Source organism: Gossypium hirsutum, chromosome A03, assembly GCF_007990345.1.
Source record: "Gossypium hirsutum isolate 1008001.06 chromosome A03, Gossypium_hirsutum_v2.1, whole genome shotgun sequence".
NCBI lineage: Eukaryota > Viridiplantae > Streptophyta > Magnoliopsida > Malvales > Malvaceae > Gossypium > Gossypium hirsutum.
In genome coordinates this window covers 103,635,231-103,706,994 of record NC_053426.1, presented here as the reverse complement: position 1 = coordinate 103,706,994, position 71,764 = coordinate 103,635,231, and the positions used below count along the sequence as shown (strand labels likewise).

At 32.7% G+C, this 71,764-nt stretch overlaps 4 protein-coding genes and 2 long non-coding RNA genes across 11 annotated transcripts in view; 4 read left to right on the top strand and 2 right to left on the bottom strand.

Annotated features, from left to right (window-relative positions):
- The window catches only part of LOC107886710 (DExH-box ATP-dependent RNA helicase DExH5, mitochondrial), an 18,305-nt gene extending 1,373 nt beyond the window's left edge, over positions 1-16,932 (top strand). The window contains exons 2-19 of one of the 3 annotated variants that reach the window (XM_041100250.1): positions 2,500-2,654; positions 2,740-2,827; positions 4,559-4,804; positions 5,734-5,829; positions 6,188-6,376; positions 6,494-6,653; positions 6,727-6,857; positions 7,679-7,846; positions 8,602-8,874; positions 9,000-9,194; positions 11,602-11,805; positions 12,005-12,074; positions 12,177-12,325; positions 14,571-14,876; positions 15,126-15,185; positions 15,306-15,458; positions 15,596-15,706; positions 15,918-16,932. In XM_041100250.1, coding sequence (XP_040956184.1) covers positions 2,500-2,654; positions 2,740-2,827; positions 4,559-4,804; positions 5,734-5,829; positions 6,188-6,376; positions 6,494-6,653; positions 6,727-6,857; positions 7,679-7,846; positions 8,602-8,874; positions 9,000-9,194; positions 11,602-11,805; positions 12,005-12,074; positions 12,177-12,325; positions 14,571-14,876; positions 15,126-15,185; positions 15,306-15,458; positions 15,596-15,706; positions 15,918-16,376 — 3,213 coding nt within the window. In that variant the 3' untranslated portion in view covers positions 16,377-16,932. The remainder of the gene's footprint in view (positions 1-2,499; positions 2,655-2,739; positions 2,828-4,558; positions 4,805-5,733; positions 5,830-6,187; positions 6,377-6,493; positions 6,654-6,726; positions 6,858-7,678; positions 7,847-8,601; positions 8,875-8,999; positions 9,195-11,601; positions 11,806-12,004; positions 12,075-12,176; positions 12,326-14,570; positions 14,877-15,125; positions 15,186-15,305; positions 15,459-15,595; positions 15,707-15,917) is intronic. The other 2 variants (XM_041100254.1, XM_041100257.1) reach the window with 2 other exon arrangements.
- Positions 16,933-21,260: 4,328 nt separating this feature from the next.
- LOC107886712 (protein DETOXIFICATION 12) lies at positions 21,261-27,187 on the top strand. The gene is made up of 7 exons (XM_016810761.2): positions 21,261-21,670; positions 25,151-25,695; positions 25,782-25,868; positions 26,007-26,063; positions 26,178-26,416; positions 26,513-26,718; positions 26,970-27,187. The coding sequence occupies exons 1-7, from the start codon at positions 21,401-21,403 to the stop codon at positions 27,030-27,032; spliced, it is 1,467 nt and encodes a 488-aa protein (XP_016666250.1). The 5' UTR covers positions 21,261-21,400; the 3' UTR covers positions 27,033-27,187.
- A 10,820-nt stretch (positions 27,188-38,007) lies between these two features.
- Positions 38,008-42,094, bottom strand: LOC107886715 (uncharacterized). Its single transcript, XR_001680864.2, has 4 exons — positions 41,946-42,094; positions 41,758-41,861; positions 40,664-40,708; positions 38,008-38,190 (listed from the first exon to the last, which is right to left on the bottom strand). It is a non-coding gene; the product is annotated as an uncharacterized lncRNA (long non-coding RNA).
- A 4,528-nt stretch (positions 42,095-46,622) lies between these two features.
- On the top strand, positions 46,623-50,052 carry LOC107886711 (protein DETOXIFICATION 12). 3 transcript variants are annotated; one of them, XM_016810759.2, is made up of 7 exons: positions 46,623-47,174; positions 48,158-48,702; positions 48,789-48,875; positions 49,014-49,070; positions 49,185-49,423; positions 49,519-49,724; positions 49,881-50,052. In XM_016810759.2, exons 1-7 carry the CDS (start codon positions 46,902-46,904, stop codon positions 49,941-49,943), a joined length of 1,470 nt encoding a protein of 489 aa, XP_016666248.1. In that variant the 5' UTR covers positions 46,623-46,901; the 3' UTR covers positions 49,944-50,052. The 3 variants fall into 3 exon arrangements, with proteins under 3 accessions (XP_016666248.1, XP_040956170.1, XP_016666249.1); XM_041100236.1 differs by having other exon boundaries at positions 49,852-50,052; XM_016810760.2 differs by lacking the exon at positions 49,014-49,070.
- A 486-nt stretch (positions 50,053-50,538) lies between these two features.
- LOC107886713 (uncharacterized) lies at positions 50,539-51,548 on the bottom strand. Its single transcript, XR_001680863.2, has 2 exons — positions 51,120-51,548; positions 50,539-50,846 (listed from the first exon to the last, which is right to left on the bottom strand). It is a non-coding gene; the product is annotated as an uncharacterized lncRNA (long non-coding RNA).
- A 9,114-nt stretch (positions 51,549-60,662) lies between these two features.
- LOC107887740 (protein DETOXIFICATION 12-like) lies at positions 60,663-67,042 on the top strand. 2 transcript variants are annotated; one of them, XM_041100234.1, is made up of 6 exons: positions 60,663-60,983; positions 63,146-63,690; positions 63,777-63,863; positions 64,004-64,060; positions 64,322-64,413; positions 64,502-67,042. In XM_041100234.1, the coding sequence occupies exons 1-6, from the start codon at positions 60,753-60,755 to the stop codon at positions 64,828-64,830; spliced, it is 1,341 nt and encodes a 446-aa protein (XP_040956168.1). In that variant the 5' UTR covers positions 60,663-60,752; the 3' UTR covers positions 64,831-67,042. The 2 variants fall into 2 exon arrangements, 1 of the variants encoding a protein (XP_040956168.1); XR_005917943.1 differs by having other exon boundaries at positions 60,664-60,983; positions 64,175-64,413; positions 64,502-64,557.
- Positions 67,043-71,764: the final 4,722 nt, after the last annotated feature.

Genomic DNA, 71,764 nt, shown 5'->3' with positions numbered 1-71,764 from the left:
TTTCAATTCCCCAAATTGGTCGGAAAAGAGGGAAAGGAAAGCCAAAAGACATTTTAAAGTACGTGCATATTACCCTTTCTATATTCATCCTAAACTCTCTGAATTCCTGCACAGCTGTATGTAATCATATTTCCTTGTGTTGAAGTTTCTTCATCTAGTTGTTTGGCAATCCAAACAAAGTGGCAATGTCACATGTGAAGTATACAACGCATCTAAAACTTATTAACCAATTCTTAGTACTCATTTTTCATTTTTCTTTCATGGAAGTAGTCATATATATGAATGTGACCAACTCTTTTCACGTAGACTACTTGTTTCTCCATTAAGAAAAGTTACCATGTGAAAATTTAAATCATGGTAATTCTTTTATTCTCATTTCTTGTAATCTTTCTTCTTTTCTTTAATTTGGCGTAAAACTTGAATAATGCACTCTTTTCTTTCCACTATTTAACAGAACAATGAATGTGAACATCCCCTCCCCTCACTTATTTTAGTTGTACCAACAAGGGAAGCATGTATAATTTCATTTGCTTTCTTTTCCTTTCCTTTACTGACTTATATCCAAATAGTGTTAGGGATGCCCATGTTGTTGCCTATATATGATGTTGTTGCAGTCAGCTACTTGCAAAATAAGGGTGTAGATTAGTAATATTTTTCTTCATGGGATTTAAATTTTAGGATTCATTATGGAGGCTTTTACTCTATTAATCCTTTGAGGTTAAGTATATATTGTGTTGTGAGAACTAACCACGTAATATATGCATACATATAATTTGATGATAAATACAGGTATGTTTACATCTCTTTGCAGTTTGGCTTTAACAACATTTTAAAATTTTATCATTAATGATAAAATAATGGGTTTTTCTCTTTAAAACTTTTGTGCTTTTGTTTTAATTCCCAATTCAATGAAGAGCGAAGATTGTAGCTTGACCACCTTTGTTGGTTTTGGAATTTGTGACAATAAGAGATTCCCTAACTCACAATCAATTGATTGCTAAGATTCTTTCTATTTTTATGTCTGTCCTCTTTTCTTTATAAACAATGTTTAGTTGCAATGTATGGACTGCACAAAAATTATCATATACATTTAAAATAGATGAAGTTGAACCTTGCTGGTAATGGGGTGTCATTTTATTGTAACAGCAGAACAAACTCCTGATGCTGATTGAATGATGCGGCAGCATTCTAGAACTTATTTAAATTGGTTATCATGATATGACTTCTTTATATTTCCTGTCTTCAATTTACAGTTTGTAGTTATGTCTTTTCCTTTTCACATTAAGGGGTCATGTGACTAGTATCTTAGGTTTTAATGAGTTTGATTGGATCAGTTTTTGTGTATCCAAGGACTAGGAGTAAAAGCTGCTGTGAACGTAGCATAAGTTGGTGTTTGTCCTACTTATGGAATAGCTTTTCTACTGCAAAAGTAAAAGCTCTCTGGTTCTCAAAATTTGAGGTTTTTAGCTTATGCGGGACACCCATTTGGTCTTCTAGAGGAAGCTATAAATCAGGGTTCTCCAAAAAGTGCTAAATGTTTAATGACAAATATTTAAAGAAATATTCTTACACTCTTTCTTATATTTCTATATTTTTTTCATGAAATTATAGAGACATATATTATTTGACATTCATTGTTGTTATTTAACCTCGTTTTTTCTATTGAATTTACTTTTTTTTTGTTTAAAGTGACAATTATCTCTTTCTTTATTTTTTTCTTCATCTAAAAACGTGTAATTTATTAGAATAAGTTGAATATTTTACTTTTTACCTGTTAAAAATATATAAAAAGAAAACTAGATCTTAACCTTTAATATTCTATAGCACTTCTGCATTAATGTTGCTAAATGCATTTTTAACTTCTTTTTACAGATCTTTTGAACTGCTTGACTCAAACAACACTTCTTACAGAAATAGCAGCAAGACCAAACAGACCATAGATAGTCTTCTACAAACACTAGGCAACTGTAGTGGGATCTTATTTATTAATGCCTCAACAAACCCTTTTGTTCTTGTTCCAACTTCAATTTTTTGCCTTTGTTCTGTTTATGTTTTATTATTGTACTATTTTTTTTTTGGCTACTGCATTGTTTATCGTTTCTACTTCTGTATTACGCGAATAAATAAGCCCACTTTAGCTGAAGCAAAGAGCATTGACTAATTTCTTCATTATTGCATGTAAAGCTTGAGATTATGTGTTAAGATATATATGTCCCTGATACTTCTAGGATTTGGCTTTTAAATGAGCTCATTCATCAGTACTAATGATTAGTAATTCCCTTAAACCTTCATAAAAGAAAAAAAATAAGGAAAAAATAGAAGATGCATTAAGATGTGTTTATCAAGGGTGAGATGAGATCATTGGGAGAATGTTCCTATAGTGTTTTTTTTTAAGTTATTAATTTGTATCTTAACTTTTCTGTTCAAATTTTGTTGTTAACTTGAGCTTTGTTGCATGAAGGCTGTTATAATTTCATTTCTGCATGCTTCGCTTTCCAGGGTACCTTCGATGAAGCTAACATTGAAGAGTGGAAGCAAAAGCTAGCCATGCTTCTACATGATGATGGGAAACAGGAGTTCGTATCAAGGGACAAGAAGGACAGGCGAGACTTTGAGCAAATAGCAGCTTTGGCAAGCAGAATGGGTTTGTATAGGTATCTCTGTTGATCAAAATAGATGTTTTTGTACATAAATGCTCTTAGTTATGTGGGGATTCTCATTGCAAATTATGTTTGACAGCCATCTTTATTCCAAAGTTGCTGTCTTCAGTAAGGTTCCCCTGCCTAACTACAGATTTGACCTGGATGATAAGCGTCCACAGAGGGAGGTACTCCTGCAATTTCTTTCATCTATGCTCTCCTTTATGAAACACCAATACTATGATGCTATCTTCTAATATTGGTTTTGTATCCTTATCAGGCCTTCAACGTATTGGATATATACCTATAATGTACTCATTACCTAAAACATAAAAAGTTGGTTTTGTTCCATTCTTATGCTTTAAGTGGGACTATATGTTGACTGATACATGCAGAAAATGAACACAACTCTTGTCCTGTTTAATATTTACTCTAAAGTTGTAATTTAGCAAATAGTTGTTAATCAACAAATTTAAGGGAAAAAATTAATAGAGAAATCTTAAAATTATTCTGAGACCACATGTTATTCTTCTTTTAATAGTGTTATTTTTCATGGATTTTAAACATGTACTTTTGTTGGATTTATCACACTAGCACATATACTGTTAACTAGTAATAAGGTGACAAGTATTGACCCACGAGGATTAATACCTAAATCTTACTAAGTACTGAAATTCATAATTAAGTTTTTATTCAAAAAATCAATTAATTCTAAAATCTGAAACTAATTTTGATACGGACCTTTGTAGAACCACACCCCAAAAGCTAGCTATTGAGGTTGGAGAGCCTAGCTCGATATAAACCTCGGCAGGAAATCCCATACTTCCCGAGTGAGTTCCAAGTCCCATACCTTGCAATTGGCACATAACAAATTTAGCAAACTAATACTAAATCAAACTGTAACAAGGTTTTGAGTTTCTTATGAAATAAAGAACACAAGATCATGCCTTCACTTTAAATCTCATTGAAATCTTATAGTCTCCAAAAATACCCTAAAATGTCCTGAAGTAAAGGTCCAAAGGCTTCACAGCGCGACCTTTCCTAGTGAGGCCAACATAAGAAATCTGTGGGTTCTTTATCACATGGCTGCTGCAGTGCTGCTCAAGGGAGCTGCAGCTGCAGTGCCACAATATTTGTGCTGACAAATTGGGAAATATTTCATGCGAACTTCATAGCGAAGTTGTAGAAGGGGAATTACATACTTCAATGAGCATATTTCTCATAAAACTAGAAATGGTGCGCCATGCTGAAATTTTACTAAGATGTATTTTTATAGTTTTGGAGATACTATTCTTAATGGACATCATAATATTATGTTTGAAATATTATTAAACATGAACACTTGGCAATCAACATGTTTGGTTTGCTGAATTAATATTCCTAGAAATTCATAAATATAAGAATGTTTTTTTTGAATTAAAATAAATATAAGAATTTCCTTTTCTCAATATGATTATTTTACTATAATAGAAAGAATTATGAATAATTATTTAAATAAAATCTCAGTGTCATAAATCACTTTAAAAACATTAAAAAGAAAAGTATATGATTATAATTATAATTATTATGTTATACGGTAAGTTGTGCATAGTGGAAAAAATTCACTATCGCTATTGCTAAAATGGTTGTGATAGCATTTTTTATGTATGCAATCATGATAAACGTGACGTGACTGAAAATGCGTTTACATTTGTGATCACAATTTTGAACCTAGCTTTGTATGTATATCTTTGGGTTTGTCACTTATCCCAGCTTTAGGCTGTCCTAGCTTTTGGAAGTTACCATATTGTTGTGTTCGTAGTTCGATACCTTCTACCCATTATGTTCTCTGGTGGTGCTTGTTAGGGTACCTTTTGTTGACTTTGATAGCGCAGTTCTCTTATATGTATAATATTGAGGCCTTTTGTATTTGATGACAGGTGAGCTTAAATTTTGGTTTGTTGAAGAGAGTCAATGCCTATCTTGGAGAGTACCTTTCTAAAAAGTCTAGGAATAAGGAAAGCTTTTCGGATAATTGTTTTTCAAGATCAAGCAGTAATAGCAGTATAGTTACTGAAGAAGGACTTTTTGAGCAGCCAGAGCCTTTAGCATCTGGCACAGCTGTTATGGAGAAAATTCTTTTGCGGAGAAGTTCACTGCTGCGTGATCAGCAACAAGCGTGGCAGGTTCATTTTACCTTGATGATTGTACATATAGATATTTGCTATTGCCTAGTTATAGCATCTCATATCTGCCCATTATATTAGAATATTGATGATTGTTCTGCTGCACTGCTATTTTATTATTGGCTAAAACATAAAAAAGACTTGAACTTAAATTGAATCTATCACATGAGACCTTATCCTTTGTAATCAATTTAAGTCCTTATCTGTTATTTATGTCCAATTAAGCTTGCTTGAAATATGAAACTGCTATATTACATGAATCCACTATGTGATATAATCTGCCACGTGCCAGATGAGGTGGAGAAAAAATAATTTCAATATATTGGTTGGGAGGAAATTGTTTCTTTACTATTTAATTTTTTATTCAAGGACGGGTATCTGCTTTATAATTGTTTCTTTATGGTCATGTGGGTCATGTGGCAGTTTCTCATTCTAAGAAGGCTTGATTGGGTGCAAATAATAGTTAAGGGGCTCAAATAATCATATGATAAAAGGAGAGTTGGAGTGATAGATTTAATCAAGTACCACCTTTTTGATTGAGTACTTCTTTGGGCATAGTACCTAAATATACTCATTAAATTTACCCAAAATTGGAATAAGTCCCCCATCTTTCCTTGATATTCTATTTCAGTACAGTGAAAACCTCAATTTTGATGATGGGTGCAATTTAGCTAACTAGGTAACATTCCAATGTCCACTAATATCTTTTTACTTGTTTCTCTCCTCTCTTTCCTTATCTTTTCTCTTTTGTCCTCTGAATTTCTTTCTATTCTTTATGCCAACAATACCTCATTGTCATCTGCCACAATTGTACAAGGGATCTTAAGGCCTTAACAAGAAATTGGCTGGATTTGGCCTTCTAAGGTTAGAATAGCCTTGGCTGGTTTGAACTATTTTGATTGTGTTTTCCACTTCATTCATGTTTGTAGGAGTCTCTTGAAGGAAGAGAAATGCTAGAATTCCGTCAAAATCTTCCTGCTTATAAAGAGAAAGATACCATATTGATTGCCATTTTACAGAATCAGGTGTGTTAATTTTAGAAGTTCTTTGAGTTTAGTTGCTTGCTTCTGCAGGAATTAGTGGTAAAAGACTGTTGTATTCATGAACATATTGGGTTCCATTGGAGCAGAAATGAGCTGGGTTACTCATGCATGCTCAACTCGTTAAGAAACACTACTTGGATTGTTATTTAACTAATGAATTGACCTTGAGGCTATATTATCTTTTGTTAGTTAAATGAGCTGGGTCACTCATACAGGCTCAACTCATTAAGAAACACTACTCATACAGGCTCAACTTGTTAAGAAACACCACTTCAGTTATGTAGACATGTTATATTTTTCTTATATGTTTTGTAGTAACAAAAAGAAACGTGTTTTGCAGGTTGTTATTATCTCAGGTGAAACAGGATGTGGCAAGACCACACAAATTCCCCAATTTATTCTAGAATCTGAGATAGATTCTGCGCGCGGAGCTTTTTGTAGCATTATATGTACGCAACCTAGGCGAATATCTGCTATATCTGTTTCAGAAAGAGTTGCTTCAGAAAGAGGAGAGAAATTGGGTGAATCTGTTAGTTTCTAAGAAATAGCTGCCTAGGACATTTGCCTAATCTGTTACATTCTTTGTTTAAAACATTTTTTTTAAAGAAAATTGGGTAATGTTTCTCATTATTGGCTTTATTTGAAGGTTGGATATAAAGTACGGCTTGAGGGTATTAAAGGGAGGGATACCCGTCTTCTCTTTTGCACAACAGGCATTTTGTTGAGAAGGCTACTAGTTGATAGAAATTTAAAAGGTGTAACTCATGTCATTGTGGATGAGATTCATGAACGAGGGATGAATGAAGGTAATATGTGAAATTGGTGTCTTAGTTTTATAGTCAGTGAAAAATGTTTCTAATATAATATTTAAAATGTCAGATTTCCTACTCATTGTCCTTAAAGATCTCCTTCCTCGCCGCCCAGAATTAAAGCTGATTTTGATGAGTGCAACTTTGGATGCTGAGCTTTTCTCCTCGTATTTTGATGGGGCACCTTTAATCCACATTCCAGTAAGTTGCAAACTCAGTTCCACCAATAGTTTCATTTCGAGAGGCAGATTTATTTGGATCCATTTGCCACTCTACTGGCTTTTAATTGAAGTGCTTTTTATGAATGAGCTAGTTGAGATATGACGAAAGATATTTAAACGACATTGAAATTTGTATACATAAGATTGTTGTCATATTTTTTTTCTTCTTTTTTAACCTTCCTACTTTTTTCAAAATGTGGAAGAACTTTCTTTATAAGTATCTATAAATTTTTAATTTCATTACATTTGTGCTTTAAGATATTAATGGAACACTTTTGACTCAGATAATTGGTTATTGTCTTTTGTCCTTTGCTACAGATGGGTAATTACTCGTGATATCTTTAGCTAGTTTGATTAGCTGCTGAACCTTATGCCATTTTTATGTTTTGTCTGCTTTTGATCAGTTCCTTGTTATGTTTAAACTAATTTAATATATATTAGGGCCTTAATTCTCCCTTTTATTCTGATTCTAAACTTTCACAGTGATGGCATAAATCTTCTATGTTTCACCTGTCTCCCATATCTCCATTTTGCAGGTTGTTGTTATGTTTTTCTTTTTCGGCCTTTTCCTAATTGATCTTTCTTTTGGCCTTCAGTTTCTTCTGATAAGAGAGATTTTTGCTTTCCATAGTTTTCTGTCATGTTTAAATTAGACTTTTGATATTCTTTTTTGTCAATTTTCAAAGCATGCATTCAGAATATATGTCACTTGTTTAAGGTCTTCTAGATTTGACTTGCTTTCTGGTGGGGTTATCCAGAATTTGAAATGTATTGCTGATTTTTTTTTCTTGTTCTATTTAGGGTTTTACGTACCCAGTTCGAACACATTTTTTGGAGAATATTTTGGAAATGACAGGTTATAGGTTGACTCCATCTAATCAAATTGATGATTATGGACAAGAAAGAATGTGGAAAATGAGTAAGCAAGCCCCGAGAAAGAGGAAGAGCCAAATTGTCTCTTCTGTTGAGGTATGCAAACTTCTTTTTAATGTTGTAAAAACCGAACTGGACCGGTTTGTCTGATTGGTTCAATTGGGAACTGGTGGCCTGTTCGATTTGGTACATATAAAAATACCTAAGAGTTGAGAACTGATAGAAAACTGGTTCAACCCATAAAAAACCAGTTTAACCGGTAAAGGACTCGATTAAACTGGTAGAAACCTGATTCATTATTTTCTTTGGGACTAAAAACCGGTTCTTTTATTGATTTTATATAATGTGCTTATATATAATGTGCCTGTCTGAATTGGTGTTACGAGTCAATTCGAAACAAACTCAGTCTGCAAAATTACTTAAAAACAATTAAATAGAAATAATAAATATTAATATAATGGTGTTTTCGTCTTTTAGTAATGTTTAAATAAAACATCTAAAAATAAAATATCTAAAGATCGAACTTGAGCTTAAAAAGAATTTATTTACAAGTATCTTACCACTTTATCTATGATTTAACTGTTGACTAAATCTTTTATAAATATAATTTAATATTTAAGTTTTTCTTTCACCCATGATGTGGGTGTGACAAAATATAGTATATATTAAATGCCATATTAAGGCCATATATGTTAATTACTTAAAATCATATATTTAATGGTTTGACATGTGACCCGTAGGTCTCACCGATACATCCAGTTTGGTTTTTTATTCATTGCTTGTTGCTGCTTTTGGAATACTGCACTCTATGATTCCTTTCTTTTTTTCTTTATTTTGAAAATATATAATAGGATGCGCTCCGGGCAGCTGATTTTAAGGATTTCAGCCGTCAGACTCAGGAGTCTTTGTCATGTTGGAATCCTGATTGTATTGGTTTTAATCTCATAGAATATCTTTTATCCTATATCTGTGAGAATGAGAGGCCCGGTGCAGTTCTAGTCTTTATGACTGGGTGGGATGACATAAGTTCTCTGAAGGATAAGCTGCAAGCTCATCCAATCCTTGGAGATCCTAGTCGAGTTTTGCTACTTACTTGCCATGGTTCTATGGCGAGTTCTGAGCAGGTAATCTTCATTCTTTGTTTAGCATATATTCTAAGATGGTGTGTCTGGCTAGCATTTTTTGCCATTCTTCCTTCCTATCCATAATTTAATTCTAAATAAGTTTTTTTTTTTTTGGATTCTTGCAGAAGTTAATTTTCGAAGAGCCTGAAGATGGAGTGAGGAAAATAGTCTTAACTACTAATATTGCTGAGACAAGCATAACAATTAATGATGTTGTTTTTGTTCTTGATTGTGGAAAGGCCAAGGAGACATCGTACGACGCATTGAATAACACTCCTTGTTTGCTACCATCATGGGTTTCCAAGGTTTCTACTCAACAAGTAAGGCTACCATCTGATTGCATGTATGATCTCTAATCTATGTTGAGGTTAAAACTGACTGTTAATAATTTGTCTTCCCTCTTTCATAAAAGTTTTCTAATATAATTTGACTCTTGTTGAATGTTCATTTTATGACCTTTAATATGAAGATTTGTTTCTTACTTTTTGTTAAGAATACTTTTGCTGGGCTATTAATAATTTGCACTAGGTGCTTTTTGGGGGATGAATCTTTTTCTTCTATGAGTAATTGAAATAAAATTTGTCAAATAAATCAATTTCTTAGAGGACATGAATGCTAATAGGTTGCACAAGATTGGCTTTGTATACTGCATCTTTGTGTCAAATGTGAAACATGCGGAACGAGAGAAATAGTTAAATATTGAGTTTCTGGTTGGCTTGTATGTGTCTTTTGTATGGCTTCTAAACTCTCATGAATCTTCAATCTTCAAGGGGCAGGGTTTAGTGTGGTCCAGTTTATCCAACAAAAGATGCATTTTTTTTTCATTTGTTGTTCAATACGCATGATGTTCTTATGTTCCCCTATTTGTTGTTGAATATTCAAACATTGAGAAACCAAGGAGTTTGTTATTGTCCCTTTTTCACTATTAAAGGTGTGATTAATGAAAAAAAAATAAAAGCTACAAGAAACTAAAGAGAGCTTCTGTTAGGTTTTTTTTTTTTTCTTTGCACTTGTCACCTTACAAAAGTGTGCATAGGCATAGTATGCGTCACCCGAAAGGCATTGAGGTGCTTGTTTTATCTAGCACTAAGACATAGTGCCTAGGCAGCACCTAGGTGCTCACATTAATAACATTGATTGCCCTTTTGCCCATGGTGAACTTTTTCTCTAGTGTTTGTTGCTATTGATTCAAGTTCAGCTATTTTTTTCATTTTCATCACCTTAACAAGATTCCTCTTTGATTGTATGATCGTTTCAAGAATCTTCTAGAAAATGAGTTGTTTGCTTCTAGCCAAACATGTTCATCTTTCTTGACTCTTGAAATGACTTGTCGTTGTGGGTTTTAGTCTTTTGTTTCTTATCTGTGTTGAATTGGAATGCTAAGCATCTAATGCAAGTTTTATTGGTAACATGAGACTAAGATATGTATGAATATACGGTATATCTATACTTTTTGCTTACAGAAGAACTGCCATTAGATAGATGATCTAATTGTATAATTTCTATTGCTCATGCATTTGGCAGTTGTTAAAAACAAGTGAGTTTGCTTTAAGAATTTACTGAAAAGTAGAGAAACAAAGAATATTGAGTAATGCAAGCTAGAAAAATATGCCGAGAAAGTTGTAAGGTAGGCTAGAGCGAGAGTATAAAAGTATTTTTGATAGGTTGGAGTTAAAAGATGGAGATAAAGATATCTATAGGTTTGTTTGGATGAGTGAGGAAAAGATTAGAGATGGAGGGATGATATAACCTGAGGCATTCAAGATGAAACGCCTTGGTCTGTTTTATTTATTGGTGACATTGTATTGGTTAATAAGACTAAAAAAGAGGTTAATACCATGTTAGAGTTGTGGAACAAACATGAGAAACTTAGGGACTTAGATTGAGTATGTGCAGTGAACATTTAGTAAAAGGAGGAATAATGATCAAGAGGGTGATCACGCTCGATGATCAAGTGATACCATTAGCAGTGTGCTTTAAGTACAAAGAGGTGATAATTCAAAGCAGATTGGTGGAGATGTTAACCGTTGAATAAAGCTTGGGTTTGAAGAAGTGAAATTGGAGTTTTGCTTGATTGCAATATTCTTTTGAGTTTGAAGTGGAAGTTCTTCGGCTTAGCTATATTCTACAAAATTTTGGATTAATATGAACATATATAGAAGATCAGTGTAGCTAAGATGCTGATACTAAGATGGATGTGTTGTAAGAATAGAAAGAATGAAGTTGAAAATGATGATATTTGTCTTCAAGTTGGGATAGCTTTTATTGAGGATACGTTGAGAAAATCATTTATGATAGTTTGGTCATTAGATGAAGATTGAGGGATGCACCTATTAGAAGGTTAGAGCAAATCGACACTGCATAGGGTAAAAGGTTGGAGGGACACTAAAACGGACATTGTTCAAGGTGATAAATAATGATATGAAACTATTAGAACTTGAAGAGAGGATGATGGTTAATGTAAATGATTGAAGGCAGTTTGTGTACCAATATAAATATTTCTATGTCTCGTCCTTTTGTAACCAGCCTCAAATATGTGGGGCAAGGCTTGTTGGTTTGGTTTATGCATTTGACAGCCAGTTTCCATTGATTTCTCCTTCTTCTTTCCTTTTTTTTATGTGTTCACTGGAAAGAAACTCGTAAATGAAACAAGCCATTCTTGCTGCTTGCCAGTTATTTACCTTTATGTTGATTAATGTATTGTTTTGTACCTGCATGTCTATATAGAGAAGAGGAAGAGCTGGCCGAGTGCAGCCTGGAGAGTGTCACCATCTCTATCCTCGATGTGTATATGATGCCTTCACTGAATATCAATTACCTGAAATTTTGAGAACACCTTTGCAGTCTCTTTGTCTGCAAATCAAAAGTTTGAAACTCGGAAGTATATCTGAATTCCTATCAAGGGCATTGCAGTCACCAAAGTTACTGGCGGTAGTACTCGATTTGATATCTTGGATTTACTTTTATTGTAATATCAATGCCTTACCAAAAATCTTTCATTTTGCACCTTATAAATTTCAGATTATGTCAGTATTGAAGGTCTTATTTGCCACCTTTGCATGAATGTAGACTGTTCTGTACTCTTATGTTCCTCCCAATAATGTTTTTATTTATTAAACTCTGACTGTAGGTTCAAAATGCCATTGAATATTTAAAAGTCATCGGGGCCTTGGATGAGAATGAAAATCTGACTGTGCTGGGTTTGTGAACACATATTTTTGCTTTTCCATATTAAAGTTCTTTAGTTTTGGTAATTTATTTGTAACTGTACCCTCATTTAGTTCAACGTACATGACTGACAGGGCGTTATTTGACTATGCTTCCAATGGAGCCAAAACTTGGGAAGATGCTCATCCTTGGTGCTATTCTTAATTGCCTGGATCCTGTGTTGACTATTGTTGCTGGTCTTAGTGTTAGAGATCCTTTTTTGACACCATTAGACAAGAAAGATGTAAGTCAGCTTTGCTTTTATCATTTGCATCTTTTTGTGGGATTGTAGCCTGAGCGTGAGCCTTCTATTCTTTACTCTTTCTTTTTGGTTGAGTCTATTTATTTCGATTGATTGCATATCTGCTGGTAAATTTTGGAGATGTTGGTTATTTGTTGTTTGAACAATGGTGTAGTAGTTCCGGATTGGGTTTTTGTATTGTATCTTTCATTAAAGGCTTGTTGTTGGCTTAACTTTCTGAAATTGCAGTTTAATGCTTAGTGGCATAAACAGTTTTCCTTTTATAGCTATAAGAGTGCTTGATCCAATAGAGTTCCTAATGGCAGTTAAGGTGCATGAAAACAAGAAACTATTTTCTGGGTGCAAATGAAAAATAAAAAGTAAAAAGAATGATTACTTCAAGGTTGTATGGTTTTGGTCAAATATTATGAATTGTTAAAATTACATAACAAAGAATGATTAAACTCTGTTACTGTACTGCCAGCTTCATTGCCTTCTCTTTTTGGTATTTATGTCATCATTACTTAATTGATCAACTGATAAAAGCTGGAAATTTCACTTCTAAAGGTCTTTGCTTGTGGTGCAATGTTATAAGAGCAGACTGAACAAATAACTGTTTTTCTTCCAACCAAAAGCTACTCTAATTAACGACACGTTACTGAACCAAATAGACCCTAGGAAAACACACACAAAAAAACAGACTTTACCATGAGAAACAAAAATAATACCATGAGACTAACTAGAGAAACACATGCTATAATAAGATTGTAACCTTATTATTCTCAAGGCGCTGCCTTATTTCCCTTGAAATGAAAGTTAAGGAGAATCTTATGCGGACCACTTGTACTTCATATCATGTAGAATGGTTGGAAGCTCAATTATCTGTTGTATCTAAGAGATTTTGTTCTCTTAAAGTGCAGTAATTATAGTGATTATTAATATTTGAACTGCAAATGGTCTGTCAAAATCAGACTAGTGTGGATTTTTTAATCCTTACTTTACTTATATGCTAAGAACCTACTTTTAATCTTTTGGAACTGTTTAAGCTTCAAATTTTGAATAACAAAGAGGTATTTTTAAGGTATCTTATGATGGCCATTGCATTCAAAGTTACATATTCACTAGGCTACCTTGCTCTTGATTAATCCCTTTTTGTTTTTGGTACATGTGATGAAGTCTGATGTGAGATTCTAACCTTATACCTTAATCTTCTTAAACACGTATAATAATTGCTAGGTTGATACTGGGTCGTTATTTATTTAAAGGTGTTAAATACATCCTAAGAACTTGCATATCTTGTGTGGATTGACCATCAGACTGTATGGCTTGGCTTTTGACTGTTCTTTGGTCTTTAATATTTTTATTAGAAGTTTATTGGGAACGGTGTATTAAGTATTAAAAATAGAATCCTTAGAAGCATAATGATTAAATGAGTTTAAAATTTGTATGGGGTCCTTTTGGTTTGCAGTGAGTTTGTGCCAAAACAAATAAAATAGGGTGGTGTAGGATTTGCAAAGAGAACTGTTGCAGACTCTAGGTCATGGAGTGTCGTCGCTGGCAGAAAGATCGGAAGCTTAAAGTGAGAACTTGGAATAGCATGGAAACAATTACCTAGAGTGACTTGTGGGAATTAGGAAAGAAAACGTTGGGGTGGTTGGAGTGTTGCTTGTGAAGGGTAACCAAGTACTAGTGAGTACATGGAGATTGTATGGAACTTGCTTGCTTCTAAAATGAGCCTCGAAAACCTGATAATGTAGACTTGAGGTGTAACTAGTACAGCCAATAGAAATATGTAGGTCATTTTCATTAAAGTGATGAATAATGAATTCTAAATTGATGGTTAAGAACTAATTCTTTCGCAACAGTTAATGAATATGGAGGAAAACCATCTGTGGAATAGCACACTAGAGGCACTCTTATCCTCCAGAGGATGGTTGAGGGATACCTTTACAAACTCCACGTCTGAGCTACCTGGGCAAAGTCTCTATGACATGCCTTGGTGCAGAATTAACCAAAACCTTGCCACTTGTTCCCGGGCTTAATCCACTGGCATGGTTGCAAGTCATTCCGCAAGACATAATTAGGGACAATTTTAAATTAGTAAAATCATAATTTTCAAATATCATCTACAAATTAAAATAACCAAAAGAGCTGGAGACTGAATCACATTGACTTCTTGTGAAAGGAACTTGCCTATAAAGGTCCAAATATTATATCACATATGACAGATCTTTTGTCCTCCTTGCAGCTTGCAGAGGCTGCAAAGTTGCAATTTTCCCATGATCATAGTGACCACCTTGCACTTGTCCGGGCTTACGAGGGCTGGAAAGAAGCCGAGAAAGACCTTGCTGGATATGATTATTGCTGGAAAAATTTTCTTTCTGCACAATCAATGAAGGCAATTGATTCTCTTAGGGAGGAGTTTCTTTCATTGCTCAAGGATACCGGTCTTATTGACAGCTATGCAACTAGCTGTAATGGCTGGAGCTATGATCAGCATCTCATCCGAGCAGTTATTTGTTATGGGCTTTATCCTGGAATTTGCTCTGTCGTGGTGAGTTTTTAGTTTCTTTATTTCTACTTTTGTATACCAAACCTCATCAAACTGGGGACCTTATATTAAAAGTATACTTGGCTTGCTGATTAAATATTATGGCTACTTACCGTGCACATACAACATTATAAGGATAGTCCTCTGCTTTGAACTAAAGAGGCTAAATTGTGACCTGTTTCCTCTAATTTGCAGTTTGCATGTTTTTCCCTCTAATAATTTCCTTGAGTGTTAACATGGACTAATGTGCAGCATAATGAGAAATCATTTTCACTGAAAACTATGGAGGATGGACCTGTACTTCTTTACTCGGTAAGTCTGCTTCTAGTTGTTGACTCTTTGCTGCTAATTACTGTGTCACTAAGTTAGTTGATATACTTAGTTCTCTTCCGTATTAGCATTCATGTGATAATGTACAATCATATTTTATAGAACTCTGTTAATGCTCGGGAATCTAGAATTCCGTATCCTTGGCTGGTTTTCAATGAGAAGATAAAAGTGAACTCTGTTTTCCTGCGGGATTCAACAGCTGTCTCTGATTCAGTGCTTCTCCTGTTTGGTGGTAGCATCTCAAGAGGAGATGTTGTAAGATTTTCTCCTGTGTCTAAAATTATTACTAGATGTTTTGTTTCTTCAAGTAACATGTCTTTTTTTGTTTGTAATTTTCTGCAATTATTTTCGATAACTGGTGGTTTAGTGAAATTCTATTCTTGCTCTAATAGGATGGACACTTGAAGATGTTGGGAGGGTATTTAGAATTTTTCATGCAACCTGCTATAGCTGAAAAATATCTAAGTTTAAGGAGAGAATTTGATGAGCTGATTCAAATTAAAGTAAGTTGAGAGCTCAGACAAACCAAATTTCCGTTAGCTGGTTCTATTCTGCCTATTTTGTTTCTGCCGTTTCCTTTATTTCCTATAACTTGCGCATGTGGAAAAAATCTTTAAGCTCCTGCTTGATAAACATCTTCCGTTCTAGTTCATTTTTAGATCTTAAATTTTAATAAATTCATTCCTACTAATCAACCTTGGTGAATTTGGGCAGTTACTGAATCCCCAAATGGTCCTACATCTTCATCATGAGCTCATTTCTGCAATACGGTTGCTGGTTTCTGAGGATCAGTGTGATGGAAGATTTGTATTTGGCCGTCCAGACCTTAAACCATCAAATATGCCTGTTGCTCCACCACAACATTCTTTGATTTCAAGGACAGAGAGTGGTCCCGGGGGTGATAATTCTAAAAGTCGGCTCCAAACACTGGTCACTAGGGCAGGATATGCTGCGCCAACCTACAAGACAAGTCAATTGGAAAACAATCAGTTCCAAGCTACGGTTGAGTTCAATGGTATGCAAATCATAGGGCAGCCTTGCAACAACAAGAAGAGTGCGGAAAAGGATGCTGCAGCTGAGGCTTTGCAGTGGCTGATGAGTGGTACCTGGACAGGCCATGAGTATATCAATTATACGTCGATGTTTCTGAAGAAAAGCAAGAGGGATAACTGATCTAAAATGGCTCGACCTTCCATTGAGGGTTTTGTGTGGAACAATGATCCCAGCAGATGTGTTCAAACGTTATTTGTTCTTTTGGCATGGTTATATTGCCCCTTTTTTCTGTGGAAAACAAAGTAATTGCATTGCGGCATGGAAAGCCAAGACTTTAACCACAATTTTGAAATTTTCGGCTGCCATCATACTGATGCTTTTACCAACAAAAGCAGGCCCATGGTGGAGCTTTAATCTTTGATTGCGACCTGTAAGCCGGCTACTGACCAAGGCTGAGTGGATTAGGATTGACCTGCTTCATGGTGCTGATCTTAGATTGGAGCAATCAATTACGTTAGTTTTTTTGTGGGGCAACACTAAATTCAAATACTACTCAGGGTCAGAAAATGTACATAAACAAGTAGGAAAATTGGCTGATTGTTCTACATTACTTTATGCTAGAGTTCATCTATTTTTGAGTTACAATTCTTATCTGTATATAATTTTGATAAAATGCTGTTGCTAGGTATTTACTCGTGAGAAATACGTTATCAATTCATTTCATTTTTGAGATCCATACTTATATTTATTTTTTTCCTTTTTGGGCTAGATTGGTGCCTCTTCAGATTGTTCGCCCTGGGGCGGTCATTCACCCTCTCTCAGGTTTGAACATTGTCCCATTGAGCAACAAAACCTGGATAAAGTTTATATATATACACGTAAATATTATATAATATATGTTTTGAACTTAGATGAATCTAAAAATAATACATTTTGAATAAAATAGCTACCAACAAGGAAACACCAGAAATAACTTTGCTCAGGTTTTTTTTTTCTTTGATAATTAACGGATGAGTTATTTCAAGATGGTGTTAATTCTATTTTAAGGCAAGCTGGTTGACTTAAGTTAATGTTTGGCGGTTGCATCATTCTGTCTGCTCAAAGGCATTCTCACTCATCTTTGTGAGAACTCGGCGATGTCCAATCCTCTTTTCAGAGTTTAGGAGTCAACATTGAAATGTTCTTTCTTCGGATAAAACTACGCTAGATCCTCTTCATCAAAGATGAGCATGGATTGATTGATATTTCTTGTTTTCAATTTTCTTTTAATTTTAGAATTAAAACGAATGTTAGGAAACATAATAAAAACATTGCACAAAACTAAACCTTGACTTGGGAGAAAGTGTATAAGAAAATAGTTTTACCATTTTTATTTTGAAATATAAATAATACATATGATTTTTTTTAATATAAATGTAGTATACTTAATGTAAAAAATATTAAACTGATTACATTTTATTAAATATTAAATATTAAATATTAAAATAAATTTTCTTTTAAAATAAAAGAGAGATTCAAATTACTATATGTAGTTTTATTGAAAACAATCTAAAATAATATAAAATATTATATTAATAAGATTAAAATTAAAAAAAATTAAACTTAAAATTTACTTTTATCAAACAACATAATTATATTTAGTAACTATATTTATTAATTCACCAAACAATTTTTTAATATAAATTCAATAATTATAAAATTTAGTAGAAAAAATTCAATACTTAAACTTTTAATTTATCAAACACACTTCTAAATTTCTTGAAAAACTTTTTATTGGGATTAAACGATTTTTTTAAAACCTTATGGTTTTGAAAAAATAATTTAATTCACTTATCGCTAAATCCTTTTAAGCATTAGGTTATTTGCCTAGGTTTAAAAGTTTGCTTCAAATATAAGAGGATTTGAATAGAAAAATTGAAGTGTATCCTTCATGTCTATATTACAACCCATAAAACTGATATTTTCAAGGTTTGCGGCTGTCCCTTTTAATGATATTATCTCTAGAGTTTAAATCTGAATTCTCTCATAGGGAATACAATGTCCCTCAGCACTTGGTTATTTATGGTTATATATTAACCTATCATAAAAACACATGTTTGTGATATTACATACAAGTTTCATCCTAATCAAGGTTAGAATAATCTTCGACAACTTCAAGAAAAAAGTTATAATACACAATATGATGTGTGAGAAAATAATTATATAACACATTAATAAAAAAATTAACATAAAAATAAAAGGGAGTGAATGTTATAGTGTTTTGAGTTCATATCCGATCAAATCATATTTTTTAAAATTTTTTATATAGAAATACAAAAATATCTTCAAAATATCCTATCGAATCATATTTTTTAAAATTTTTTATATAAAAATATAAAAATATTCTTAAAATAATATTTATTTATTTTGTAAGAATAATATATTTTTAATAATTTCACAATTGAGTTTTAACCCATTAAGGATACCACAAGTTTAATTTATAGTTGAATTTTTTTGCAAATTTCATTTATCATTGTTCGTATCCCATCTTTTTTTAATTCAACAAAAAACAAAACAACTTTTTTACCCTAATTTATTGAATTATATAAAAAATATTAATGATTTAAAATTTGAAATTTTATATAAAAATATATTAAGTTATAAAAAAATTATTTATTTTATTGTCCATTTAAACATAGCCTAAATCAATGCTTTTCATTTTTTTTTTCATTTAACCTCCAATCATATATATTAAAGGGATAATTTCATATTTGATACCTGCACTTTTAAAAAAAAATCCAATGTAATATCTATACCTTGAAAATGTCCAATGTGGTATATGAACTATCAATGTGTCTTATTATTTTTAATGGAAATTTCTTTAGAGAATAAGACCATTTACTTAAATAGAGAATGATTTAAATAAAATTAACACCAAGTACTATAATAAAACACATATTGATAGTTTTGGTAGCACATTGGACATTTCTAATGTACATATATCATATTAAACATTTTATGAAAATACAAATACCATAATAAAATATATATTGATAGCTCAAATATTACATTAAATATTTTTAAAATATACGTGACACGTTAAACATTTAATGAAATACAGACATTATTCCTATATTAAAAGTAAGGTTTTAGCAAAGAAGGAAACAAGCTTAGATGGCTTAGTTAAAACTACAAGAAGTAAACATTTTACTTAATGAAATGTAACTACATTTCATGTCACTTAATTTAGCATCAATTTTCTTATAAATAATTAATATTTAATTTTAATCAAATTACATCATCCAATTTTTTTATTAACAAAATAAATCAAGTAATTTCATAAAATAATTAGCTAGAAAACATACGTGACATGAAATCTCAAATTTGATCACATAAGTCACAGTTTTTATAAAATTATATTGTTAATAATAGAAATTTGATGATATAGTTTAATGAAATTAAAAGTTTTTGACTTATATAAAAACTGATGTTAGGTTCAATGACCTATAATGTAATTTACCCAAGCAATTCAAAATTACCTATAAAATACATTCACAATCACTAAATTAAAAAAAAAAATCATCTAATCTCTTTTTAATTAAAAGGAAGATTGAATCATGGAGAAGAGGAAGAAGAAGAATTAAAAAATATCAGGAGTTTTTATAATTTTAAAGGTTTTATTTTTAATTTATTTTATTAAATAAATTTTTTTATTTATGATTAAATATCATGCTTAATTAATTGATTCCAACCAACTTTTAACCAAGCAAATGGTTACATCAAAAGACAATGAAATAAGATTAATTAGCACATTTGACAAAAAAAAAACCCCACTTAAGGAAATTATTCTTAATTCTATGTTTTTAAAATAAATAATTAAAATTACATTAGTTTATTATAATGGTTTTTTTTAAGACAATGTCTAAAATTATTTAGTCTCTTTTTAACTAATAAATAGGAAGATAATATTCTTATATCGGCAACAATGTCCATGTTAATCGAGTTAAAACCCAATCAATTATTAAATTATATATTTTAAATAAGTTAAATAGGGTCTTTTATTTCAAAAAAAATTAATTTTTTTTATTTTTAATTTCATAATTGATTGGTGTAATATTTTAAAACAAAAAAAAATACTCTATGTAATTAAAAAATTAATATTAAAATTCACTTGAATTTAAAATTTTAAAAATAAAAAATAAATTTTTAAAAATAAAAATATTCTGAGTTTAAAGCTAATATTTATAAAATTTGAAGATATTACTACACCAAAACCCAAAATCTGTAATAACTAAAACCCAAATTTAGAGTAGAATCTAATTTCTATTCCAATTTTCAAATCAATCCCATACTGCGCATATCTGCAAGTGAGTCCTCCAAACTATTAAAGTAACGAATCATCATCCCTATCCCGCCACCTTTACCCTCCATTCTAAAATGAAATTTCTCTAATCTAATTTTTGAAGCTTCAGTCTCTGATCCATGTTGATTCAACTCCGCTTCCCATTTGACTCCTCCTAAGAACTGAAATTCATTGTGTTGCTTTATTATTATTTCTCCCCCAAATCTTTTCTATTTGTTTTTCACTTTTTAGGGCAATTATATTTTCAATCATTATCTATATCAATTAAAAATAAAAAAGTTCAGCTTTTTGGGCTTTAAAGAACAGCGGTGAGTTAATATTAACTGAGTTCTATTCTGATAAAACACTTTTTTTTAAAATAAAAACCAATGAGTTAATAAGGTTAGTCTAAAAAAATATTTCAAAATTCATATTCGGATGAAAAAGAAGAAAGTTTAAACACATTCATAAACAAATCTATTTATTACCTGCATTTTTGGATCAGTTTATTGTAATTAAATTCTGAATTTTTTTAAATTAAGTTGATATCAAGTAAACACTAAAGAGAATGTAGATAATATAAAGAAAATTCATAAACCCCGCAGGGATTATTACTAATTTAGTCTAAAGCAAGTTAAGGCAGTAGCAGAAGTCAGGGTCGTAGTTTGCAGTCAGTCTACGTGCAGTGTTCCAATTTGTTGTTTGTTTGTTTGCAGTAACAAATGCATGTCATACTCACGTGAGGGGATGCGTCCTCTCAAGTTTTGCTTTCGTTGGCATATATAACTTTTCCTACCAAAAGCCAACCTCTTTCATCTTTCCCTTGTCTCCCGCATTTTCGTAAGTGAGCGACGCTGTTCAAGCTTAAAGAGAGAAGGGCATCATGGTAGACTCGCTGAAGAACAGCATGGAAGAGAATTTGATTCCCAAGTTGGAGAACGAGGAGAAAAGTAATCGGCGGCTAAGTTGGGCTGCTTTCGTTGAAGAAATAAAAAGGGTGGGTTACCTTGCAGGGCCTATGGTAGCCGTGACTTTATCACAGTACCTATTGCAAGTTATATCAACGATGATGGTGGGTCATCTGGGTGAGCTTGCTCTCTCTAGCTCTGCCATTGCCATATCTCTCGCCGGAGTCACCGGTTTTAGTCTTCTTGTAAGTCAATTTGCACTTTTCTTTCTACTTTAAATAAAGTTAATATTGACTGTATATTAACATGGTGTTGTGCATTGTCGTATTGATAGTGACGTTTTAAATAATCTTATTGTCAAATTTTACGTCTCTTTGTTTGTATCTTCTCTTATTCTAATTGGTTCTGAACATCCACCGAATTTCTTCACACTTTTCAATCTTCCTACTGTTTTGGGTGGCTATTCAACACCAAAATTAGATATTTCCTCGTTTAAGATGGTTGTATCCAATTCAAAGTAGGATACTGTCAACCTAACCATGGTTCATATAGAGTTTGGTCATCTGGAAATTGACGTCAATCTAACCAATGATTTTAGTCAAGTGGAAATTTTTGTCATATCATTTGCATTTAGATTGTCTCTTTGTGGTTGGATCTGTTGACTCCCAATCACATGCTTTCAGTCTATATTTTTATATTTATAAGCCTTTATTTAATGGTTCTGGACCTTTCGGGATTACTGTTAAATATGACTCCTATTTTCAGTTAAATTTGAAAAATAGTCTTTCAATTAAACTCTGTTTATTTGTTTCAATCAAACACTGATTAGTTTAGATTATTTTATTATTATTTGATCTATGAATTTAGCCTATAAATAGGCTTTTTTACAACCTTAGAAAATACACCCATTAGAGATTAGAACTCATAACACATTTAGAGAATTTTGTGTTTACATTTTGTGGGTTCTTTGTTTTTGGGTTTTAGTTTTTATTTTCATCTTTTGTACTCTTCGTTCTTTTGCCATTATAGTAAAATTATCTTTGCCCGTGATTTTTTATCCTCTTTGGAAGGGTTTTTCCACGTTAAATTTGTGTGTTCAATTTCTCAATTTATTCTGTTATTTTCTTGTTCGTTACTTAATCGGGTTAAAATCATAACAAGTGGTATCAGAGCTAGTTCAATTTTCATAGATCAGCCCGTTTAGAGATGGCAACAACAAGGTTTGAAATTGAGAAGTTCGATGGTGAGACAAATTTCAATCTGTGGCAAGTTCGGATGATGGCAATTCTAGTTCAATCAGGCTTGAAAAAGGTTGTTATCGGGAAAAAGCCTGAGAATCTAAATAAAACAGAATGGGAAGAGCTTGATGAAAAGGCTTTATCTGCAATCCAGTTGTGCCTCACGAATACGGTATTGTAAAAGGTATTGATGGAGAAGACCTCATCTGCCTTGTGGAAAAGGTTAGAAACTCTTTATGCGACTAAGTCTCTGGCTAACCGTTTAGTGTTGAAACAACGTCTATTTAGGTTTCGCATGAACAAAGGTGAGCTTCTTAGAGATCACATCAGTCAATTCATTACTCTTTTAAATGATTTAAAGAATATTGAGGTTCATATTGACGATGAAGATCAGGCTATGCTATTATTGTGCTCTTTACCCCCTTCATACAAGTCTTTTCAGGAAGACCCTGATTTATGGCAGAGACAAACTCTCGTTCGAAGATGTGAATGGTCATTTGTTGAGTAGAGACAAACTCGACAATGAGCTTCATTTGGATAGCAAGACAGATAGGCAAGCTTCCGTTTTGGTAGCATCAAAGAAACGAGATAAAAGGTGTCGCTTTTGTAAAAAGTTAGGTCATGTCAAAGCAGATTGTTATAAACTGCGAAATAAAAAAGCTGCTGAAAGTAACGAGGAAGATGTAGCTGGTGCTAATTTGGCCGATGAAAATGGGGATGATTTATTGTTAGTGTCAACAAGTGATAACACCAAGCTCACGTCCGAGTGGATCTTAAATTCAGGATGTTCTTTCCACATGTGTCCCAATAGAGAATGGTTCTCCACATACAGTTCGATTGAAGGTGGAGTTGTGCGCATGGGAAACGATTCATCTAGTAAGGTAATTGGTATTGGTACTGTTAAAATTAAGATGCACGATAGGACGATTAGGACACTCTCATATGTCAGGTATGTACCTGATTTACGAAAGAATCTCATCTCCTTAAGTATTTTAAACTTGAAAGGATGCAAAATCAACATCGAGTCGAGCAGTATTAAAGTATCTCGTGGAGTTCTCGTTTTGTTAAAAGGTAAAAGAACCGGCAGTCTTTATATTCTGGAAGGTTACACAGTGACCGGTGAAATCGGACGTCCCTCGTCCGTTACGGAGTTGAAGTCAACTTGTTTGGAGCGGAGGCAACTTGGTCATAGGAGGTAAAAAGGTATGACTGTTTCGTTGAAGAGAGGTTCTCTTTTGGATGCAGGTTTTGAAAAGTTAGGGTACTGTGTTTGTGAAAATCAGACCCGGGTTAGTTTTGATTTGGCAGTGTACAAGTCGAAGGCTAGAAGTCTTCCAGTTTCTAAGCACAAATTCGACTCAGTTAATTCCCTACATAGTCCAAGATAGGCTCGTGGCGGGCTTTGGCAAAGATGGCGTTGTGGAAATATGAGTCAAGGTGGAGATTTGTTAAATATGACTCCTATTTTCAGTCAAATTTGAAAAATAGTCTTTCAATTAAACTCTGTTTACTTGTTTCAATCAAACACTGATTAGTTTAGATTATTTTATTATTATTTGATCTATGAATTTAGCCTATAAATAGGCTCTTTTACAACCTTAGAAAATACACCCATTACTTGTTTCAATCAAACACTGATTAGTTTAGATTATTTTATTATTATTTGATCTATGAATTTAGCCTATAAATAGGCTCTTTTACAACCTTAGAAAATACACCCATTAGAGATTAGAACTCATAACACATTTAGAGAAATTTGTGTTTACGTTTTGTGGGTTCTTTGTTTTTGGGTTTTAGTTTTTATTTCCATCTTTTGTACTCTTCGTTTTTTTGCCATTATAGTAAAATTATCTTTGCCCGTGGTTTTTTATCCTCTTTTGAAGGGTTTTTCCACGTTAAATTTGTGTGTTCAATTTCTCAATTTATTCTGCTATTTTCTTGTTCGTTACTTAATCGGGTTAAAATCATAACAATTACATTAATTAACTAGTGGACAGTAAAAGTGCCGAGAATGGGTGCAGTCATACATGGTTTCCAAAACAAATTATTTAAGCAAAAGAGTCATCTCTTGTTTTTTGTTGTTCGGCTTATTCGAAGTGGCTCTCCATATGATCGAATAAGTTTTATTATTTGTTGATTGCAGTTGTGCTTACTGTTCAGGAAAGGAACCATCTAACATTTTAGCTTAAAAAGTAACATTACCGTATTAAACTTTTAGCTTTGTGCAATGAACATATGACTAAATCTGCCATAGCATGAGTCGGACAATCTAATGAACTTCTGGCTTGTATAACATGTTCACAGAAAATAGTTGATTCTTGCAGTTCAATCACGTAGTTACTCAATTAGTTTAACAAATAAAAGAAAGAAATCCAATAATTGAATGATTGGTTTGCCGCTGAGTCTAGATCAGTTGATACAGTAAAGATCACCACTACCTGAACTTATATAATTTCCTAAAATTTGTAATTTGAATGTTATTATCAGCTAGGAATGGCATGTGCATTGGAAACGCTGTGTGGACAAGCTTATGGAGCTCAACAATACCAAAAACTGGGAATCCATACCTACACTGCTATATTTTGTTTGATCTTAGTATGCATCCCTCTGTCGGTCCTATGGTTATACATGGGAAGGCTACTTGTATTCGTTGGTCAAGATCCCTTAATTTCACAAGAAGCCGGTAAATTCATTCTGTGGCTTATCCCAGCACTCTTTGCCTATGCTACTTTTCAACCGCTTGTTCGCTACTTTCAAACGCAGAGTTTGATAACTCCCATGCTCATATGCTCTTGTGCTAGTCTTGTAGTACATATACCTCTATGTTGGGCTTTGGTATTCAAGTCTGGATTAGAAAATATAGGAGGAGCATTAGCAATTAGTATCTCAAATTGGTTAAATGCGATTTTCCTTGCACTTTACATGTGGTACTCTCCCACCTGTACAAAAACTCGTGCCCCCGTAACAATGGAATTATTCCAAGGAATTAGAGAGTTTTTCCGATTTGCTATCCCTTCAGCTGTTATGATCTGGTCTGTTATCTCCTCTTTGCGTCACCTGAATATATATGCCTAAGCTGTTGACGATCCTTAATGTCTTCTTATTTGAACAATTGCAGCCTTGAATGGTGGTCATTTGAGCTACTTATCCTGCTATCTGGGCTTTTACCAAATCCAGAGCTGGAAACATCCGTCTTGTCTGTGTGGTACGTTCAGTTGCTATTGTTTTCGATTGATGCATCTTGTACCAGCCGAAGCTTAATTGGATATTGTAATTTTATGAATTTTCAATTCCATTGACTTATAATTATTCTACTAATAAGTTTTTCAACTTTCCCAAGCAGTCTCAACACCATTGCAACACTTTATGCCATACCATATGGACTTGGTGCTGCAGCAAGGTTTGCCCTGATATGCATGCATAGACCTATTTTGTAATTGTTTACTGATTACAATTACAACTTTCTCAAACCAAAATAATTTAACTAAGAATAATTTTCAATTTGTGTATACAGTACTAGAGTTTCTAATGAACTAGGTGCAGGGAAACCCCAAGCAGCACGTGTAGCTGTGTATGCTGCTCTAACGATTACAGTTTTCGAGACCCTTATAGTTAGTGGAAGCCTATTTGCAAGCCGACGTGTCTTTGGTTATGTTTATAGCAACGAGAAGGAAGTGGTGGATTATGTGACAACCATGGCTCCCTTGGTTTGTGTGTCTGTTATTCTTGACAGCTTGCAGGGGGTTCTTTCAGGTTAAACTCGTTATCCTCATGGTGAACAATTGGTATATTTCCATGTGATGAAGAATTATAGTAGTAGTCATACAAATGGTTACATGCTTGGATCAGGTATTGCAAGGGGATGTGGATGGCAGCATGTAGGAGCTTATGTCAACCTGGGAGCATTTTATCTTGTTGGAATCCCAGTCGCTGCCATCCTTGCCTTCTGGTTACAGTTGAAAGGGGTTGGCTTGTGGATCGGTGTACAATCTGGGGCTTTCACCCAAACAATTCTGCTTGCCATTGTTACAAGTTGCATAAATTGGGAAAATCAGGTTTGTCATCCATTCTCAAAATCTTTTATAAACATAACCGAAAACAAAATCTTTTATAGCTTGATTATTTATTTTCATGCCAAAGGTTAGACTGGAAAAACAAAATTTGATTGGACTAATATTAAGAAGTTCAACTACTATTATTTGTTCAGCATTTTTACACTAGTAACTGTGCCTTCTAATAGATTGTTAACAGTGAATTGACTTTGCTTGGTTTAGTCTCAATCTCTAATTTTTTACGACAACTGCAGGCAATTAAAGCAAGGGAAAGGCTATTCCAAGGAAGCTCTTCAATAGAGTACGGGACTATGTAAGCAAGCAAGCAAAATTAATGAGATTACTGCAGTAATAGAGAATGCTGATTGAATAAAATTGGGTTTTGATCCTACTCGTGCTCTCCTGAAATGCTTTAAGGCAAACTGAACCATGATTCATTTTATTATTAGTAAACTTTAAGTGAATTGGGATACCAGTTATCTAACAAATTTAAGTGAAATAACTGTTTTTTTTTTTCAAAATATGCTAACCTTCACCATTCCTCCATACTAATAGAGTCTTCCTCGATCTCTAGGAGCTCACCACATCTCTAGGAGGCTCGAACCCTTGTTTTCTTGAAAATCCCTCTAGTGGCTTGCATGCCAAGTTGCCCTCACTATTGCACACCCGAAAGACCACTTTCAGCACGTACAGGCGATCTGTGACATAAAACTATTCTTTATTGCATTTTATGTCAAGACAATCTTTACCTTAAAACATGTCCTAATTAAGCGTTGTCATGTCTAACATCTCCTCCTAGTCAAACATTGTCTTGTCTAGATAAGCATATCTTCTTTTTCATTTTTAGGCATCATTGTAATAGATTTCATCAAGTCCATTTCATTTCTTAGCTATTCCTTAATTGAAACTAAGTTTAACTTAACATAGTGTCCGACCAATAAGATTCCTAGCCATACATCTTGACCACTCAATATGCTAGAGTCAATGTGATTTCTACGAAACCTTAAGTGAATAGCTTTAATTGTGTATTTCTGTCCTCACACCAAAAAGTTTTGGAGACGTGGTAAGCATGATATGGTGTCTATTCCATGTTAGTTCTTATAGCACCTCCGGCCATGAAGCACGGACACGGGAAAATTTCCTCTTACTGTGTCATATTGGTGTTTGACACGGACCACTATTGACATGGCTAGATATGCAGTGCACACATCTCAATACATTGAATTTTTTTTTCTTTTAGACCAGACATGGACACGGTTAAAATAAGTGCGTCACAAAGAAGACATAGTTGAACAAAAAAAAATAAAATTTTTTTGCCTAAAATTACTCTTCAAAAATGAAAAAGCCCAAAAATTAGAATGGGAAAAAGAATGGCGATTAGGGAAAAGAAATAAAGATGATGGGGAAGAAAGAAGGAAAGATGTAGGGAAATGGATATGTGAAATAAGGAAATGTGGAAATGGTTATCAAGAAACGCGAGACATTGAACAATTGCTATTGGAAACATGAAGCCTCGAAAAAAAAAGTTTTAAGGTTTAAAACCTTCAAATTTTTTATTGATTAACCCATTCAATTAAATCTTTAAACTTTAAAACACATCAATTAAATTTATTGACTAACAATTTTCATTCTTCACAATTATTATATTGATATGAGTGTTAATGACTACTAAATCAACTGTCTTGATACTAATGTGGTATTGCCATGTCAACAAAAGAATAAAAATAAAAATTATAAAAAATGTTAAAAATTCAAGTCTATAATGAACATGAATAAACTATTGTTCTAATTCATCTAAATATTAAAACACATTTTTTAAATTGAATTTTCATAAAAGCTAATAAAATTTAGAATGCGATAACAAAGTTTGAAGAATTTATCATCTATGCTAAACAAATTTATTATTACAAATCTTGTTTTTTATTTATTTCATGCACATGTTTAACCATAATAGTAAGTGTATTTTTCAACATTTCATATTGCATTGAAGTTAAAGGTTGAACAAGAAAATAACCTTAAAAGTATATGAAACACCAATACCACAATTAGCAAATTAGATAAAAAAAGAACCAACAACAATAACTTTAGAATCTTATAGAAAAATAATTTTTTACGTCCCGTAAGACACCAAGAAAAGTAAGGTCCACAATTTATCTCTCTTTTGAATTTTTATAAATTTAAAAATTACATCCTTAATAAACTTGGACAGGTGGATATATGTTGAAATATTTTTAAAATATATATAGTATTCCAATAGTTGCAAATAAAATGTTATAAATAACTAAAAATTATATTACTTGGTTATTAATCAAAAGTTGTCACTATTTGTAGTGATGAATTATGTCTCTTAAATTACTTTATTATTAATAAATAGTTATAATTATTTAAGTATATATCTATATAATAATTATGTTTATTGCTAAATATATGAATATCCATTTTGGTAGTTATGTTTTTATGAAAAAACATAAGACCTCATATAAGTGGGAGTAAAATTTCGTTTGCATGACACACTAAAAAAACATAAAAACAAAATTTCTTTCTATTTTTATATTTGTAGATTGTTTTATAAAGAATTATTATAAAAATTATTTATAGAAATTGATATCCTTACTATGTTCCGCTCAGTACTCAGTGGGCTATTTCCATCAATGCAAAACGTAGACAATCATTAGACTACATTGTATCCTCAAGGTTTATTTGTCAGTAACTTTTTTGTACACCATAATATAGGTATAGCAAATAGGACCTCAAATAAAGTGACATTAATACACATTTTGAAACCTTATTTAATTTCTCATAAGCTCCACCAACAATGTCAAGATTCAAATGAACTTGATGTTTCTTTCTCAAGTTCATTCTAGACTTAATTATTTAATAATTTTTGCCAAATCATCAACAATTCCTTATACAGATTACCATGTTAGCATCATAACAATTAACGGTCACATCAAAACAATAACAATTAACAAAAACGTTAATAATAAAGCCTAATTGACACATTTTTAATATATGAGAGTTTAATTCAATGTGTTTTCCGTAAAAAGATTTGAATGACTTTTTTAAAAAAAGTTTTAATGAATTTTTTAACCCTTCAGAACAAAAAATGCATTTGTGGACCCATTATTATTATTATCATTTATTATTGTTAATAAAGTTTACAATTAACAAACGTTATTATAAGTATACATTTTTTAATTAATTTTATTTATTATTAAAGAATGTGAAATTTAATTACATACCATATCTTGAATTTTTTTTTTTTAAATGGATATGTTGTTGTGTCTGTATAATGTTATATCTATACTACATGTTTGTGCTCATGCTTTATAGGCACTCAATTAAATTTAAATATATTTTTTGGCACTCGTCCATCTAGCAAGGAATCAGAAAAGTCTTCCTCTTGCCAATTTGAGGTTTGGTTTCATTCTCAGTAGAATGGGTCTGTGATCAGACTTGATGCGGGGAAGATAAGAAACTGAGCACTGCGGGAAAGTTGAAATCCAAGCATCATTAGCTAACCCCCGGTTCAGTTTCTCAAAAGTACCACATCTTTGCCAAGTAAAGGATGGTCCTATGAACCCCAGATCTTCTAGTTCACAAGACTCTATGAAATTGCAAAAATGGATATGTTGTTGTGTTCGTATAATGCTATATATATTTGTACTACGTGTTTGTGCTTATGCTTTATAGGCGCTCAATTAACTTTAAATACATTTTTAGGCCACTTGTAGTCAATTGTTTAGTCCTTATAGTTTACTATACTTTTGATTCTTTTAATTAATTTAAATCTATACTTATTATAAAATTATTTAGTGAATTGATATCATAAATTAACCAAGTATTAATTCAGTTAAAAAAAGATAAAAATTTCTTTACTTTTCAAAGTAAATTTTATTATTTTAGAGGTGTTATTGCCTTTTTTATATTTATTATATAAATAGAAAAATAAGAAAATATAAACATATACTAGGATTTGAAGTCATACCTCACCAATATTTCACATTTGTACTTTACCATTTTACTAAAAATTTATTTATTATTTATATAAACTTTTTACAAATATATTTGTCACGTACAAAATTTCTTTTTCACCAACATCATGGATGTGTCATAATCTAGCAAAAAAACAAATATATTATGCCTCATTTGGTTGCTAGTGTAATTACACAAGGAAAAAAACTTATTTATTATAGATGTAATACAATAGTTAGATATAAAATAAAGAATAATAATATAAATTTAAACTTAAAACTAAAAAGATGAGTAAACTCTAGTAAAAAGAAAAAAAAAGATCTCTTTAAAATAAGCAAAAAATAATTTCCTTCTTTTTTTCAAAAAGAAATTATGTAAATGACTAAAAATTATTAAGTAAAATTAATTTATTACTAACTCATATACTAAAATATAATGAATAAATAATACTCATATAAACATAACATTAATATTATATCACATGCATTCAAATTCAAATGTTAAATAAATATGCCGTTTGAGTCTTAATTCGATTGACATAAATATTTTTGTCAATGTAAGAGGATCTGAGTTTAAGTGCTTTGAAATACATTATTTCCCTATCTATTGGTTGGGGAGAGATTATAAATAATTTTAGACATTTTATTAAAAAAATCAGATAGATCAAAACTTATGAAAAAATAATGCTATATTATCGCTAATTATGTTCTCTTTGCTTGTTATACAAACGGTGGTGTGTTGTGTTCTCCTTTGTTCCCTTTTTTTTTTCTTACATAACCTTTTTATAAGTTATGACACCCAAAAACCTTAGGGCACGTTTGGTTCGCTGTATTGGATTAGAGGCGTATTGGATTAGAGGTGTATTGGGATTAGAGGTGTAATAGCTAATCCACTGTTTGGTTGAATGTAATGGAATAGAGGCGTAATAGTAATCTTGTGTTTGGTTGAATGGAATAGAGGTGTAATAGCATAATGGAAAAAACTAAAATGACTAGAATACCCTTAGCATAAATTTATTTTGGTAAATGATTATTGTTATTGTTATTTAAATTATAATAAGATTATTATTATCAATAATAAATAATTTAATCATATTTAAACATAATTATTATTAAATATATTTTAATTAAAATATATAATTTAATAAAATTCTTAATAATTAATATTCTTATATTAATTTACTGAAATCATAATATATGATACTGTAAAATATAAATTAACATAATTATTATTAAATATATTTTAATTAAAATATATAATTTAATAAAATTCTTAATAATTAATATTCTTATATTAATTTACTGAAATCATAATATATGATACTGTAAAATATAAATTAACATAATTATTATTAAATATATTTTAATTAAAATATATAATTTAATAAAATTCTTAATAATTAATATTCTTATATTAATTTACTGAAATCATAATATATGATACTGTAAAATATAAATTAACATAATTATTATTAAATATATTTTAATTAAAATATATAATTTAATAAAATTCTTAATAATTAATATTCTTATATTAATTTACTCAAATCATAATATATGATACTGTAAAATATAAATTAACATAATTATTATTAAATATATTTTAATTAAACTATATAATTTAATAAAATTCTTAATAATTAATATTCTTATATTAATTTACTCAAATCATAATATATGATACTGTAAAATATAAATTAACATAATTATTATTAAATATATAACTTGAAAATTATATTCTGCATAAACATAATTAACTTATACTAAGAAAAAGTTAGATGAAAATGAAATTGTACATCATAATCAATATGTTCAAAAGTTTTACAACATCAAAAAGTTTGAACATTGATATTTAATGGTGAGAAAGAAATCTTATGACCCATTCCAATCGGGCAACAGAAGGTAAACTGAAGAAAACGATCATTTGAGTTGGATGATCGGGAATTTTACTCAAAGCATCATACCGCTGATCGTCGGTTAAACCTTCAATTGACCATAAGGCTGAATATAAATTTGAAGCTTTCTCTTCCATCTTTTCTCCAGACTTCTGCTGAACTACCACCTCGGAGGCAATACTCATACTGATTCTATCGCCAACGGCCTGGATTTTTTCCCCCAACAAGGTGGCAGCCTCCTCAAATGAAGCATACACATTATCACGAGCATCATATTTCTTTTTTCTCTTGTTTGAAGATGAGGAACCCCCTTGATCTCTATCTCCTCGTGGATCCATACCGGAAACATCCATGTCGTCTAAAGAGACGTCAGCTTCGCAGTCATAGAATGTGTTTCTCTCTTCATTCATATCTGTAGTACGATCATCCTCAGCATGTATTTCTTCAAGAACATCAGCAGTTGTTTGAGCGTCTTTCCCAGTCGCCCGATCTCTTGCGTATATGGCAGTAAGCTGGTTGTAGTAAGGGAAAGAACGATGTCTGAACTGAGAGGCTTCTTTGTGACTCTGAAAAAAACGAGGAAATCATATTAGTTATAAGTTTTGTAAAAAAGCAAATAAATACTTGAAATACATTTTACCTTAACATAGGATTCCCAAACTGCATCTTCAGCAACAACGAGCTGCCTATGCTCGTCCCAACCAAAACCGCTGTTGTTTTGACCATTAAGCATGTCGTAGACGACTGACCATTCCCTTTTTAAGCACCTAATCCGAGATTCAATATTTGGTCTCGCCTTCAACATTGCTCCTGGTAAAGCCTTTCGTTCAAATAACCGGCTTTGAATCCGGTATCAGCATTAAATGTTCCTACATTGTGCAAATCCACCATGCAAGAAACCAAGGCTGCATCCTCTTCTGGAACCCATTTTCTCTTGCTTCCTCGAGAAGCTTGAGAAGAAGCACCCGTTGGTGGAACACCTGACATATTGTTCTTAAAAGAAAAAAAAACAATTTAACATTATTTACTATTTTGAATATCATGAATCAAAAGGTGAACAATTTATAATATTATATCGGTAGTTCAATACTAATTTTAAATTTATAACACATGCTGAATGAAAGGATAATTAAATTATAATTCAACAAAGTTTAGTACAATACAGAATTTTAATCAAAGACCACCAAAGTTTCATAAACTAGATACATAAAATAACATCAACAAATCAATTCAAACTCAATTTGTCCCTAAACCTAACTAATTTCTAGATGTTTGCCATTCATCGAACATTTGGTTGGCTAGTTCCATCCTCCAAGTTGCCCAAGCATCCGATGGATGAATATTTGTGATATTCGGTTCATCGTCATCCACCACATTAGTAGGTAATCCTTCTCCCACCTCCGCTTCAATGGGATCAATACTCATATGGGTTCGAATAAAATTATGGAGCAAACAACATGCAATAATAATTCTATTGTGCACCCTTACAGGATAAAACGATGGACTCCTAAGTATTCCCCATCTAAGTTTTAATAAGCCAAAGCATCTTTCAATGACATTACGTGCTGAGGCATGTTTCATATTAAAAAACTCTTGCGGAGAACTTGGCTGATAACCCTGACGCCACTCGTTCAAATGATATCGCTGTCCTCTAAATGGTGCAAGAAATCCCTCACAATTTGTGTATCCAGCATCAACTAGATAATAACAACCTATAAAATAATTTTTTTTTAAAATGATTAATTCAGCAAACAAAGTTTGATCTCAATGAATAATTCAAATTCCTCTAACTATACACTGTACCACGAGGAACTTTTAGTCCATATCTTCTACTAATGGCATCTCGAAGCACCCGTCCATCGGCAACTGAACCTTCCCAACCAGGAAGAACATAAACAAATTGCATCTCAGGTGTACAAACACCTAGCATATTTGTTGCTATGTCACCTTTTCGGGTTCGATATCTAGGTTTATCAACTGTTGGCACCCTAATCTTGATGTGGGTTCCATCAAGAGCACCTAAGCAATTCTATATCACATGATATAAAATCTTGAGTTAGAATAATTATGTCATTTTTAGTCAACTAAATGTCGTACAAGCTATATATAAAACTCAGTCTAATACCTTAAACCATTTCCACCTTGTGTCAGAAGAATCGGCTGTAATTGGCTCCGGCTTTTTAAATAAGACATCTTGTAAGCGTATGACAGCATTTAAAACACTATGAAAAGCTCTGCTTACAGTTTCCCCGGACCTTCTAAAGTGATGCTTGATAACTCGATTTTTCAGGTGATGGGATATGATATGTAAAAACATTGCTACTTGCTCATCAACAAGCATGTTTCTTGACGACTTCAATCCCCCTATCGATTCTAACATCTCACATAGTTTAAAAAAGGCAGTTCTATTCATCCTAACTTGTTCAATACAAGTCTCATCACTAGCATATACAAGCCTTTTCACATAATCCCGTTTTGCATAAAAATCTAAGGTATAAGACCTAATCCTTGGTCTATAAGTCTGTAGGCTAAGGCTGGCACCCATTCTAAATAAGAACCAAATCGCAATTCTACAGATTTCCAACCATAGTGTCAATGCAATACCAATTCTTCTACGCCTCTCACGTAGTGCAATTAAAGGCAGACGGGCCATTACTGCACCATATTAAAATTAGAACTCAGTATCAATCCCCTTACACTTTAGAGTAGTAAATTTTTTAAAATAAATATCGTATAAGATATCTTTTTCAATTAATAAAATAGATAATTCATTAAATTTTTGCTGAGATGTTGTTAATCTTCAGTAAGATTTTATCAATTTTAATTTTTAGAACATTTTCCCCGTTGATGCAACAAAAACATGAGTAATTAACATTAAGCGCATTTGAAAAAGGAACAAACTCTTTATGAATAATTATGTCAATTGAGTGTCATTTTATAATTTGATAATTTATTTAAAATAATATTATAATCAATTTGAATTAAATAAGGAATTTGAATATTATTAATTTAATAACAATTATATTAACCATCTAAGCAACCAAATTCACACCAAAACTGTCGCATACTTTAAACTCGTATTTAAAATACATTAGCCACCCCCCTTTTTTTTTCTTCTTTCTCTCCTATGTGATGCATGTTATATAGTTTTATGTGTGTCGCATTCTGCAGTCAATTTCTAATTCTTTACCCTCGTCTGTGATCTAGCAGCTGCTTACCTAGCCTTCCCCCCCACCCTAGGGGAACTAACCCATTATCTTAAAAGTAATGAACCCCTTTTATTTTTTTCCTTTTAATTTTAGCCAAGCATTTCAGGATATTAATTGTTCTTATGTTCTTAGACACAATTTACTTATCCAGTTCAGCTAGCAATATACACATGACTAGAAAGCAAGAGGGCAAAGAAATTAAGTAAATTAACCTCAAAAAATGTACTCTTACAGGAATCGAAGCTTTTGAAGCTTGCCTAGAGTAGATGGAATGTGCCCGGTTAAAGTATTCCAAGATCCTCTGGGATTATACCAGATATGTTATTACTATAAAGCTCCCTGTCAAAAAAATGGTAATCTTCAGCAAAAGAAGTTATGGAAAAACATAAAAGAAAATATTGAATAAATTCGTATCAAACACATTCGAAATCACTCCTAAGTTCAGAAAACATAGCCTTTATTATAAACAAAAAAATATTCAGAAATTAGTTGAAAGTAGCAAATAATGAAGGATTTATGGTAAAAAGTTTGGTGAGAAAAGGTCCTGAAATGGTTAGAGAAGTATTCATTACTACTTCAACAACCAGCCACCAAATTTCATTATTATTATTATTTTACAAACAGAGCCCTGTTAGATGCTAATTTTAATTGCAAAATTGGATTAAAAGCTTGTTACCTTTACATTTCATTTGGTAAACTATGTTACATTGTGTTCTAATGTTTGATTTTGTATGGATTGAGGTTCAGTATATAATTATTCCACTAACCCCCCAACCTACCCATGGAAACGAAGATAAAAAAAATTAAACTTACAAAAGCAGCAAATTCTGAAAATAGAATAAATAATTTAAAGAAAATGGAAGGAAAAAAACTGCAAAATTCAGTAAAAAAATAGAACAGATTAGATTACTGATAAGGAATTTATAAGGGAGCTTATACTGTATAATGTATTATAGTCAGTGACTTTTTCTTTTAAATTTTCTCACATTATTTAATATGTCTAATAAAGACAGGGCTCTACTTTTTATTGAACTCTACATGCTACAAATATAGATTATACCTTAAATGACCACTCACTCTTCAAATCCTCTACTAGTCTTCCTCAATCACACTACTATTTATATCTAACCATTTTTCACCCATTGACTTTGCCATAATTTCAAGAATATTAGCAGTAGCATTAATTACTCTACATTAGAAAATGAATAATATATAGAACAGCGAGAGAGAGAGAGGAGATATTATGGGAGTTGTGGGAAAGGACAATAAAAGGTTGACAGTGATGGTTGCTACTTAAGGTGGTGAGTCAGAGGACCACACTAGAATTGAAGAGCTTGAGGCTGCAGTGGTTGCTTTAAAAGCACATATGGTCATGACTGACTAGATGAGGGAAATTGAGATAGCCTAAAAATAGCTATCTAATGCTGTGAATAGCTTGGGTGATGAGAAAAGGAATGGCATTGGCATCATTAAACATAGGACTGAGGAAGTGATAAGCAACCTATGTGATGAGGCAAAGGATGTTACAAGCGTCACTAAATAGGGACTTGAGGAGCTTGAGGCTCAAGTGAATGTGCTTCAAATGGCTGTGAGACGAACGAGTTATTGCACAATAGACAAAGGTAAGCGCGCCAAGGTGCCAGAACTGTGAAACTATAAAGGAGCAAGGGATGACAAAGAACTCAAAATTTTCTTGTTCAGTATGGAGCGATATTTCAAGGTTCACTACATCAAAACAGGCTTTTAGCGGCGTTTTTTTAGGCCTTTAGCAGCGCTTCTTAGCGCCGCTAAAAGTATTTGCGGCGCTTTCACTAGCGCCGCAAAAAATGCCACTATTGACAACGTCGCTAACTTTTGCGGCGTTTATGAGGCAAAACGCCGCTAAAGATCATGTTCTTTAGCGGCGCTTTACCCACAAACGCCGCTAAAGAACATGATCTTTAGCGGCGCCTTACCCACAAACGCTGCTAAAGAACATGATCTTTAGCGGCGCTTTAAACACAAATGCCGCTAAAGAACATGATCTTTAGCGACGCTTTAACCACAAATGCCGCTAAAAAACATGATCTTTAGCGACGCTTTTGATAAAAGCACCACTAAAGGTCATAAAAAATAAAAAAATATTATAAAAACACCACAAATCCAATTTAGAAATGTATAATTTAATTTGAAGACGTATTAAAATGGAAATTCATGAACAAGACGTATAAGGAATTGTGATCGAGGTACATTGATACGAATAGCATGATCAAAGAACTTAATCACGTAAGGAAAATACATGGTTAGACAGATCTTTTTACATTTTAATACATCATAACCATAATTGGTACAATTTTATACCCTAATTGCTGCACCAGCTGCAGTTTCCAGTTGAAGAACCCTGATTCCATTGACCTCCTGCATTATCCATTAAAGAGAAACAAATGTAAAACAAGTGGTCTCCAATCAGTGTATATATATATATTTTTAAAAACACACAAAAATTAAGTAGTAATTATAAAGACAATAAATAAAAATCAATACCCACAATTAAAACATAAAATGCCAAACATCAAAGAGACTAAGGACAGTATACATATACCTATAATGTATATAATAACTCTCCAAACACATGAAAAACTTAAAAAGAAAAAGAAAAAAAAAAGAAATATATATACCTACATCGGACAGTATGCGTATCCACACAGATACATGAGTACAAGTTTGCTGCAATATTTTCATTTAATTCATATATCCCTAATAGCTAATTCAACATCCAAGGCAAAGTAAACATTTACCTTTCCCTATTTCCGAAACTACAAAGTAAAAAGCCAACCTTTTGATGAGTTTACTTATGCAAACTACCATTTTGTGCCTTATATTTTCTAGTATTCTCTTATTACAAAGGTGCTTCACCTGCAGCAACAGCTAGAAAATATAATAGGGTACCACTTTACTTCTCATCAAAGATGAAACTTATAGCATTTTTTTTTCCAATGATTCTCAAAAATAAGTTCATAGCAAAATATTTCTGTATGATGTTTTAGAACATTTATGCATTTCTGCATTTTCATAGAAAACAAAAAAAGAAGTCTAGTGATAGACGGACAATACATAATGATATCAAAAGGTAGCTAATTCAACAAGTTGTCTATAGAAAAGGAAATGGCAACTTAAGTTGTGCTCAAGATTATCTGAAACCAATCTTCTCTATGTTGTTTATGTAGCTCAAATATGCCTATAAGAATGTTATGTGTTCCCTTAACAGTTAGGTCTTGCTCCCTAATCATAAAATAGACACATTATACTGATGTTATCATTTAGGAGGAGGATTATTCATGAAGCTCTCGATTGAAAAAATTATGCATAATTATTTTAACAGAAACTTTGAACTATAAAGTGTCAGGATATAATGTCATAATATTTAAGGAATTCAAAGTGTCATACATTGATAAGCCTTACTGCAGTGTCAGCACCAATTACAAAAGCACTACCGGGAAAAAGTTCAGCTTTCTTATAGAAATAAGGCTGATTAGAAATTATTACTGTCTTTCCTGCCATTATAGAAACACAACCACTTATTCATTATTATAAAAGCTGTAAAATCAAAATAATAGCAATTAGGGAACCCTGCAAAAATTGTATGTGATTGAGAATGCAAGCAAAAACTGATACAACATACTGTCATCATTTTAAGAAATACAAATTTCTATATGAAGTTCAAAATCAATAGTGAATATACATTTATAACAGGGGCTTGTTAAAGCCTCAAATATTACTGATAAAATTTAAACCAAAAACCCGAATGAGAAAAGAAGCACATAAACACTTAAAACAGACTTTAGATAATGACACTATTAATATAAAATATGCTACATTGTAATATTGAATGTTACACTATCTGGGCCTTCTAATGTTTTGAATGTTTTTTTATATTAGTAGTATACAAGCTATACATCAACCTGTTTATATACATCAATCTTTTTACAGTAATATTAATATTACAGTATGTTTTGTATATAGTATGTGCTAAATTTTCTTTGCATGTACATCTTTATGGATTTATCTATTCAATTTTCCATTGCAACTCAAATGGAAAAATTCTAAAAGGTAAAACAAGGAAATCCTAAACAACATTCAATCTGTCTTATCTAAACTAATTACACAAAATTTATTCATAGGGACTAAAAGGCACCAAAACCCGTACCAGTAGTTACAAAGTGAGCAAGCAAAAAGAACAAAAAAGCAAAAATATAAGTAAGCAAGTAGTAACAAAAACCCATACCAGTAACAGAGTAAGCAAGCAAAATGAGAAAAAAAACAAACAAACAAAAATAAAAGCAAGCAAAATGGGGAAAAAGAACAAAATAAGCAAAACATTGCCGGAACTTGAACCCGGGTCTCTCGGGTGAGAGCCGAGTATCCTAACCAACTAGACTACAACGGATTGATGATGTAAGACTATTTTTATTTTTGTTTTTAACAATTTATTAATTATTTGTCATTTTTAGAGGGTGGTAAGCAGGGTTTGCAAAAGATAGCATTATGCTTTAACATTGGCTTTAAGGCCTCTTGTGAATCAAATATGTTTGAGTAAATGCTATCTCAGTAAGACAAAAGTAACTATACTAGATATTCAATAACTTGAATTCATTCGAGGTATGCTAAACACTATCAGCTTGCTAGTAATTCTCCTTATTGGGAGTCACATCCCAGAAAATAAGTTATTCCAAGAAGTTAGTTATGTGTAGGGAAAACTACATCATCAAAATATAATGATACCGGCATAACAAATCAAGAAAAAGAAAGATAGTTAAATAATTAATATGACAATAAGAATGGATAATAGTTAAATAAATAGAATAACACAACTTAAACTCTCATGTCAGACCTGTCCCACGATGACTTTCTCAACCCAAGGGTATGCAAATTCACCCTGTAGACAAAAGTGAATATCTGTTATTAATATTTTCAGATTCAAATGAAAAAGAAGGCATTAAATTAGCCATATTCAGTTGTATATATACACCTCTTTGCAGTTAAAGATTTCAATGACTGATTCTTTTAGTGCCTGTACATAGGAAGCTATATAAATAATTTCTGATAGTCAAAAGGTAAAGTCAGTTCTTGTAGAATATTACCACTTGTTTACTCGGAAGCTTGGAACCATTTAATAGAACTAATTTAACATGAAATGAGAAAAATATAGCATGATGGATATGAGTTCAGGAAGTCAGCAACAATCATAAGAATCTAAGACTAAATAATATTTATATATATGCATAAAATAATAAGTTTTGAGTGCAAGCAACTACATTATAATCATCATAAAATGAGTTACAAACATAAAGATTAAATTTGAAATCTAAATTAAGCTAATAAATTTAAATCCACGCCTTATCACTAAACTAGTGTAATGAGCGACATACCAATGTCGTGTGGTTGAATTGCTTATTGGTAGTGTATAAAGGGCAATGATTTGCTTCAATTTAACATATCAATATTTTATATAAATATAAATTAATTTAAACACACAAGATATATGAATATGAAATAAATACTCAAATCTACTCTCTTTTTGTGTGTGTTTTTGCTAAATTTAAAAAACATTAATTCACAAGACAACTTTTTTTTTTAGGTACAATAGCACAGGATAATTTTAGATGATTCTTTAAAGCGCATTCATTTATATAAAAGACTATAAATATATTAATAAAAAGGCTGTAGAACAACGCATGAGCCAAAAACCGATAGCCAGGTTAGACAAACCCATTAAGAAAAGTAACATTAAATCAAAGCAAAGTATACAGAGCCTAAGGAAAAAGATAAGATGAAGCATTCACTACTTACTTCACCTCTGTTTACCAAAATTTTATTTTTATAAAAAGATAAAAATCATGGATTCATTCGGTTTAAAATATACATTCCATCATTAGTAAACATCAAATGAATCCCTTTCGAGCGAGTTTGGTCAGATCTATTTACCAAATCCACAGTTTCCTTCAATACAGCCTCCAAGACTTCATTTTTTATCCCCCATTTTCTCTTGCTCTTAACTCAAGACTCCCAAAAAGATGAACTTTACCTTGCTGCAAAAAATAAGGAAAAGAAAAGAAGACATTACACAACTACCAAGAAAAGAAAAAGAAAAGTTGAAAGAAAAAAAATGATACCCAGTTTTCAAAAGGCTTGATCTTGAATTTAGATTACTGTTGAGGAACCAAAATGAGAACAGCCCAACAACTCCAAAACAACAACAAACCAGGAAAAAAGAAAAAGACCAAACAGAGAAGAAGAAGAAGACGAACCGCTTAAAGAAGTAGAGACGAGCGACGGCAGAAGGGACGGTCTACGACAATGCAGCAGATTTGGGAAAGGTTTGGGTCGTGGAGCGCAGCAGACTAGGGTTCTTGATTTGGGGGAATTTTTGGGAAAATTGGGAGGGGAATAAAATGAGGTTTTTCGGGTATGGGAAAAATTGAAGGGGAATAAATTTGGAGGGGAATAAATATTTCAACCAGAATGAAAACTTGCGGCGTTTTTGACCCTAGCGCCACTAATGTCGTTATTGTGCAAGACAAAACGACAACATTTTGTTTAAACTACAACGAAACTTTGCGGCGTTTTTATTATAGCGCCGCTAATGCTCATTTTTAGTGGCGTTTTTTTCTTAGTGCCGCTAAAGAAATTAAATTCGCAGCCAAAAACTACACCGTTTTGTCTATATTATTAGGAATTTTTTGCGGCGTTTTTCGTGGAAACGCCACTAATAAATTAAATTCTTCTATTGAAACAACGCCATTTTGGGAAATTTTAATGCATAGTTTTGTTTAAGTAATATTTATAAAAATTAGATAAAATTATAAATTTTAGTTTTTTAAGTAATATTTATAAAAATTAGATAAAATTAAAAATTTTAGTGTTTTTATTTCATTTTTATTTTTGTATTTTAATTTTATTTCTTATAATTTGGTCCTCTCCAAAATTAATAATTATACCTAAATTATCCATAGCAATCTATTACTTTTTTTTAAACTTATTTATAATTAATTATACCTAAATATATCAAATGGTTTAGATTCAATTTTTTAAAAATATAAAAGCATTAATTAATTGTATAAAATTACAAATCTCAAGTAAACCTTAACCTTATTAAACCCTAAATTAACCATTGAAATGATATAAATTTTAAGTTTATCTCTCTCAAGGCATAATTTAAACCCTAAATTATACATCTTTTACAATTACATAATTTAAACCCTAACCCGACCCTTGAATCCTTAAGTCCTAACCCCTAAATCCCTAACTCTTAACCCCTAACCCCTAACCACTAACCCCTAAACCTTAAATCCTGACCTTTAAACCCATCATCCATAAACCAAATCTTCACACGATTTGAAGAACCAAATTAATATTATCTCTTTTACAATTATATAAGAAATTAATTAATATATAAATTAGAAAACACTAGTTAATCTAAACCCTAAACCATAACCCGATCCTAAATCCCTAACCCTTAACCCCTAACCCCTAAACCTTATTTAATATATAATTAAAATACACTAATTATTCTAAACCCTAAACTCTAACTTAACACCAAATTTCTAAGCCCTAAATCCCTAACTCTTAACATCTAACCCCTAACCTAACCCTTAACCCCTAACCCTTAACCCATAAACCTTAAATCACATTAACCCTTAAATCAGAATCCCTAATCCATAATCCCTAATTCCATAATCTATAAAACTTAAAATTGTAACTCCTAAACCAATCTTAAATCCTAAAGTAACCATATCTATACCCTAAACCATATTTATTAAACCCTAAACTATAATGATAATTAAATTAAATATTTTAAAATTAATACTATCTTATCTCTTACAATTATATTTGAAATTATTTAGTATATAAATTAAAAATCAATCAGTCATGTACCCAAAAAATTTTAAAATTATGGCTTAATAATAGTATTTTAATTTTTCTATTTTTAACAAATATTTTTCCATGTTTTTTATTTCAATTTATTTCTACGTGTCATTATTTCAAATTAATCCATTTATAACAAATATTTATTTAAAATTAACTTGAATTTTAATTAATATAAATAAACAAATTAAATAGTAATTAATTCAATATTTTAAAATTAATACTATCTCTTTTACGATTAAATGGTAATTAATTCATGATGAAGACGGTGGTGGAAGAGAGAAACACTCAGGTGTTTTGAGGATACCAATTTTAGGGGAGAAAATTTAGGGGTTTTAAGGGGAATTTTGGGATAAAAACGCATAAAAAATTTGGGAAATTTTTTATAAATTGATTTATTTTTTGCGGCGTTTTTATAGAAAACGCCGCTATTGCTTACCTTTAGCGGCGCTTCTTATAAAGCGCCGCAAAATTTTTTCATTTTGAACAAAACGACGCCGTTTTGCTATTCTAAATTTTTTTTTATAAATTGATTTATTTTTTGCGGCGTTTATATAGGAAACGCCGCTATTGCTTACCTTTAGCGGCGCTTCTTATAAAGCGCCGCAAAATTTTTTTCATTTTGAAAAAAACGACGCCGTTTTGCTATTCTAACAATTTTTTATTTTTTTTATAAGTTGATTTATTTTTTGCGGCGTTTTTATAGAAAACGCCGCTATTGCTTACCTTTAGCGGCGCTTCTTATAAAGCGCCGCAAAATTTTTTCATTTTGAACAAAACGACGCCGTTTTGCTATTCTAAAATTTTTTTATTTTTTTTATAAATTGATTTATTTTTTAGTGGCGTTTTTTATCCAAACGCCGCTAAAAACGCCGCTAAAAGCCTGTTTTGGTGTAGTGGTTGTGTACACTAACTAAGACGACGACAATATGGTCATGGCCGTAATGTATATTGTGGGTGCTGCAAAGTTGTGGTGGTGTTCAAAATTTGTAAATGATGTGAAAATGAAGAGTGAAGGAGCTGTTAGAGCTAGAAGCAAAAAGGCATTGCTAAAGTATTCACATGGTTTAGGAGCTAAAGTATTCACATGGTTTATCGGTGAATCAGTTTCTAATTATAAAATCAGTTCCCCCTTTTCCTTTCCCAGCAGCCACTGCATCTATGCAAGCTGTAATTTAGAATCTTTAAATCAGAAACATCTCACTGAAGCTGGATAATCTTCTTAGCTTCCATTATTTCTCCCCAAATCAAGCGGATTTACATTCAAGTCTCTAATTCTTCTTGGTAAGCTTAAATTTAAAGGATAGTTAAAGTTTCTCTTTTTCTATTTATCCAAATCTCATGAAAATAAAGTAAAATAAAAATAATCATACTGCTAAATCCAATAGATATTCCAGTCGGATTCTATTGATTCTAATTAAAATTTATTAAAATTTCAATTTCAGTAACCTCCTAATTCCATTTTGTAAAGAAATGATAAATTTCCAATTAAGAAAAAATGAGCTGGAAATTATTAATAAGAGACAGAATTAGATTTACAGAAGGTTTCCATCGAAGAAGCATTTCCTGAAGGAAAGGAAAGGGAAAAAAATCAGTAAATAAGGTGGGTTATCCATTTTTTGAATCGAAGAAACAATAGAAATTATAAGAAATCGAAATAACAAAAGAAAGGAAGAGAGTGGAACTACGAACGTGAAGCCATCATCCTTGAGCTCCCTTAAGAAACTGTTGAGACCCCTCTCACGGATCGCCTGCAACGCACTCTTTACCACCGTTGTAAATTGTGTTGTAAAGAAAAAGAAAAGAAAAGGTTGTGAAGCAGCTAAACTGAAACAGAAGGAAGAAACAGAAGGAACAGCTAAACTGAAACAGAAAGAAGAAATAGAAGGAACGGCTAAGTTGTGAAGTAGCTAAACTGAAACAGAAGGAAGAAACAAAAGAAAAGGGGAAGCCAATCGGGGGTAAAACAGGGAGGGTAATCTGAAACAGCAGCTAAACTGAGCAAAAGGGTGGGATTACAAATCCGTGAATTTTGAGGATTAGGTCAGTATTGAATTAGACCTGTAATAAGAATACTCTCAACCAAACAAAGTATTAAAGGGGTATTAAGTGGGACCCACTGATTAGAGGTGTATTGGCTATGCCAATACACCCAACCAAACAAGCTGTTAGAATTTCGCAAATCATATTACACGCACAAATAGATAAATTGTATGGGAATTATGTCAAATTTAATTATTATTATTATTTAATGGTTAAAGAGTTTTTAAAGCATATGTACTTTTTTTAAAAAAGAATAAGTTTTTATAATTTTTTTCACAATTGAGTCTTAATTTGTGGTGATGAAAATTAATATTTTATATTTAAAATTATTAAAATGTTAAAATAACAAAAAATTATTAATGAAAATAATAAAATTTGCAAAATATCATAAAAGCATAAAATTATAAATAAAAAAAGTTAAAAATGTATGAGAAAATTCTAAAACCCAATTTTTTTTTTCATTTGCACACTAATCATTATTAACACTACAACACCTATTAAAAATAATAAAATATTTATTTGTTGTGCTCATATACCAGGAATCTCCCTACAGTTTGCTATTTTTGTCCATCGTTAATGAAATAGAAAGTAAGGTGATATTTTACTTTTTGGTGTACACTTAGCCTAATTATATTATCAATCATTATCTATTATTAAATAAAAATAGCATTTTGGGATATTTTTAAGAACAATGATGAGTTAATAACATATTATTACAATCATTATCTATTTTGATAAAATACTTTTTCGATATTCAGCCAAGTGGGGTTAGATCCAAATTTTCTTACTTATCAACTTCAATCATAAATAAATTTATTTATATCCTGCATTAAATAATAAGTTTACTATAATTTAATTTTGAATTATTATTATTTCATTGATTAAGTTGATACAAGTAGATATAAAAAAAAATTATAAACCTCGGCCGTGACCGCCGGGATTATAATTTATAACTACTAGTTTAGTTTAAAGCAAGTTAGGGCCGTCCAACTCAGTCGTAGCGAAACGCTGGGTTGAAGTTTGCAGAGTCTATGTGCCTAGTTTGTTTGTTTGCAATAATAAATCCAAACAATCACACACTCAACTCTTTCATCTTTTTACTGTCTCCCGCATTTTCGTAAGTGAACGACGCTGTTCAAGGTTAAGGAGATAAGGGCATCATGGTAGACTCGCTGAAGAAGAACATCATGGAAGAGAGTTTGATTCTCAAGTTAGAGAACGAGGAGAAAAGCACTCGGTGGCTAAGTTGGGCTGCTTTTGTTGAAGAAATAAAAAGGGCGGGTTACCTTGCGGGGCCTATGGTAGCTGTCACCTTATCACAGTACCTATTGCAAGTTATATCAACGATGATGGTGGGTCATCTGGGTGAGCTTGCTCTCTCTAGTTCTGCCATTGCCATATCTCTCGCAGGGGTCACCGGCTTCAGTTTTCTTGTAAGTCAATTTTCAATTTTCTTCTACTTAAATAATCTTATTGGAACCGTGATATTGATATTATATTAACACGGTGTTGTCCCTTATTGTGTTGATAGTGACGTTTTAAATAACCTTATTCTCAAATTTTATGTCTCTTGTTTGTATCTTCTCTTATTCTGAAACTGAGTCTGAACATCAACTGAATTTCTAGACAAATTCCAATACTTCCTATAGAGTTTAGTCATCTGGAAAGTGATGCCAATCTAATCAGATTGTCTCTTTATGATTGGATCTGTTGACTCCTAACCACGTGCTTTCTGTCTTCTCTTTTTATATTTATAATGGTTTTGGACTTTTCGGGCTTACATTAATTAACTAGTGGACAGCAAATTATGTAACGAGGAATGAACAAAAAAAAGTTATTTAAGAAAAAGAGTAACTCTTGTTTTTTTGTTGTTAGGCTTCTTGCAGAGCAACTCTCTGTGATCAAGATGAGCTTTACTATCTGTTGCTTAAGTTGATTTGGGCAGCAAGTACTTGCTTTATGCTTTTGTGTTATACTTAGTGTGTTCTAGGTGATCAATAATGTTGGTATGGAAAAGCTTTGCAGTTGGGCTTACTGTTTAGGAAGGAAACCATCTAACATTTAGCTTAAAAGTAACATGACCCAGTTACACTTTTAGCTTTGTGCAATTAACATATGACTAAATCTGCTATAGGATGAGTTGGACAAGCTAATGAATTTCTGGTTTGTATAATATTTGGAAAACATCCATCAAGGCGAGCTACATGTTGACAAAAAATAGTTAATTCTTGCAGTTCAATAACATAGTTATTCAATCACTATTAGTTTAACGAATAAAAAAAAGAAAGAAATCCAATAATTGAATGATAGGGTTGCTACTGAGTGAGTCTAGATCAGCTGATGACCTGTGTTTGGGATACAGTAAATGGCAACTTATATAATTTCCTAAAATTTGTAATTTGCATGCGATTATCAGCTAGGAATGGCTTGTGCATTGGAAACACTGTGTGGACAAGCCTATGGAGCTCAACAATACCGAAAACTGGGAATCCATACCTACACTGCTATATTTTGTTTGATCTTAGTATGCATCCCTCTGTCGATACTATGGTTATATATGGGAAGGCTACTTGTATTCATTGGTCAAGATCCCTTAATTTCACAAGAAGCCGGTAAATTCATTTTGTGGCTTATCCCATCACTCTTTGCCTATGCTACTTTTCAACCACTTGTTCGCTACTTTCAAACACAAAGTTTGATCACTCCCATGCTCATATGCTCTTGTGCTAGTCTTGTAGTACATATACCTCTATGTTGGGCCCTGGTATTCAAGTCTGGATTAGAAAGTATAGGAGGAGCAATAGCAATTAGTATCTCAAACTGGTTAAATGTGATTTTCCTTGCACTTTACATGCTGTACTCTCCCACCTGTACAAAAACTCGTGCCCCCATTACAATGGAATTATTCCAAGGAATTAGAGAGTTTTTCCGCTTTGCTATTCCTTCTGCTGTTATGATCTGGTATGTTATCTCCTCTTTTCCTCACTCAAATATGTATATGTGAGCTGTTAAAGATCCTTGATGTTTCTTTATTCAAACAATTACAGCCTTGAATGGTGGTCATATGAGCTACTCATCCTACTGTCTGGGCTTTTACCAAATCCAGAGCTGGAAACATCCGTACTGTCTGTGTGGTATGTTCATTTGCTATTGTTTTGGATCAATGCATCTTGTATCATTCAAAGCTTAATTGGATATTATAAATTTATGATTTTTCGATTACATCATATTGTAATTATTCTAGTAATAAGTTTTTCAACTTTCCCAAGCAGTCTCAACACCATTTCAACACTTTATGCCATACCATATGGACTTGGTGCTGCAGCAAGGTCTGCCCTGATATGCGTGCACACACTTATTTTTTATTTCTTTACTGATTAATGTTTCAAGTTTTTCAAACTATATGAATTTAACTAAGAATCATTTTCGATTTGTAAATATAGTACTAGAGTTTCAAATGAACTAGGGGCAGGGAAACCCCAAGCAGCACGTGTGGCGGTGTATGCTGCTATGGCTATTGCAGTTTTAGAGACGCTTATAGTTACTGGAGCCCTGTTTGCAAGCCGACGTGTTTTTGGTTATATTTATAGCAATGAGAAGGAAGTGGTGGATTATGTGACAACCATGGCTCCCTTGGTTTGTGCGTCTGTTGTTCTTGATAGCTTACAGGGGGTTCTTTCAGGTTAAACTCGTTATCGTTATGGTGAATAATAAATATATTTCCATGAGATGAATGTTGGAGTAGTAGTCATACAAATGGTTACATGCTTGGATCAGGTATTGCGAGGGGATGCGGATGGCAGCATATAGGAGCTTATGTCAACCTGGGAGCTTTTTATCTTGTTGGAATCCCTGTCGCTGCCACCCTTGCCTTCTGGTTACAGTTGAGAGGGGTTGGCCTGTGGATCGGTATACAGTTTGGGGCTTTCACCCAAACAATTCTGCTCGCCATTGTTACAAGTTGCATAAATTGGGAAAAACAGGTTTGTCGTCCATTCTCAAAATCTTCTATAATACTACAACTTAGCTGTAGTTGCACCTTTTAATAGATTGTTAACACTGAAACACTTCAATTTTGCTTGCTTGTTTATTCTTCTGCATCTCTTATAGTTTATTTTTGGGCTGTGACGCAACTGCAGGCAATTGAAGCGAGAGAAAGGGTATTCCAAGGAAGCTCTTCAATAGAGTATGGAGCGATGTAAGAAAAATAAAACTAATGAGATATAGTTTTGAAATAGAGAAATTTTATTACAATGCGTGTATTAATGCAGTAATAGAAAACAGGGATTGAATAAAATTGGTTTTCGATCATCCTCACGCTCTCCTTGAAAGTAAGAATAGAAACTGAACCATGACTTCATTTTGTCATTAGAATAGAGGATTGGGATACCGTTAACCCATTCTGCAAGTTTTCGCTGATGATTAAAGAGATGGAGTTGCATGCAAATCTAAAACAAACTTATGTTTTAAGTCCCGCTATTTTGGAATTCCAACAACAAAAATGTCATGTCCAACATGTCGAATCTACAAAATTTAGTTTCTTACTTTTTAAAGTAAAATAAACTTAGGTATTAGCGTCGAATTCTACAAAAATGAGATGAAAAAAAGAAATAAAATTTACTATGTTAGATATTATATAAAATTAGATAAATGTCAAATTATCAAGAACGAAATTTATATGTCTAACAAACATCTTCAAATCTTCAAATCTTATGATTTCGATCTTCTTAATTAACATACAAATATTTAAAAAAAATGTCTTTCTCTCTATTGAAGATAGGATGTCAAAAAAAAATGTATGTCTAATTTGGAGATTATAATTATGATAACCCAATTTTACCCCAACTTTTAATAAAATTAAGCAGTCCAAATTTTTACAACAGGCCCAAAACCCGAACGGCCCAGACTAAAAACAACCCAATTTCCTAATGGCCATTGACCCAAAAAATAAAAAAAAAACCCTAATGGCCAAATAAGCTCACTACCTAAACATTTTCAACCAGAGAAAGAAACCTAATGCCCTAGGCGCGCCGCACTACCTTCTGCCACGGCCATCTGACATCTCTGCCACCTACAAAGAGGAAACAACACGCAACACCTGCAAACTGAAAAGAAAAAGCAGAAGCAAACAACACAAAACTGTAGCAAATAGTAGCAAAAAAAAAACATTATATATTGTATCAATTTCGGCTATGAAAAGCCATCACCAAGTCGATGTAAGAGGGAGAGGAGAGATTGAAATCGAAAATATTTCATAGAGAAAAAAATCAAATGCAAAAAAGTTTAAAGGTTATTTCTTTATATTTTTCTTCTTAAATCCTTCCTCTTTTTTTTTACATACGAAATAAAAGAAAAATAAAAAGGGAAGAGGGGCTCACCTGAGTCTTTCCATCGTCGGCCACCGAAGAGTCTTCACCCATTTCAGCATTCTTTGGCCATTTTCTGGAAAAAACTAACTCTAAATCCAGAGTTTAGGGGTCGAGAGGGAAAAAAAAAGGGAATTTTGGGCTCTCCAGCCACCGTGGACGGCGCCATCGCTGCCGGCGACCAGCGGCCGCCACGATGGTCAGGTGACCGGAGTCGTGGCCGGAGGGGGAAGGGGAGGGCTGAGAGGGCTTGAGAGAGAGTTTGCTTTGTTTTTGAAGAAGAAGAGAGAAAAATGAATTTTTTTTAAAAAGAATTTTAAATTAAATAAAGGAAGCAAAATGGCGTCGTTTCACTTAGGTCATTTAAGTGCCAAAACGGCGTTGTTTAAGGTCGACCCGAGCATGACCCAACCCACTCCTGGAGGATCCCCGCGTTTTTGCAAAAGGGGATATTTACCCTTTTGGTCCTTTTGCCTTTATTCTTTTTTAATTTTAATCCTATTTCGCTCCTTTTCCTTTTTTTTTAAATTTTACTACTTAATTTCAGTTTTATTTTAGTTTAATCCTTCGCAGAACATTGCGTTTGGATGATTCATAAAATTTCATGTCTAGTCCCTGTCCTATTTCGCACATTTCATTTTGACCCTATATATCTATTTTTTAATTTAATTTGATTTATTTTATTTCTTACAATTTTATCTTTTAATTTTTTTCTAATTCTAATTTAGCCTCCCTAAACTTCGCTATCAACTTTAATTTAGCCCTTCGTTAATTAAATTTCAACCACTTTCATGTTTTTTTTTTAAATTTTATTCATTCCTTTTTTTATTTGTTTTATTCTTTGTTTCTACACTTCAAATGTTTGTATTAAAAAAATGAATATTGATTTTATTTGTATATTATTCTATTACCTTTTAAATACTTGAGTTATTATTTATGCTTGTTTTACATATTTATGTATTCATTTTGTTTCCTTTTCATTTATTCGTTAGATATTTAAATGTGATATTATTGGTTATTTATTTCATTCTTTTAAATTGGATGCTACCCTTTCTTATTAAACATCTTTTATTTTCGTTTTTGTATTACTTTATTCTTTCAAAAATCATGAATTAATTTTTTTTTATAAGCTTTAATAATTATCACTTTAATATTTTCTCGTATGGTCTCGTCATTACATCTTGTATTAAGTTTAAATACAATTGGTTTTTATACTATACCTCAAACAAAATAAAATATGCATCATTTTAAATATTACACTTATATTTATTCAAAATTATATTTTTAAATAGGCGATGTTTGGAAACTCGAGAAGACATACCCTAACTTACAGGGTTTCGATCTTCTCGTTGAATCTAAATAATCGAACATCTTTTTAAAATTCAAAATACATGAGATTTGATTAAATAATAAAAATAAAAGGGTCAGCTTATTTTTGAGAATTCAACATGTCGTGTCCTAACTTACAGGATACGACTTCTTTTGTTACCTCGAGATAAAAGGGCCTTTAGTATGCATTTCGACTTATTCGAACAATTTTCGCAAATTAACATTAATAAAAAGGGATTGTATTTTAAAATTCTTTTAAGTGTTCAACTTTCGGCATTAAGATATTAATTAATCAATTAGGTACCAATTTTGGGCGTTATGAGGGTGTTAATCCTTCCTCGTACATAACTGACTTCTGAATCCATTTTCTCTAATTTCGTAGACTAAAATCGTTATTTTAGTAAATCAAAACGTTTTATTAAAACGATCAAATACGGGGTGATCCGATCACACCTCATAAAAAAGATTGGTGACGACTCCCATTTTTCGTTTTCAAACAAAAGTCGACCTTTCAAAAAATGGTTTTGACAATAACACTAATAAATAATTTTTTTACATTAACTTTAATTTCTAATCAACCCATCGTCAATTAGAAAGATTAGAAATTAGTTACTAAAGTAAGTCTTAACCAAATTAAACCATTTTTAATTTAATTTGGACTAACTTTTTATGATGATAAATAATAATATATAATTATTCTTATTATATATGTGATGCAAATAATTAAAAAAGTTGCAAGAAAAACAAATAAAAGAGAGTTTTTAATTATTCTAAGAATAATAAATATAAATATGCGAGCTTCTAAATATAATGAAATAAATATAATAAGAGAAAATTGAGTGTAAAATAATAAAGATTCAAAATAAAAAGGAACCAATATAATAAAACTCTAACTTCAAGCGCAATGTGCAATGTCAACTTTTAGTATGAAGATTAATAATTAATTATATAAGTTTTTCTATTTAATGATAAGTTAATTATAACAATTGAAAAACAACTTCAAACCATTAATCTATCCTTAGATTGTAAATCAGTTGCAATAATAACTTAATAATTAACACCAGCCACTGGAATTCTTAAGTAATCCCCAGATTTCTTAGAACATTCCACGGATCACTTCTATTTCTTGCAAACGGGGTTCCATAAAAAACTAGTAAACCTCCAATCCTTCTCCTCCACACTCCCTTTAACCAACACATCATTATGTTTTGTGGAGAAACTAAGCAAAATTACAGTAAGAGCCTCCTTCCAGGCTAGACATAAACTCCTTTATGATCCATCGGTCGATATCTCTATCTCATTTGAGAAATAGCATCTTCTCTTCATTATTTACATTCGTCTATTATCTAGTTTTGTCTCCGTAAAGAAGACCAGTTGAGGATTATCTCTAAATATTGATCTAAATTGCCTTCAAATGCAAAATAAATAAATAAATTAGTCAAGAACTAAAACAATAGATAAATGTAGAAATAATAATAAGCAATAATTAAAGAGACTAGTAATAAACAAATCCTCGTGAAATTCATAGACATCGAATGTTGAATGAATACGAGGATTAGGGGGCTAACTCAATCTTATAGGCATTCTTATTGATCTTCGTAAGAACTCAACAATGTCCAATCTTCTTTTCATAAAGTTTACTAAAGGAGTCAACATTGAAATGTTCTTTCTTTAGATGAAAGTACACAATATATCGTTGGGAAGAAACCGAACAACCGAAACAAAGCGAAAGCACAACCGGTGTTCTTTCTCTCCTTATAACTCCTGTCAAAAATTATGGCAAGCACAATAGCACAAGATATGTTCTCTAGCAACCTTAATCAACCACAAATCAACTAATGCAACCACAACAAAAATAAATAGAGACACCGGTATTTTTACGTGGAAAACCCCTTTAAATCAAGGGTAAAAACCACGGGACTTTAGAGTCCGATCAAGAGTTCCACTATCATCAAATGTTCAACTACAAGATCACAATATCAAGCCTACAACAAGCATTCAACTCCAACAAGGCTAACAATATATAATCTTTAGCAAAAGAGAGAAAAATGAGAGAATATCACCAAAAACGCAGCTGCTGAAAAATGGGTATTTTCGATGCTACAAGACTCGGATGAAAAATCCGACCGTACAAAGTCAAGAACACCTTATCGCCTAGCTGCTGTCCAAAAATCAGTTCAATCGAACCACGGATGAACCTTCGATCAAAGAGTTGATCACTGCTGCACCAAACTTGAAAAACTGAAATTTTCTTCTCTCTTTCTCTCTGTTTTAATTTGAGATTTTTTTTTTGTTTTAGCTCTGCAAAAATTTCTGCCCACATCACCCGTTAAAAGCCCCCCAAAAATGGCTTTTGACAAAATCAAAAAGAGACAATAAAATGTGGCAGAAATTATGGGTTTCCCACATAGTAGGACCCACACCTAACAAATCTCCCCCTCTAACTATGTGGGGAATGCCTCCATGCCAGAGGTTAAACAACATGCTTCAAACTTTCCTCTTGGTAAGGCCTTCGTCAACATATCAGCACCATTATCATTAGTGTGTATCTTCTCAAGCTCTAACAGCTTAGCTTCAAGAACATCTCGTATCCAATGGTACCTCACATCAATATGCTTAGATCTAGCATGAAAAGTTGAGTTCTTACCAAGATGAATAGCACTCTGGCTATCACAGTACAGGACATACTTCTCCTGAGTAAAACCAAGCTCATGCACAAACTTCTTCATCCAAAGCATCTCCTTACACGCTTCGATTGCTGCAATGAACTCTGATTCGGTGGTGGAAAATGCAACACACTTTTGCAGTCTCGATTGCCATACCGCAGCTCCCCCTGCATAAGTGATTAAGTAACCTGAAGTAGATCTCCTCGAGTCAATGTCTCCGGCCATGTCTGAATCTGTATACCCAACAAGAACAGGTTTCTCATTGCCGAAACAAAGTTTCATGTTGGAAGTGCCACGAAGATATCTCATAATCCACTTCACTGCATTCCAATGCTCTCTGCCTGGATTAGAAAGAAACCGACTAACTGTACCAACAGCATAAGCCAAGTCTGGTCTCGTGCAAACCATTGCGTACATCAAACTACCCATGGCTGAAGAGTAAGGAATTTTCTGCATCTCTTCCTTCTCCTTTTCTGTGGAAGGACTATGCTTAACACTCAATCTAAAGTGCATAGCAAAGGGAGTATTCACCGCTTTAGCTTTGTCCATACTAAACCTTTGAAGTACTTTCTCAATGTACCTCTCTTGTGATAACCATAATTTCTTGGCCTTTCTATCACGTGTCAGTCTTATGCCAAGAATTTGCTTTGCTGGCCCCAAATCCTTCATTGCAAAGGATTTACTCAACTCTTGTTTCAACTTCTCAATTCTAGAAGCATTCTGACCAACAATAAGCATATCATCAACATAGAGCAAAAGAATAATAAAATTATCACCAGAGAATCTCTTAACAAACACACAATGATCAGAAGTAGTCTTCTTGTAGCCTTGCTCCCCCATAACAGACTCAAACTTCTTGTACCATTGCCTTGGAGCTTGCTTCAAACCATACAAGCTCTTCTTCAATCTGCACACATAGTCCTCTTTCCCTTGTGCAACAAAACCCTCTGGCTGCTCCATGTAAAGCTCTTCTTCCAAGTCACCATGAAGAAAAGCAGTTTTCACATCCATTTGTTCAACCTCTAGGTCATAACAAGCTGCCAAACTCAGTATAGTTCTGATAGAGGACATCTTCACAACCGGAGAAAATATTTCTTCAAAATCAACCCCCTTTTTCTGAGTATAACCCTTGACGACCAATCTAGCTTTGTATCGTGGAGATGAAGACTTCTCTTCTTGCTTCAACCTGTAAACCCACCGATTATTCAAAGCTCTTTTGCCCTTAGGCAGTTTCACCAATTCAAAAGTATGGTTCTCATGTAAGGATTGAAGTTCGTCTTTCATCGCTTCAACCCACTGATCTTTGCATTCACTCTCCATAGCCTCTTCATAACATTCAGGTTCTCCCCCGTCAGTCAAAAGAACATATTCATCAGGAGAATACCTGACAGAAGATCGTCGATCTCTGGAAGACCTTCGAAGTGGAACTGTTGGTGGAGCTATAGGTGCTTGTTGTTGATCATTCACAACATCATCCATGGGAGTATCAAAGTCACCTATAGTCTGATGGTCACCACTAATATCACCATGCACATCATCCTGGATAGGATCTGGTGAAGAGTCTAGGGGAACCGGATTCACATCGATCAAGTCACCACTACCTTGTGAATCCACTTTCTCCGTCTTATCAATGTCATCAATGGTCTGATCCTCAATGAAGACAACATCTCTGCTTCTCACGAGTTTCTTCTGAACTGGATCATAGAGTCTATAACCAAACTCACCATCTAGACCATAACCAATAAAAATGCATTGTCGAGCCTTGGCATCCAACTTGGATCTTTCATCCTTTGGAACATGAGCAAATGCTTTACAACCGAACACACGTAGGTGATCATATGACACGTCTTTACCAAACCAAACTCTATCTGGCACATCACCTTTCAAAGGAACACTAGGAGACAGATTTATCACATGTGCCACTGTATTCAAAGCTTCAGCCCAAAACGATCTTGGTAACTTTGCATCTGACAACAAACATCTGACTCTCTCAATCAATGTTCGGTTCATTCTTTCAGCTAACCCATTTAACTGTGGAGTCTTTGGTGGTGTTCTCTGATGTCTGATTCCCTGTCGCAGACAATACTCATGAAACGACCCTGTGTACTCGCCACCATTATCAGTACGAATGCACTTCAAATTCTTCCCAGTTTCCCTTTCAACTGATGCTTGAAACTGTTTAAACACCTCAAAGACTTGATTTTTAGACTTCAAAGTGTAAACCCATAGCTTTCTTGAACAATCATCAATGAAAGTCACAAAGTAAAGTGCACCACCATGTAATCTTACTTTTATCGGACCACAAACATCTGAATGGACCAACTCTAGCAACTCTGATTTCCTATGAGGAGGATGGCTTCTAAATGAAACTCTTCTCTGCTTTCCTACTAGACAATGAGCACAATTCTTCAGTGTAGCATTCTTTAAACCCGAAAGTTGATTCTTCTTCGCTAAACAGCTAAGCCCCTTCTCACTCATGTGACTAAGTCGTTTATGCCACAACTCAGTTGAGCTATCATTCAGTGTCACATTCACCGTCTCTCGAGAAGTCAAAGCTTGCATCAAGTACAAATTTGAGCTCTTCTTACCTCGAGCCACAACCAATGAGCCTTTAGTCAGCTTCCACTGCCCTTCACTGAAGGTGTTACAGAATCCCTCATCATCAAGCTTTCCTGCAGAAATCAAATTCAAACGGACATCCGGTGCATGTCTGACATCCTTGAGAGTTAACTTTGTTCCATTGTTACTCACCAAGCTAACATCTTCCATACCAATAACCGAAACCAAACCATCATTACCCATCTTCAATACCCCAAAATCACCAGGAGTATAAGATGTGAAGAATTCCTTCCTCGACGTGACATGAAGTGATGCACCAGTATCAATCACCCAACTAGTCTCGTCGCATGCTAGGTTGACCAAATTCTCATCACAAATAACTAACAGATCTTCACGAGTAACAGTAGCAACACGCTCGGATTTTTCATCGTCATTCCGATCGTGTTTATCACCACCACCTTTGTTCTCTTTCTTCCACTTGAAGCAATATTTCTTGATATGACCTTTCTTACCACAATGATGACACTCAAGATTCTTGTATCTCGATCTTGACTTGCTTCGGCTTTTATCTCTACCCTTTCTATCTTTGTCTCTGTTTCTCCCCCTGTTCTCGATAACCAACACCTCCGACTGTGATGTAGAACCCTGAGATCTTCTTCTAACCTCTTCATTCAACACACCACTCTTAGCCAAATCCAAAGTAATAATACCCTGTGGGGCAGAATTAATGAGTGAGACTCGAAAGGTCTCCCAAGAGTCTGGTAGAGTAGCAAGCAACCAAAGTCCTAAAATCTTGTCATCAAATTTGACACCCATACCAAGCAACTGATTCATCACACTCTGAAATTCACTAACATGGTCAGCTATAGACATTCATTCTTTATATTTCAGCGCCATCATTTTCTTCAGCAAAAACAACTTGTTATTCCCGACCTCGAAGCATACAAGCTTTCAAGCTTCTCCCACAATGTTTGAGCATGTGTCTCCTGATCAATGTGGTTGTAAACATTTTCTTCAACAAATTTCCGAATAAAGCCACACACTTGTTGATGCTCAAATTCCCATTCTTCATCACTTTTCAAATCGGGTTTTTGAGTAGTAAAGACCGGAAGATGCAAAGCCTTCACAAACAACAAGTCATTCATTTTATTCCGCCAAAGTTGATAATTTGTGCCATTCAACATAATCATCTTGCTCGTATTAATTTCCATAATTATCTGACACAATAACCAAGCTCTGATACCAGTTTGTTGGGAAGAAACCGAACAACCGAAACAAAGCGAAAGCACAACCGGTGTTCTTTCTCTCCTTATAACTCCTGTCAAAAATTATGGCAAGCACAATAGCACAAGATATGTTCTCTAGCAACCTTAATCAACCACAAATCAACTAATGCAACCACAACAAAAATAAATAGAGACACCGGTATTTTTACGTGGAAAACCCCTTTAAATCAAGGGTAAAAACCACGGGACTTTAGAGTCCGATCAAGAGTTCCACTATCATCAAATGTTCAACTACAAGATCACAATATCAAGCCTACAACAAGCATTCAACTCCAACAAGGCTAACAATATATAATCTTTAGCAAAAGAGAGAAAAATGAGAGAATATCACCAAAAACGCAGCTGCTGAAAAATGGGTATTTTCGATGCTACAAGACTCGGATGAAAAATCCGACCGTACAAAGTCAAGAACACCTTATCGCCTAGCTGCTGTCCAAAAATCAGTTCAATCGAACCACGGATGAACCTTCGATCAAATAGTTGATCACTGCTGCACCAAACTTGAAAAACTGAAATTTTCTTCTCTCTTTCTCTCTGTTTTAATTTGAGATTTTTTTTTTGTTTTAGCTCTGCAAAAATTTCTGCCCACATCACCCGTTAAAAGCCCCGCAAAAATGGCTTTTGACAAAACCAAAAAGAGACAATAAAATGTGACAGAAATTATGGGTTTCCCACATAGTGAGACCCACACCTAACAGATATTTTTCATCAAATATTTTAACACGATGTATATCAATAAATGACATTTCTTATTGTTTACAAATTTTTAAATATTGCAATTAAATGAATAGTGAAATAAATCTAAGTCTGAAATAGTCACAAATACAACACCAAACACCAACCATCTTGATGGCAAGAAGACAGGACAATAGTAGGCAAAAAGGAAGTGATTGTAGCCATTACCAAATAAAGTGGAAGCTTAGAGGGATCAAACCTATCAAACTAGTGTGTGGAAGTCACTTCACTAGTGCATCTAACTCTGAACAGCCATGCTTATTCAGTGATAATTTTAAAACTTACAATTAATCATTTCAAGACCAAATTGATAATTAAATAAATCAGATCACCAATTTACAATCAGATTGATTCAACTAATTAAACCATAAATGATAAGTTATTTTTTAAACATATGAATATTTTTCATATTACAATTAAAAAATATATGATATTAGAAAATAAAAACCAAATAAATAGTTTTTCCACTCAATATAATCTTTCATCTCTCTTACACACATCTAAAATCCTTTTTTCCTCCCCCACTTCCCTTTCCTTCACTCTCAATCTTTCATTTTTTTTTTAAATTTTTCTTTTGATTCTCATTTTTAAATTTTAATTTCCTTTCATTGTAAGAATAAAGCTGACATGCATTATTTTGGTTTTGGAAAAATTAACATATAAAATAAAGAAATAACTTATTTTGGTTTTGGAAAAAGAATATAATTCAATGCATGATTTGATAAGTTTAACATAATCTAATTTTGAATTCTCTATTATTTCAGTGGTGAAGTTAATATGGAGCCCGGCGTAACGGCGGGGTTTGTTGGTAGTTTACTTGAAAGAAAATTAGGCGTGTCCGACTCTTTACGTGCCCAGTTTGTTTGTCATGTCGTATGGGTCCTTAGATCTATCGTTTACAATAATAAATGTATGTGGCATTCACCCTTGCATGTTTTGCTTTCGTACGCCAATATGTTTTTCTTAAACTTATAAATCCAAACAAATACGAAAGTCTTTCATCTTTCTATTTTGCCTCCCATTTCCGTAAGTGAGAGAAGCTATTAAAACTAGTCACACACAAGAACAGCATGGAAGAGAGTTTGATACCCAAATTAGACAATCGGTGGCTAACTTGGGCCGCTTTCGTTGAAGAAACAAAAAGGGTGGGTTACCTTGCGGGGCCTATGGTTGTTGTCACCTTATCACAGTACCTATTGCAAGTTACATCAACGATGATGGTGGGTCATCTGGGTGTGCTTCCTCTCGCTAGCTCTGCCATTGCCATAGCTCTCGCCACAGTCACCGGTTTCAGTGTTCTTGTAAGTCAATTTGCATTTCTTCTTCTTCTTAAATAAACTTATTAGAACACTAATATTAATATTATATACGCCATGGTGTTGTCTCTTATTGTATCTTATCTTATTCTAGAATTGCTTCTAAACTACTATTACATCCAACGTGGATTGTTTCGATACTGGAAACATAAAACTCGAATTGTTTGACACATCATTTTACATAAGCAATTTTCTTATGGGAATGAATTTTTTTTTTTAAACTTAAAACATATATTTTTTGCATTTATATAAATACCTAAGTAAATAAATTCTAAAGTTTGTAAATAGTTTGTTTTACTCAATAAATGTATAAAAATATTGAGGCAAATGAAAAAGAAAGGAATGGTATTTCACACAATAGAGAGAAAGTGACTGTGCAGAGAATCGAACTTGTAGGAGAAAATTGGACAGAGTTTCGGCATCCAAAAAGGGTCTTGGTTCCGATGGTGGAGGAGGGCGTATTTATAAGGCATGGTTGGTCGCTAGCTATCCTCAAGCAGTAACACGTGTTTGTAAGGGCCGTGTCTCGATAAACCCACTTAGGGGAAAGATAGTCTCTTAGCCAGATGGCAATTAGATTGATGGGTCTAGTGACCATGTATCAATTAGACTTGAGTGAACCAGATGAACTCTCATGAATTGTTCATGCATAGAGAAGCCTTGACGATGCTAATAAGAGATGTTCCATAAGCACACTATACATGAATGAGGTTTATGATCTGACAAGGTAGATAACATTAGGCACGATGAGTGAGACATGTATAAGGAATAAAATATATACAATTGGATTGTTAAACTAAACTGAACTGCTACAATTCCCTGAGTAGAATCATGTAACAAGAGTTCTAATCACCTCCCGACTAAAGTTGTTCAAAATTTTCCACATTTCCTACTGTTTTGGGTGGCTGCTCAACGCAAAAATTAAGTTTAAGAAAGTACAGTAGAGAAATTTTACTAAGAAATTAAATTTCCAGATGATTATATCCGGCCATATAGACTTAAACATGCTCTATGTGAATTGTACCAATGATTTTAGTCCTGGAAATTAATTTCATAACAATTACCATCAAATTACATCTTTGTGTTGGATCTTTTGACTCCCAACCACTTGCTTTCCCTCCATCTCTTTTATATTTATAAGCATTCACTTAATGCTTTTGGATCTTTTGGGCTCGTTAAGGAACTAGTGAACAACAAAAAGTGTTGAGGATTGAACGAAAGTACAAGTTATACATAGTTTTTAAAAGAAATTATTTTAAAGAAGTCCCTTTTTATTGTTCAGCTTCTAACAAAACAAGTGTCTATATGATCAAATCAGCCTTATTATTTGTTAATTGTTTGTTTTGACTTGAGAATTCTTTATTGTTCAGTTAATTCCTTGGGCAGAAATAACTTGCTTTGTGCTTTTGAGTTATATTTAGTGTGTTAGACTATTGATAATGTTGGTATGGAAAACTTTGCAGTGATGCTTACTTTTTAGTAAAAGTGTTCATTAGTCGGGTTGGATTGATGTCCAATTTTAAAAACAATTTTAAGCTTAGACCCGCTCAAAAAACTTGTTTCACTATTTAAAAATTAACAAAATATTAAAAATATATTTCTAGTAGATATTTTATATATTTTTATAATTAAATTTAAATGAAATTTGGGTTGGGCTGTAATAAAATTTTTTATTCAAGATCGGTCCAGTTTAGGTCGGGTCTACCAGATCGGACAAGCTACTCGACCCTTGGATAGATCTACTGTTTAGGAAGGAAATACATTTGTTTAGGAAGGAAATACATTTTAACTTAAAAAGTAAAATGGCACAATTAAACTTTTAGCATTGTGCAATGAACAGATGACTAAATCTACAATAGCAAGACTTGGACAAGCTAATGAATTTCTTAGTTTGTATAATATATGGAGAACATCCAGCAAGATGAGCAACATGTCGTCAAAAAACTAGTTGATTCTTAAGTAGTTCAATAACATAGCTATTCAATCACTATTAATTTAACAAATAAAAGAAAGAAATCCGGTAATTAAAAGTTTGGTTTGCTGCTGAGTCTAGATCAATTGATGAACTGTGTTTGGGTTACAGTAAATGTCACCACTATCTAAACTTAAATAATTTCCTAAATTTTGTAATTTGCATGTGATTACAGCTAGGAATGGCATGTGCATTGGAAACACTATGTGGACAAGCTTATGGAGCTCAACAATACCGAAAATTGGGAATCCATACCTACACTGCTATATTTTGTTTGATCTTAGTATGCATCCCTCTGTCGGTCCTATGGTTAAACATGGGTAGGCTACTTGTGTTCATTGGTCAAGATCCCTTAATTTCACATGACGCTGGTAATTTCATTTCGTGGCTTATCCCAGCACTCTTTGGTTATGCTACATTTCAACCACTTATTCGCTACTTTCAAACACAAAGTTTGATCACTCCCATGCTCAAATGCTCTTGTGCCAGTCTTATAGTACATATACCTCTATGTTGGGTTCTGGTATTCAAATCTGGGTTAGAAAGTATAGGAGGAGCATTAGCAATTAGTATCTCAAACTGGTTAAATGCTATATTCCTTTCACTTTACATGTGGTACTCTCCCACCTGTACAAAAACTCGTGTCCCCATTACAATGGAATTATTCCAAGAATTTAGAGAGTTTTTTCATTTTGCTATCCCTTCTGCTGTTATGGTTTGGTATGTTTTCTCCTCTTCTCCCCACCTGAATATATATATCTAAGCAGTTGAAGATCCTTAATGTCTTCTTTATTTAAACAATACAGCCTTCAATGGTGGTCATTTGAGCTACTTATCATGCTGTCTGGGTTTTTACCAAATCCAAAGCTAGAAACATCCGTCCTATCTGTGTGGTATGTTCATTTGTTATTGTTTTGGGTCGATGCATCTTGTATCATAAAAATCTTAATTGGATATTGCAATTTTGTGATTTTTTCCAAGTGCATCATATTGTAATTATTGTACTAACAAGTTTTTCAACTTTCCCAAGCAGTCTCAACACCATTACAACACTTTATGCCATCCCACATGGAATTGGTGCTGCAGCAAGGTCTGCCCTGATATGCATGCATATACTTATTTTGTAATTCTTTACTAATTGAAGTTGCAACTTTTTCAAACCAGATTAATTTAGCTAAGAACCATTTTCAATTTGTATATATAGTACTAGAGTTTCGAATGAACTAGGGGCATGGAAACCCCAAGCAGCACATGTAGCGGTGTATGCTGCTATGGCTCTTGCAGTTCTGGAGACCCTTATAGTTACTGGAACCCTATTCACAAGCTGACAAGTTTTCGGCTATGTTTATAGCAACGAGAAGGAAGTGGTGGATTATGTGACAACCATGGCTCCCTTGGTTTGTGTGTCTGTTATTCTAGACAGCTTACAGGGAGTTCTTTCAGGTTAAACAGAATTATCCTTTTGGTAAGCAATTAATATTTTTCTAAGAGATGAATGTTAGTCTTACAAATGGTTACATGCATAAAATAGGTATTGCAAGAGGGTGTGGATGGCAGCATATAGGAGCTTATGTCAACTTGGCAGCATTTTATCTTGTTGGAATCCCTGTCGCTGCCACCCTTGCCTTCTGGTTACACTTGCGAGGGATTGGCCTATGGATTGGTATACAGGTTGGTGCTTTCACCCAAACAATTCTGCTCGCCATTGTTACAAGTTGCATAAATTGGGAGAAACAGGTTTGTCATCCATTCTCAAAATCTTGTATAATATTGCAACTTAGCTGTGGTTGTTTATGCTCTTGCCAAAGGTTTGACAAGAAAAACAACATTGGTTGGATTAATCTTAAAAATTTCAACTAATCTTCATTTGTATAATGGTAATTTTACTTTCTAATAGATTGTTAACACTAAACTACCTTGAAAGACTCTTCAATTTCGCTTGCTTGGTTTAGTCTTCTTCTCTCTTATATTTTTTCCCCTGGATTGTTCCAATACTGCAGGCAAGTAAAGAAAGGGAAAAGCTATTCCAAGGACTTCAATAGAGTATAGAACCATGTAAGAAAACACAATTTCGACAAATTTGATTTTTCCCTTGAATTTACAAAAAAATTTAATTAGGTCCCTCAATATTTTTTTCCTTTGAAGTTTTAGAAAATTTCAATTAGGCCCCTCAAATTTTTGAATATTCTCATTATACATTTTTAAAAAAAAAATTAATTAGGCTCTCTTAAAATTTTTGAGAGATTCTCATTAATCTCTCAAAAATTTTAATTAGACCCCCAATTTTTTTTAAACAAATTCTCGTTAAACTCTTAAAATTTTTAAAAATTTTATCTCCCTAGTAGAAAAAACTTAATTCCAAGATCCATCTTTGCTTATTTCCTGTCTCTTGAGATTGTTTCGGCTTTGAAAATATCTTAGGAAGTTTAATATTCAAAAACATGGATTGATTCATTTCTTCATTATAGGAAAAAAAAAGTTCCTTTTTTTTCTTTAGTTCTTGCAATGAGGTTTATGATTTCCAATGGTTGTCATATTAGATTTCAAGTCATGATAATGAGTAGCTAATTCTTCGAAGGTTTTTAGAATAATGCCTTGAAAAATGTTACATAAACTATAATTTATGCATCCTATGCATGTGTCAATATAGAGTATTCAAATAATGCTGGCCATGGGTGTATCAATTTGATTTTTTATCAATGTTGAAAACTGTAATTTTGAAGTCGAATTCTGTAAATTGAGTCAGTAGGTTTATTAATAAAAGGATTTGCATATTTATTATGAAAATATAATATTGAATTATTGAGTAATTAAATAGAAAAAGTCATTAATTGTAGTATAGAGGTTAAATTGAGAAGTGCTGACTTAAGTGAGAATTGATTAAAGAAATGCATGATGTCCAATAAGGTCATTGGACCAATGACTAAATAGCTATTTAGCCATATTTAGTTCGCGAACTAGTGGGAAAGAATAATCTCATCCATCCACTTCCGCTTATTCAATTAATATTAGATCATGGTCATTTTGTTAAAGGTTAATTAAGTTTAGTTAAGTTTAATCAAGTAGTAATTACTTGTCTATATACTAAGTGGGTGGAAATAGAATGAAATTTCCTTCTTCTTCTTCAAGTGGGTCATCCATGTCAGAGAAAAAAAAGAAAGAAAACTTTATAAATTTTTAACCATTGTGGTCCTTAAGTCTACCAAGGTAAGAAGGATTTCTTTGATAATTTTTATAGATTTATGATCTCTCAAGCTTAGCATGACAAACCTATGTTTTAGATTTTTAAAATTGTTGTATTAAATTCAAGCTGTCATTATTGATATTTGAAGAAATTGAAGCTTGGAAGTGATAAATTAGAAATGTTAAATTTAGATTATGTTAATAGTATGTTAGTACATAGTAAGAAATAATGAATTAAGCTTAAATTTAAGTTAAGCCTTATAGTTAATTTTATGACATTAGGGACTAAATTTAATAGAATAATAGTTTTTTGTAAAATTATGCTATGAATTGAAAGCTTGAGGTCTCTAGTGAATAAATAAGAAGTTGAATTTTGGTTCGATAGAGAATATTGAAAGATACGGAGTTTTCAAATATTTAGGCTTAGAAGGACTAAAATGAATAAATTGCATTACATGATCTATTAATGTGTTTCTATGTGTTATAAGTGAAACTAATGTCATTTGCATAAGTGGATTCATCGTACATAGTTAACGACGATGTTGAGACGTCGAAGGATAAAGGAAAGGTGAAGGCTGTAAACGAATAGCTTCCTTTTGTTTTGTGCTTTCATGACTTGACCTCAATTCATAGCTTAAGGAAGTGTTAAATTGAGTAAAGTAATATTTGGTGCTTTATCTCATAAAAGGTAAGTTTCACCTATGACTTAATATTTGATGAAATTGAGACTTGATGAATTGTTATGGTCAGCCCGACGGGCGTGTTGTTCGACCGTGTGTCCCCTGCACCTTAAATTTTCAAGTCAATATGCATGGTAGTAAACACACGGGTAGAGACATGGCCGTGTGTCTCAGCTGTGTGGAGGACACGGCCTTTGGCAATGGGCGTGTGCCCCTAAATTGTTGCTGAAGTCAGAAACAGAATGTCAAGGTTTTTAGGTACGAGCTAAGACACGGGCATGTCATGGCCGTGTGAGGGACACGGGCCATGGACACGGGAGTGTGTCAGGCCGTGTGAAAGCCCCTGTAAGTTCGAAATTAGAATTTAATTCACATGGGCTCGAGGCACGGGCGTGTCCCCTTGTGCTTAGGCCGTTTGTACCACACGGGCCTTCAACACGACCAGGTAAAAAGGGCAGCACATGCGTATCGCCCTTCCACACGTGCATGTGCCCCTGTTTCAAGTGACATTTTTTTCGAAGTTTTTAAAGATGGTTGGATTAATCTCAGGATATTTTCGAAATGTGATTTGGGCCTAGTAGGCCTATATTAAGAGCTTTTAGATTAAGAGAGAAAAGTTTTAAAATTGATCTAGTTTTTGTAACTCGGAAATGATTGTATGCATGTGTGTAAGTCAAGTAATGCCTAGTGCCTAGTCCTAGCCTCGGACTCCAGCAATGGGTGTTACAGTTATGATCATGCATGTGACTGAGTACATGCTATGAAATAATGAAAAAACTATGATAATTACATGAATCAAATAAATGTTATTTGATAATATGATTGAATAATTGTATGAAAAGAAAGTTTGATGTAATTTATATGAGAATTGGTTAAATGTAAAGCACGTTAAATGGAAGCTTGATATAATATATGAATGATATACAAAGGCTTGTTAATGTAGTAAAAATAATATGAAAATGACATGTAAATTGTAATTGATAAGTAAATCGTGTATCTATTGAAATGATGAATATCGTGTTAAACAATATCGGATAGAGTTGGGTATAGTTAGCATGTATATGATTCATGTAGATTGTTGACGGGAGCATATTGGAACTTCGATGTGGTTGATACTGACACTTCAGTGCAATTAATATGTTAAGGGGATTAGTTTTATAGGTATGATAAGCACTTTGGTGATTACTATGGAGTGTTAAGGGTTTAAATCTATATATTTGTCTTGAGCCTGTGTCCGATTTAAAGGGTTGTAACCTATGTAATATATGAGTAGATATGTTAATCGATATTGGATATTGAATATTTCATGTTGATATGAGTAATTGCATACAAATGTTAAGGTATTGAAAGATAGCATTTGAAAGATTATGTGAAATTTGTAATACGAGCCCTGATGGCAGATGATGCTCTGAAAATGAGTTAAACTACTCGATTGGTGAAATTGAGATATAAATAGTGATATAAGAATGTCATATGTTTATAAAAGATATTAATTTAACATTGATATTATGATTTGATTTCATGTATAGATACTAAATACCAAATGTAAAGCCTTGAAGGCACATTGATAAGTTATCATTGGAACCTAAATTGAATGATGAATCAAATGAAGTGATAATGAAATGATAAAGAGACATATAATAAATAATATGAGCATTTTTATAAATTATTTGGATGACTAATTAATGTACTTTTGTTTTTGCATTGCTTTCGGTTTATGTTAGCACCATTGAGCTCTTTTACTCAGCGTGCAAATTTCGTGTTTAGGTGATGTTTAAGTTTTGAGATGGTCAACAGCATCTGAGACTCAATTTTTGGCTCAATATAGTTTGTATAACTTATATGCACTTTTTAGCAAGTTGGCATGTACCTAGTGTCATAACTTAGTTTTGGGAGTCAATTTTGATGTTTTGGTATCCACTATGCTACTAGAGATTTGAAATTGAAGTGTGGTTATATATGTATACTAGTGTGTAAATATGTTATTCTATGGATATGCTGGTATGCATGAAATTTAAGCAATGTTTTTACTATGATTCAAGTGATGCTTGCACGCCAAGTTAGTGAACTTGATGTTTGAAATTGGAAATGTTGTGATCATATTAATAACCATGTGTATGTCATGGTTCGGGAATCAAAGCCCGTGAAAAATACGCATAGAATGTCCCATGGAGGTCAATTGATTAAATGAGGCTTATTCGACCAACTTGAATTGGCCCAATTTGTGGAACATGTGAAGAAGCCCATCTACTTGAAGCCTTGATGGCCTAGTGAAGCACTTAAGAGAAATTAGGGTTATTTTGGTAAATATGGAAGCTAATCTTATAATATTTGATTTTTTATTCTTAGAGGATTGTGTAAATCCCTTAAGAATCTCAATTGTAGATTGGCTTCGATCTCGACCGTTGGTGTAAATTAAATTGTACCGTTGGATCTTAGGGAGCTCAACTATAAATGGAGGCATTTCCCCTCATTTGTAATCACCTCATTCTATAGTAATTGAATAATATTGAGAGCATTTACTCAAACATCTTGTGAGCATTGTTTTCTTGTGGTTTTTTTATGTCCTCTCATTGCTTTTTTGTCTTTGAGTTGTTTCTGCTTTATTTTTGGTATCTTAGAGAAATTCTATCAAGAATTCTCACTTTGCAAGAGAAAGTTAACTTAGGTGGATTTTAAACAAAAAAATCATCTAAGGTTGCATGGATTGCAAGACTAAAGTTCTAGCCCCGTGACAAATGAATGTGTTTAAATATGCTTGAATGATGTTTAGAACATGTTTTTAATGCCCCGTGATGTTTAGAAATGAAATGGTAATGTTTCAAGCCAAACTAGGTGACTTTAGGGGTTATTTTTGGGTCTCGACAAATTGTTTCAATATAAGGGGTCAAATATATTGATACAAGTAAGTTAGTAGCCAAAAATGAACGATACTAGCCAAATGTATCGATACAATCGACATTAAGTATCCACTTGGTCCTTACCACCCCTGAACACTCAGAACTCCTTTTAAAATGTTTCTAAATTGTTTTAACTGACATAAAATTCTCTTAATCAATGTGAAGGTGTTAATATGAATTGTTAATGCTTGGTTGTTCTTAATGAAATTAAATTGGAAGTTAGTTCAAGTTGCTCTGGTAACGAATGTAGTGTCTCATTCTCAGACTCGATGATCGGATCATGTATGGGTGTCATAATGCGACACATGTTGTAGAATCTATTAAAGAATCCACTCTTAAGTTGTTCCCAATTGTGAATTACCTTAATCTCAAGATTGATTTACCAATCAAAGTAATGCTTTTTTAGTGATCGAATAAAACTAATTTACCATGGATCTGAATTTGTACAAATAATGTTATAGGTTCTTATGAATTACACAAACATGTTGATTTAGATTTCCCTTCACATCAAATTGTTATAATTTTGGGTTGTTAATTTTCAAATATCTTTAAACAATCAATCCTTTAAAAGTATGAGTTGACATATATAAAAGAATTAATTTTTGATAACTTTCTTGATAAGCTCCTTAAATTGGTCATAATAAACTTTACGTGAGAAGAAAGTTACAATATCCTTGTAACTCTCCAGCGTAATCATTCATTTATCATTTCAACCAATATTTTTTATAGGATTACAAACTCTATCAAGTTAGTTTTTAAAATTAGGTCAAAATATGTTATAAGTCATTATACTATTCAAAAATTTAGAATTCAACTGCTATACTTTTATTTTTAAGAATCTAGTTTTTAGGAAAACCTTACAGATTCATTTATCAAAACTTTAGTGGCTAGGAGTTTTTAGAAACATGTAGAGGGTATAGGTATACAAAATATGACTCATATACTTCACTAGAAAAATAAGAGCTCGTTGAGATCTAGTGCCTTTAATGTAGTTTTCTGTCATACATGTAAATTTTCAAACAATTTGGTTTAATAAAATTCCATCATACACATTAATATCATTTGCATTTTTCCTCAACGATTTTTGCACGTAAAGCAAAATGAACAAGAAAATATTGGCTTACTAATTACCTACTTTTTAACTAATATTGGCTCATCTATGATTTTTGCACGTAATGCGAGAAGATAACTTATATTAGTAGGTAATTTAAATGGTCCATAATTTAATTGGAATTGGGAAAATCAGTTAAAGGACTAATATGTCGTTGATCAAGTTTAATTAAGGAGATACCTTGTCTTGGGTATTGGAGCAGGTGACTCCCAAAAGATAAAGACAGATTTGATTGTATGGACTGATAATATATCGAAAATGACCCAAGTAGAATAAATCATAGATCTGTTTATGGATTTATTCGCTTGTGACGTTCATAGCGTGACTTACTTTGATCCTGATTAAGTGAAAGACTACGTGTGCATGACTCGTACACTTTGATGTATTGAAAGTCAGAGCTCAATTGGTAATAAAGTTGGAAGTTGGGTATACAACTTCTGCATGACATAGTTTCACTTATAATAATGGAATTCATAGCCCTATAAAGGGTAAATGATATCCTCTCTTTGGTATTACATGATAGATGGAAAAGTAACGTAGCCACGAGCTATTTGCATGGGACAAATAATTTAATTACTATGTATTAGTAATCGCCATTTTCATGAAGAAAGATGTAATAGTTTCCATGAGATAAAATAGGGTCATGTTGGGTGAACTGATTTAACCTAAAAAGATTCATAATATCCTATGAGGGTAACACCTTTATGGTAATGTCATTGGACAAACACTTGATAAGTAGCTTTCTTAATGGTATATAATAGGGAGAGTTTAATTATGGTACTTTAGTGAAATGATTCCATGACTAAATAATGTTGTAATTAATAGACGAAATGTCGGATCTTAATTAAAAATTATTTGAAATCTAATTATATATGTTTAATCGGTTTCTCTGCTAGCTTAATACAACCTTGATGGTTTGC

Bases quoted from the DNA above. Each gene is read 5' to 3' on its own strand.
- LOC107886712 (XM_016810761.2), top strand. From the start codon at position 21,401: ATGGTAGACTCGCTGAAGAACAGCATGGAAGAGAATTTGATTCCCAAG. The intron at 25,869-26,006 runs GTACGTTCAGTT...TTTCCCAAGCAG, and splicing joins ACATCCGTCTTGTCTGTGTG to TCTCAACACCATTGCAACAC. The intron at 26,417-26,512 runs GTTAAACTCGTT...TGCTTGGATCAG, and splicing joins CTTGCAGGGGGTTCTTTCAG to GTATTGCAAGGGGATGTGGA.
- LOC107886711 (XM_016810759.2), top strand. From the start codon at position 46,902: ATGGTAGACTCGCTGAAGAAGAACATCATGGAAGAGAGTTTGATTCTC. The intron at 48,876-49,013 runs GTATGTTCATTT...TTTCCCAAGCAG, and splicing joins ACATCCGTACTGTCTGTGTG to TCTCAACACCATTTCAACAC. The intron at 49,725-49,880 runs GTTTGTCGTCCA...ACGCAACTGCAG, and splicing joins GCATAAATTGGGAAAAACAG to GCAATTGAAGCGAGAGAAAG.
- LOC107887740 (XM_041100234.1), top strand. From the start codon at position 60,753: ATGGAAGAGAGTTTGATACCCAAATTAGACAATCGGTGGCTAACTTGG. The intron at 63,691-63,776 runs GTATGTTTTCTC...TAAACAATACAG, and splicing joins CCTTCTGCTGTTATGGTTTG to CCTTCAATGGTGGTCATTTG. The intron at 64,061-64,321 runs GTCTGCCCTGAT...CTATGTTTATAG, and splicing joins GGAATTGGTGCTGCAGCAAG to CAACGAGAAGGAAGTGGTGG.